Source organism: Antechinus flavipes, chromosome 3 (genome assembly GCF_016432865.1).
Source record: "Antechinus flavipes isolate AdamAnt ecotype Samford, QLD, Australia chromosome 3, AdamAnt_v2, whole genome shotgun sequence".
NCBI lineage: Eukaryota > Metazoa > Chordata > Mammalia > Dasyuromorphia > Dasyuridae > Antechinus > Antechinus flavipes.
In genome coordinates, this window is record NC_067400.1 from 133776705 (window position 1) to 133848793 (window position 72089).

A 72089-nucleotide genomic window follows, 5' to 3' on the forward strand; every position below is an offset into this window, starting at 1 on the left:
GATTATATGATGATCAATTCTGATAGTGGTGACTCTTCAATAATGAGATAATTGAGGCTAATTCCAATGATCTTGAGATGAAGAGAGCCATCCACACCCACAGAGAAGATTGGGGAACTGAGTGTGGACCACAACAAAGCATTTTCACTCTTTTTGTTGTTGTTTGCTTGCATTTTGTCTTCTTTCTCATTTTTTTCCCCTTTTTGATCTGATTTTTCTTGTGCAGAAAGATAATTGTATGAATATGTATACATATATTGGATTTGACATATATTTTAACATGTTTAACATATATTGGATTATTTTCTAGGAGAGGAAGAGGGGGGAAGGAGGGAATAATTTGGAACACAAGGTTTTGCAAGGATCAGTGGTAATTTTCAAGCCTAAATTTTAGTTATACCTGACCACATGTTTGAGTTTGTTTTAGAATTTTTTGTTGAAACACAGTTTCATGATCACAGGTTTGTGAATATATTTTTCTTCTAAAGCTCAGATATGGATTTACTTGGTCTAATGCTAATCAACTTTACAATACTTGTAACAGCCTGGCCATTTCCAAACAAACCTGTAATTATTCTTTCTATATAATGGAATGTATCTATATCTATATTCATTCTTCCTAAATAATGGAATGTATCTTTAGAAAAGAATAAAATAACACTAAGTAATTCGAAAATGTGCAACATGGGCACAACAATTCTCTCACTTTTCTTTCTATTCTTACACTTTCCAAAAGGAGTAGATTTAACAACATTTTTTTTAAATGTTGCAAACTTCTTGATTGGCTGCCAATGAATAGGATCAGTTGAGAACTTAGAACCATATAAAAGATTTTGTCATGTTTTATCTCACACAAAAACATGTGATTTTTGGTAGGGAGGAAGGCTGTTTTCAGAAGGGGAGCTGAAAATCTTGGTAAATCAAATCCCGATAATAATTTTTAAAATGCACTAATATAATAAGAATTTTGACATGTTATCAATATAATGTTGGTTGCCCTTACATTTAAGTTATATTTGCTTTTGGAAATGACCTTAATTTCCTTAGTATATGTTACTCTTAGTGAATAAAATCTTTTTTTCCCAAATAGATTTACAGTTATTCTGCATTTTAGGTTGTCTTAGCTGCCTGAAGCACTAAGGCATTAAATGACCTGGCCAGCATTATATATAGAGTATATGTCAGAAGGATTTGAAACAATGTCTTCTTGACATTGGGACTAGCTTTCTTTCTATCATTTTAATTTACATTTCAATTAGCTTATTGATTAACTAAAAGATAATTATTTATCATGTTTAACTTGTTTAATTTCGATTTTAAATTTCAAACATTTTTTAAAATTTCATTGTCATTTTATCCCAAACCACATGGGAAAAAATTCAAAAAATACCAGGATGGACAAAAGATTTTTGAAACTTTAGAAAAAAGAATGATTATAATGTCAGATTGTAATCTGACATGATTGTACCATGTAGGGAAAACAAATGTTTATAATACTGTTTCAAATCTATTGAATTCATAAAAGTTTTCATAAAGTTCACAAAGATCAGTAATGTTAGATGATTGATGGCTCTGTGTATATATATGTATATAATATATTACTGCTTCTTGGTACCTTTGTAATTTTAATTCCCCAAAATGAAGAAGTAATCATTAGAACATCTGTTGTAGTAAAACTCACAGTTGCCCTCTGGGCTTTGAAAAGCAATTTACTTAAAATCAGTTGGTAGATTGAACATGGAATCATAGAATTTTTCTCTATAGATTTCCTCTAATTATTCAAGTTAAATTTGATCACAAACAAGCTGTAAGCATATAATGTTACTGAATGCTTTGGTACTTAAGTTTCTGGCAATATTAAGACAAATAAAAAATATTCATTTCTTATTATATACAACATAGAAGTATATAACTGTATGATTCATCATCATTTTGATATGTATTACATGCAATATTAGTGTCATATTTACATATCAAAAAAAAAAAGACTTAGTCATTTTAAGTGACTTGCCCTTGATCACATAATTTTTTTCAAAGGATTTAAAATCAAGCTTTCCTGACTCCATATTGATTATACCAGCTCCCATTCCATATTGACTCTCACTGAATTATAAAACAATTCAGTCACAATTATGTACTCAGCTTTATGGCAATGAAATAGAAATATCCCAAGCCCTGTGGGGCCCAGAAGCACATTTACCTCTTCAAGAACCTTTAACTGAGGGAATCTAACCTTGTTCATTCAAAAAAATTAAAATGCTAGTTTCAGGGACTATCTAGGAACTCCCTGAAATCTCAGAAAATAGAAAATTTCTAGGTCTCCTACTCAGATTTTTGTATTTGAGTTAAAATAACTGCCTTTAGAGCTTCAAAAATTTCTTTAATCTTTCAATGGCTCAGATCCAACCTGACTTCACTCAGCTATTAACTAGGATGACCTCTTCCTTTTGAATTGAATTCTTTGGAAAAGAATCCCACCATGAATCTCTTATTTAAGTCACTGTTTTTTAATGAAATAGAAAAGTAAATAAAGAAAAGGAAAAAGGAAAAAAGCACTTTTCCATTAACTTTTTAAGAAGGAAATAGTTCTCTTCTATTCCCTCACTCCCTTCCCCAAACAATTTATGACAATAGTTCTTCAAGAAAGTGTGAAAAAGGAAAATTACATGTTTTACATTTGTGCCCTCAAATAGCAGTTTAAAGAACTGTACCAGCCATTTAGACCCCTGTGCCTTGAGCAATCTTTTTGAAATCTGACTTAAAAACACATGAAAATAAACACAAAATTCAGGTTTTGTTTTTTTCCTAAATACATTGAGCAGCAGAAAGTGTTTTTTTTTTTTAAGTGTCCAAAACAAGATTGTTGGACATTTTTAGAAAATAAAGTCTGAGATTCAGATTACGTTTATTTTTTTCTTTCCAATTGCCTCCCACTCCCTCCCCACTCTAGGCTGTTGACTCCCCCATCCACCCACATGCACTGAAATCTCACCACTTATTTCATCATCCTGGGTATTTTTTTTTCACTACCTTATTTTATCATTCTTTAACTTTTCTCATTGCCAGGGCTGCTTTAGGCACCCTGCCTGGTGTCCCTGCAGAGACTTAAAGCTTATCTGGTTCAAAGACAACAAAAATAATAAGGCTAATCCCAGAATACACACACACACACACACACACACACACAGGCACACAAATAGAATCTTTCTTCTGCAGAACACAGAGAAAAAAAAAACAGTCTTGTTACGGTCTTGTTACATGTTACAGGAGGCAGAAACAATTCAATCTTTCTGTATTCTGAGCTGCCTATCATAGTACATAACTCCTAGCACAGTTTGATTAAAATAGTGATACCTAAAAGTGAAAGCATATTCAATTCCCTTTCTTTTCCTCTGCAAAAATATGTCTGGCAGAGAGGTATAGATTTAGATTATCAAAGCAGAGCATTCATGATTCTAGAAAGTAATGTCAATGTGGAGCACTGTCAGACTGACAGACCTTACAGTTAAGAATAGTGCATATCTTGCTGAAACAGATGACAATGCTTATTGATGATACCATCAGGTCATGAAAGGAGCAAGGAAGGAAGGAAGTGTCACATATTTTATTCCTGAAGGCAAATTTTGTTGAAATTCTTCTGCTGTAGAAAGTTCTTACATTTTTTTCACTCAATTTAAAATACTAGTCATCAAAGAATTATTCAAATAAAAAAGGAACATTCAATAAGAAAATTCATTTTAATTATATATAAAATCATGTACTTTAATGTTTTTGCAATCTGAAAAAAGAATGTATTGTTTTAGCAAAATCAAAGCAAAAACATCTTGTTTGCTTTCCTATCTCCCCTTTTGATCTATTCTAAAAAGAAAATTGTAAGAGCTTGTATTTTTTAATGTAAAATCCATGTGTATAACCTTGTTTTGATTCTGTTTTTCTTTCTCAGCTTCCATTTGTATACATATTTTCATATGCATATATATGTATGTACATATATTTGCATATCACAGGTACATATATAATTAACATGCATTCATGTGCATGTATTATATTTACATATTTATCTTGGTCATTTCACATGGAAAAATAATATTCCAATATATTATTACTCTGCAAGTTGTTCATCTACTTTACAGTTTACTGCTTCTTCCCATTTCAAATAATGTGCTAAAATTTTCTGATAGTTTATTTTTCTCAGTGTATATGTGTATTTGTCTGTTTTTTATATATCCTAAGGTGCGGTGATCTTTTTCTTCTAGCCCGGTTAGCTTGGAGGCCTATCTCTCTGCTTGGTTCCAAGAGTTCTCTCCGAATGTTGCCAAATCCAAAGGTCTGGTCCTTCAGCCTCTGCCTCTTGCTTTCTTCTGCCTCCAGCCAGCTCCAGTCTTCATGTCATTCCGGTGAAATCTCGACTTGTAGCGTCTTCACTCTCCAGAGCATTCTCCAACTGGCCCATTGGCCTATTTATGCTCCTTCCAGAGAGAGGGATTATGGGTAGTTCTACTTAGTACCTTGTTTCAGGTTCTGCCCAAAACATCTTCTTGTAAGATTAGATCAACTCTAATTACTTAGCAGTTAGTAAGGATTCCAACATCTCCCCCTTTCTTTTGTTTTAAAACATAGGGGGTTTCTGAGGGGGTACACATAAATCCATCAATATGGGCCAGAACTTTGTAATGTAACAACATAAATCGACCTGAAAATTTACAAATGTCCATAAGTCCTAGAAATATTCCATAAGGAATCCATTGTTCATTAGTTCATGCGCCAGGAATCTAATAATTCCTGTAAGCTCTGAAGTACTGCAAAAAGTCTCATCAACAATTTTTCATCTCAGGGAATCCAGTGATTCTTGCTGGTTTTTCAGGAACTGAAAGCTGAAGATTTTAAAGTTCTTTTGACAGTCTCATTGTCAGCCATCTGATTCTTTCTTCATCTGTGGAAATATAAGCAGATCCTCTTCCCCAAGCAGTTAACCTATCTAATTCTCTTCTATTTACCACTTTTGGGATTTCTTCTCATCATCTGGTAATTACATTGGAGCTGTTTGCATTGGGTATTGTCTTGTTGTCTTAAAAGGCCTGTATTCTTCCCAACTGTAATCCTGATTGCTTTTCTGTTGGTTGATGACATCAGAGTTCTGAATTTCTAAAGTCTCTCTGGGTGTGACCTCAGCTGCTATCATGCCCCACCTGTCCTTTGATTGATACTTTAGAGCTGGGCCCTGCCTCTCATTCCTCTGGGTCAATATACATTTAGAGGCCCAGTGAAAGCCTCGGTTACATTTTGGACATGGGGTTTTGGGTTTTCTCTCACCCTGTCTTCTCACTCTATCTCCATATCTACAATGAGCTCTCAAATGTCCAACTTTTCCACAATGAAAACATCGACGAGTTTCTCTAGAATTCCTCTGCCAAGAAGGACCTTGTCTTTCCATGTTCATCATAGTCTGGGCATAATAAGCATTTGTGCCCACTGTGGCACAGCGTCTAATGATTTCTTCTAAAGGAGCATTTTTGTCTAGCCCCCATATAATTCTCTTGCAAATCTCATTGGCATTTTCCTTAGCCAAATGTCTAGTCATTATTTCTGTTGCTGCATTGTCTCCAATGGTTCTTATTACAGCTGTTTGTAAACGTCCCACAAAATCTGCAAAAGTTTCATTGGGACCTTGCTCTATTTTTGTGAAAGCATTATTTCCATCTTTCTGTCCAGGGAGAGAATTCCAAGCTTTTATTGCAGCCTTAGAAATTTGCTCATAGACTGTTATGGGATAATAAATCTGTTCTGAACTCTCTGCATACTGACCTTCACCAGCTAGTTGGTCAAAAGTGATTTGTACAACAGCTCCTTTTTGCCTATTGCGTCCCAAATTAAAAGGAGTGTATTTTCTCTCTTTTTGACCTGAGGAGTTGAGCTCTTCAATCACAGGATATGCATTTATCACCTAATTCCTCCTGCTGTGAAGTATCATACTCAGAATTGTAATTAACTCCATTCTCATCTGATTCGTCCTCCTTTTCACCTAGTAAAGTTGGCAATTCTTCCTCCTGTACTTTCCTTTTCATCATTCTATCACTTAAATAACTTCTTATAGCCAATTGTATTACATTATATGTATTAATTATTGAGTTAGGCCCATTTTTATCATAGAATTGACAAAGATCCTCTCCAACTAATTTCCATTCATTTAGATCTAATTCCTTATCAAGAGAGAAACAAGGACATATATCCTTTACAATTTGTAAAAGTTCAGTGATTTGCTGTAAACTTATAATTAAACCTTGGCTTTCCATAACTTTAATAATACTCTCTAAACATTTTCCTTGAACAGAAACAGACTGTTTTCTAAATATCTGTCCCATCTTAGCTGAAATTCTATTTTAACTCTTCTAACAAAATTTCTTTGTTGCACTCACCCTAATTTCTGGGTTGAAGTTTTTTCCACTGGATCAGGATCAGAGGCTTTTCCACTTGAATCAGGATCGGAGCTTTTCCACTTGAATCCGGATCGGAGCTTTTCCACTTGAATCCGGATCGGAGCTTTTCCACTGAAATCCACTGAGGGGTCTGTTTGTCCCACGTTCAGGGCGCCAAAATGCGGTGATCTTTTTCTTCTAGCCCGGTTAGCTTGGAGGCCTATCTCTCTGCTTGGTTCCAAGAGTTCTCTCCGAATGTTGCCAAATCCAAAGGTCTGGTCCTTCAGCCTCTGCCTCTTGCTTTCTTCTGCCTCCAGCCAGCTCCAGTCTTCATGTCATTCCGGTGAAATCTCGACTTGTAGCGTCTTCACTCTCCAGAGCATTCTCCAACTGGCCCATTGGCCTATTTATGCTCCTTCCAGAGAGAGGGATTATGGGTAGTTCTACTTAGTACCTTGTTTCAGGTTCTGCCCAAAACATCTTCTTGTAAGATTAGATCAACTCTAATTACTTAGCAGTTAGTAAGGATTCCAACACTAAGGGTATGGTTCTACCATTGGGGTTATACATAGAATATTCAAGTGATTATTTTTTTTCTCAGAATGAAATATTAATTTTAATTGAAAGGATTTTATCCCTCAAGATTTCTCTTACCCCATCTTCATCTCCACAATACAACTAAGTAAATGGAAATCCTAAAAGAACATGTTTTTGTCCTGGATAACAAAAAGTTAAAAAAAAAAAAAAAACTTCTTTGCTCATCTTATACTGATTTTGCTGCATTCTTTGCTAATATAAACATACTTTCTAGATATGTTTGTGTCATTACAGGAGGCCACATAAATCAATAATTTTAATATAACCATAATTCTATTTTAAAGTATATCATAAATATTTAAATCAAGTTTATAAATTATTTTAAGTACTATAGCGAAGAAAATACTCATAATGATACTTATTTTGCTTTTGCTTGAGGTAGAAAGGTAATTAGATATCTAGCAGAGAAAAAACTTAAACCATATTAACCTGATCATATTAAAATTAAGTTGGTAAATTTACATAATTTTAGTTTCAAATCCTAAATTTAATTTAAAACAATACTTTTAAAAACAGATGATTTAAAATTCCTTTCAAATGATAGAATTTTATGAGTTTATAGACAGAGAGCAACTCTTAATTATATAAAATATTTTGGAGAATGTAGAGAAAAAGAAAGAAAGCAAAACAGTGCTTTCATTATTTGGGTAAGATACGAGAAATTCAATAAATCTATGCCTGCCTTCTCATGTGTAACTGAAGGTACCAATGCCTAAATTTCACCAGGAATTTGGGTTGTCATTGTTTTCAGATGACGCTGTTAAATATGTGCATTGCCCAAGAAGGGTAACACAGTGACTTATGTTGCAACCTTTTATAAAATGCATGCTGACAAAATAATTTTAAATATAGTCCAGACTGGACTGATCTTTAGTCTGTGGATGGCTGGACCAAATAGAAGCAGACCAGTGACAAGTGAGTTAAGCAAAGTCTACGTTCCAGGGAAGGAGGGCTTAATTGCTTATGTTGGACCACAACACAGTCATTCTTAGGTCTTGAGCAAACAGTTCCCACAACAGATATATGCAGGCATTTTGGGAGACATAATAGGTATTCTTGGGTCTTGTGGGAATAGTCTCCACTTTATTAGAATAATTGAGCCATATGATTGTCTCAAGGGTTTTTTAGCCTTTTATCATTCAGATCATTCAGCAGGGTATAGACCCATAGTTAGTGTGACTGAAACAGGAGTATAGGACCTGGTTCAGTTCACTTAACAGTTACAAGTACAAGGATTGTCTACATGTCAAGGAAACATGATTGATCACTTTCTGCTTCAGGACATAGGTCGCAATCCCAACTATCAGCTTAGGATCCTCTAGGAAATCTCTCACAAATCCAAGTAGTTAGTGTAATCATTATACATATCATATCAATCATTACACAATCATACAATGATCATAAATACCAATTGTGAAATTTTGCTGTGGTTGAGATTATCTGCAGAGTAAGTATAAACAATCACTATGACAATTTCAGGACACAATTTACTTTCTGGGTCTTTACTCTGCAAAACAGAGTATCTTGATATTGTCAAGTTATGGAGACTTTCTTTCAAAAAGCTTACTTAGTCCAGTGAATTTATTTTGTTGGTGAGAATAAGTTAGAAAGATTAATAATTTCCCAAGATCACAAAGATGACAAATAACAAATGTAGCATTTGAACCTTTGACCTTAATCATAAATCAATGCTATTCTCATTTGATCATGTAAGTAAATTACTTCCATTTTAGCTGATGCTTTGAGTAGAATTTTTGTTAAATAATATAAGAAAAAGGGAGAATAACTCTAAAGAACATTTCTTAAACTGGAGTTTGTGTACTTTGATTTTTATTTTTTTTTGTTTTGTTGTTGGTCCTTTTTATAATTATAATTGAATATAATTAGTTTGTAATAACAAGGATTTTATTTTATGTACTTAAATACATTTTTTTTCTGAAAATGGATGGGTATGCTTTACCAGACTGCCATGGGATCCATTAAAAAAAAAATAAGGATTTCTGTTCTAGAATATGATCCCTTCAATGAGTTTGAATGGGTTGAGAGAGAGGAAGGAGTAGAAGGAAGAAAGGAAAGAAGTCAATCAACAAACATTACTAATTGCTTCCAATGTATTGGGAACTGTCTTTTCTTTTTTTTTTCTCCAAGGATACTGGAGTGACTGGTGATTTTCTTGTCCAGATCATTTTACATATGAAGAAACTAAGGCTAACAAGGTGAAGTGAGTTAGGCAGAGTTATAAACTTAGTAAATGTCTTGTCAGATTTGAACTGAAGAAGACATCTTCCTGACCACAAATCTGACACTCTTGTCTGTATCTACTTGCTTCTTAGCTATATCAAATATTTCCTAATTACATTTTAATATAGGCACGTGGAACTGTCTTAGAAAGTGTTCAGGGTTGCAGACCTTTTCAAATCTGGTCATATGTTTGACACCTCTGGTGTAGGTAGAAAAAAATGCTTACTTAACATTTAAGCATATTTCCCATAAATCAATAGAAGTCTGATTTTACTGGAATAACAAAAAATTGCATTCTGGTAGAGATACAGACTGACAGAGATGCTTTCCTGATCACAGTGTGTTTTGGGTAGGAGAAGAGAAAGAAAAAGGCTTAAAGGGTTGAAAGTTATTCTTCAAATAAACTTTATTTTTATAATATTCACATACACCAAGGCTGCAATAACGCTATACTTTTCTGCCCTATCGGAGAATGTGACTTCCATGCAAGATCAAGTGAAATGAATTACACATTTTATTCTTGAAACAATTTATGTTTCACATGAGAATATTTTAAATCCTTAAGATACAGAGATTAAAAATCCAGCATCAATTCTTAAAAAAAAAAAAAAAAAAACTTTAGGTGAAAACAGAAAATGTATGAGAACATTTCTTTCCTCTTACTTCCTGTTCTGTCATAAAGTAGTTTGGATTATGCTTTTAATGGTGATCAAAAAGCACAAGTAAATCACCTTATCTTTTAAGTATTTTAGGCAAAGGATGAGTAATATAACTTTCCAGCCTCTGTGTAGCCATTGATAAAATCTAATATTGAAGAAAGAAGAAAATAGAATGAAAGTATGGATAAGTGAAAAGGGAGAGAAGAAAGCAGAGGAAAATAAAAGCAAAAATAGGTTAAATAATTAAAATTATGTAATATAATGTGTCAAAATGAAATCTATATCGTTTCATGGGAATGCATGGTGTTCCTATATAAATCAAGAAAAGTAGGAAATTATCTTCTATTTAGGAAAATTTTGAGAAATTCTCTGTTTATGTTGTGAATATGTGCCTCAAGAACACAAAATATATCTATATTATGATTGTCAGGTTGAGAAATAGCTATCACAGTATATTTAAGTAACAAATAACCTCCACACTTTCTCTTCCACTTTAATAGGTCATTGCTTAATTTGGTCATTTGAATGTCTCCATCATTCCATTGTTGGAAAGACAAACAACTTCTTCCACCTTCTTCCACAACTAACACTTGTATTTAGGAAGAACATTAAATTTATATTTAAGCTTGAAATAGAGTTACCCTTTTAGTTCTCTTTTTTCTCTGTGAAAAAATCTTGAAAAGGAACCTGAAAAAGATCAAGTCTCTCTTAACTGCTTCAGATCTCACTATTTTAATTTATTTTTGCCCCTTCTTTTGAAGAAATTTATTTCAGTGACAAACCTTTTGGTATTTCTAACAATCTGGAATATGTAAAAGAATTGAGTCAGTTCACCTTCTTCAAAGAGATATTTGTCAAAACACAAAAACATAAACATCAACCACTTTATTTTCCCTATTCTCTATAATATTTGACATTTTTAATCTTATTTCCTAAAACACCCTTGTGCATGTTTCAAATGTTAGTATCTGGTTAAAATTCTTTACTATAGTCATTCATCATTGATGACAAATTCATTCAAATAACTTTTCTTGGTATTAAAAAAATCTACAAATTGCAAAAATTTGATCTATTTCACCATTTTCACCCACCAATCCACATTGCCTATTTATGTATCAGAATATTCTGTTTACCTTTTCTCACTTGACTTGTCTTAGCTTGACAATTATCTTTTCCTTACCTTCCTAATTAAAACTTTTCAGGATTTACTCCCTAATCTTTATTGATAGTCTTTAATACTCTGAAACTTTTTATGTCATGCTTAATGGTCAAAAAGCTTGATATTTTAACAACCAACAAGTAGAATATTCCTGGAGATTTTTCTTCAATATTTTTCATTATTTTCCTTTTTTTTTTTCAATCTCTAACATACTTTGTATGTTAAATAAACTCTGGGTTTAAGTTTCTTTATTTGTAAAATGGGGAATCTTGAATAGACTACATCTGAGGTAACTTTTCTTACATGATTATGCTATGTTCCTATTAAACAAAGTGCTTGTCAATGACCCATATGTGATATATAAGTCTCTGATCTATTTTAAAGGTTAGACATTTGTTTCCAGTGAAGTAAGGGATTCTTAGTTGAGGACACTACCTCTACCAAAGTAATGTTTATTTTTGTAAGATTTGTTAAAATTATAATCTTAGAAAGCTTTCCAACTCTTTGAGAATTGGTGTGTAATACTCTGCACTACACAGCCAATATATGCCAGATGCAGGATCTGCATTCAGGTCTTCTTCTATTCTAAACTGGCTCTTTATCTACTTGGTCATTTTATCTTCCCAGCAGGATTACATACATCTTCTGAAAGACATACCAGTTGCTCAAATATTACCCTTCTCTTCCACTGAAGCTTCCCACCTTCCATTAGTTATTAGAAAGCATATATCACAAGATGAAATGTTTGTATTCAGTAACTGGTAAAAGAACTATTAATGCTGTACTCTTTATCTGTTCTATTCAATCTCCAGCCTTAGAATAATATTGTGCTTTATAATAGGCTTTTAAAATTGAAAATCTTTATATAAATATGTTTGCTCATAAGACTCTCAATAACAGGAACTTTTTTTTGGAAATGTTATAGAAGACATACCTATGTCTTCTAATGTTTTTAGGAACATTTCTAAACACCTTGCATTTAAACATTTTTGTTTTCGCTTGTACTACCTCAGAGTGCATTCTCACTCATGCTCATTGTTAAAAGCAGGTATGACAGTGAAATATAAACTATAATTTTGGAAAATAACATGTTATTTTGGAAAAGAAAGTTTAAAGTTAGTCCTACTCTTATGCAAGCTACTATTTGGCCTAGCAGCCTGCATATCCAGTAGAATATAAATAAATTACTAAGAAATCCTACAATGAAAATTCTAGGAGATTAGAATCCTAAAACTCTTTAGAATTCAATTCATTCATGTCAATAAATATTTTAAAGCACAAATTATATGTTTAATCATTTATGAGAAAACAAAGACAAAGAATTAAAAAAAAAAAATAGAGTATAGAAAATTGACTTCTGAGTCATGAAGACCTTGATCTTAGAAGCTTACATTAGCCCTGGATTTCATACTTTGAAGTCTTTTCTTTTAGTTGGCTATTTTCCCCAAAAATATCATTATAGGAAAGAAATAAAGGTCAACCATATCTTTCTCTCACAAACTTTTTCTATAATGAAACTTCTCCAAACCCCACTTTTCAAGTCTTTCATCTGTTGTCTTCCATGTTACAATATTAACTCCTTGAGGGGAAGAACTGTCTTTCTTATTGTATTTATATCTCCAGCATTTATCAAACTTTATGGGACATATAGTAAATACTTAATAATTCTTAGTTAACTTTACTTGACTAGTTGATTTTTCATGGAAAGGATAATGCATTTGACAGAATCTTCAATAAAATTGACAAGGAAGCAGGGATATAATTGTATAAGGTTTTTAATGATGTGATAAGATTTTGCATTTTATTCTTTAAGCAGCATAGATTTATTGAAACAATTGAGGAAGATGGGAAAGGCAGATAGATATGCATTTATGAATGTCATCTTGGTAGCCTTTTAGTAGAAATATCAAAGAGAGGAAAGTTTGGGAGCAGGGAGACCAATTAGAAGGATATTCAAATAATTCAAACAAGAAGTGATTAATTTGGGTAAAAATTTGAAGAACACATAGAATGGGGGGAAAAAATGATTATGGAATTAGGATTGATAAGAGTTTAGCAATTGAATGCTTATGAGAGAATGAGGAAGATTGAGAGAGAGAAATGGAATCATAAATTTCATACATACATATATACACAAGTAATATCAGAGATATAAAGTTTAAAAAGACTTCACAGGAAATCTAACCAACCACTTCATTTTTAATATGAAGAAACTGAGGTAAAACAGATTTACTCAAGTTAATCCAGATAATATGTTTTACAGATTGGATTTTATCCCAAATTCTCTGACTCAAAAGAGAAAGTCAATGAAATAGTAAAGGATAAAATGAGTGTATAAACCTGATTAACTGTTATGATGGCAGATTATTAAAACAAATAAAAATTTTGGAGTATGATTGGAATTGGAGGAAAAATATAACTTGTTTCATTTTGAGTATTTTGAGTTTTAAATACCAACAGAAATACCCAGAAGAGATTATAAGTGATAAAAACCTGTCTTGGCTCTATATATTTTGAAGTCATTTGCATAAAAGTGATAATTTAATCCATGATGACTAATGAGACCATAAAGTGAAAAAAAAAAAAATGTAAAGTAAGACAAAAATAAGGGAGCAGTTTAAATCTCTAGGTATACCTTCACTTAATTCACAGAAAAAGAGAATGGAAAGGAACTGGAAGACAAATTAGATGAGATGTAAGAAAAGTGACATCACACAAATCAAAGGATGGTTGGCAGGAGATGAAAGGCTACATACATTATCAATCTTAAACTGAAGATTTGTAAAATAGAAATAAGGCTGAGAAAAGGCCTTTGGATTTAACATCTATGAGATTCCTGGTAACCTTGAAAAGAGTCATTTCATTTGAAATTACTATATTCAATTTTACTTAGCTTTAAAAGTATAATTTGTTATTTTGTCTTATGACTGTTTGAAAAATAATATCAGTTTTACATGAATGCCAAAACAAAATAGTTTCACTTGAATTTACAATGATATGAATACATATTTTCCATATTAGACTTTGCAATTTTCTCCTAAACCTTTCTTTTAATATTAACAGTATTCTTTTAATAAAAAATTACATTTGGTATTCCCAAAGAATACTGTAAATTTTCTCTTTTTCTAAAATAATAAGGACTCGATATGTATGTGGGGTATAGTATAATAAGTAATAGATTTAGTATGAGACTGGTGTTCATTTCTGACCCTGGGAGAAATGTAAAGTTTTTTGGTTTTTCTCTTCTATAAAATTTGTATGCTGCTTACTTCAGCAAGTAGTTATCTAATGAAATGAAATATAAAAATTACATTGATATTAGTTCGTCCTGATATGCTTAATTGTTGTAGTAAGGTCCTTTACTTTAATAATCATCTTTTTGTTATATTATAAAGAAAAGCTTATCCTTCCCCATATCACCTCCATGGAAGACTATTCTTTCCTCTTATGCATCTCCTTATCCCAGGCTGAAGGATAAACATTTAGAGTAATTTGTATAATCCTCTCAACTTGTCATTGGGAGAATTCAAGGGACATAGATAATTAGGGAGAAATTGGGACTATTTGTCAAGATTCTAGGCTAATGGCACGATTTACTCAAGCAAGAAATACAATGCCTAAGTTTCAGAAGGAACTTAAAAATCAAAAATCTCAACCTAACGTCTTACTTGTAAATAAGGAGGAGAAAGTACAGTGTATCTGAATCCTAGACAAATCTTTCTGAGACTAAAGGTTGGGAGACAAAATAGCATCAATGAGAAACTAGAAAGTAAAAACCCTTTTTTGTCTGGCTTTTCAATAGATATTTGACACAGAACAGCATTACTTTCAAGTTAGAAAACTCTGGCATATTCTTTGTGTTCATGGGGCAAGACCTTAACAGAAAAAAAGAATTTCCCTGGCAAATCATTTTCTAGGATGGCACTTAAGTAGCTACTCAGTGAAAAATGCAAGATGAATTTGTTATAGGAAGTAAAGAAAGCACAATTTCTTTATGACTGGTCAGAGTCAAGTATTGCAAGAACCAACATTCAAGAGAACTAACTGTAAATATCTTGTATGTTTGGGGAGAAATTAACTTTTTATATATTCAGTCTTTTTTTTAAAGTCAGCTTTTCATGAGCATCATTTCATTTTTTTTAACCTTCTGCCAATAGACCTTTACCTTCTGAGTGCTTTTTATTGTTTTTAAATCAGCAAATTTCTGATTTATTTCTGCTTTCTATCCCTTCTACCTTCTATCTATTGAGAGAAAAAAAAGAAGGAAAAGTAAAACTCCTATTACAAATAAGTATAGTTAAGGCAAAACAAATTCCTGAATCATATTTGTATGCACGTATGTATGTATACACACAATAGATGTGTGACTCTAAACCTTAATAGCTTCAAGAGTTATAGAGTAAGTCTAATTAGACCAAAAATTCAGAATTGGTTATTGTATCTTGCTGATCTTAAAGAAAGAAAAATGGAGGGAATAAGAAATATACTATGGAAGGAATGGCGGAAGAAGTTTAGATAAAATTATCTCACACAAATAGAGGTCTATACAAATAAGGGAGAAGCTCATCTGATAAGGTTAAAGAAGAGAAGAATAAACACATATTTTGGAACAGAAACAAATTTTACTTAACCAGGAAATAGATGGGAAAGGAAAAAATGAAGAAAGAATATTTAAAGGAAAGGCAAAATATAACAGGGATTAGTTGTAAGACTAATAACCTCACAAAATCTCAAATCATATAAACGTATTTATAACTCTTTTGGGTCAGTAAAGAATTTACAAAGGTAATATCTCTTATATGGAAGTACAGTATAAGTGTGATAGAAAACTTTCAGGCTGTAAGAAACAAGAAATTTAGGAAGACATCTACAAATTGATGTATAGTGAAGCAAGCAAGACTAGCAAAGCAACTCATATGAAGGCATTAATATTTAAAGTCAAATAATTTTGAAAGACTAGGAAGTTTAATTAATGCAATGAGAATCAGCAGAACAATGATGAAATAAACTATCTACTGATAGAGAGATAAAAAATGTATAGTACAAAATGAGGGAGGAATATATAAATATGTTTACACATATGTGAAGAATGCATACAACAGATGGACAATATATAAACTATTTAATATGCATTGTATACATATATAATATGTGCATATCATATCATGGATTATACACATGGTAGATGCATTGATCATATACTTAAATATACAATGTGTTATGTTATTACATATGCAAACATATATGTATAATTTACATAGCTACAAGTATGTCAACCTATGGGATATGCATGCATACATGCATGTATATAAATGCATGTATACAAAATACACGTGTGTATGTGTGTGTATATATATATATATCTTTGTTTACATATATGCTTACATATATACCCACACAAACAGGAATGTATACATTATACTATAGCTCTATGTTTGCAATACTTTATGCATATGTTTCTATAGATGGAACCTGTATGTTTTTAAATATTTATGTACAAAACATGTATCTGTCTATATAAATGAAGATATGTATAAATTCACACATTTAAGGAAAACATACATATGTGTTTTTATAGTTATGTAAGGATATGCACATATATATTCCTATACATATTTTTAAAAATTTTACATCATAAATCTTCATTGAATATAAGTATTAAAGGCTTATTTTGTGGAAGAAGAATTCATCTTATTTTCTCTCCCAGAAAAAGTTGCAAAAAGGAAAATTTTCCCTTAATGTTTGTGTATATGGAAGGAGAAACAAATATTTCCAACAAATATTAGTAAGTACAATTGATGTTTTAGGAAGCAGCAGGCTTCCATTTGTTATTGATCTTCATGCAGAAGTTTGATAGCAACTTATCAAAAAAGTTGCAGAAGAGATTCCTTCTCAGATTACCAGTTGGACTAGAATGAATTCTAAGATCTCCTTTCATCTCTGAGATTTCATATGTCCTAAGATCATTATTCAGATTTCAGTGCTTTGGGGTAATGTTTGTCTTGAAGTTATACTAGCTTATTTTTTTTTTTCCATTCCCACAAGTATTCTTGTTGATAAGAAATTATTTTCAGTGGTTCTATTGGCCTACTCAGTCTGATCAATTATAGACTTCACCTGTCAACATTCTGAAGTATCCACCAAATTGTAGATTACAATCTTTGACAAAAGTCATTATCTTGACTACAATTCGAACCATAGATAATTTAGAAAATTCATTCCTGTTGTATTCACATATATTATTTAGTTATATGAATTTATTTTTGCATAGAAAGTGTTATTATTAAAATGCCAAAAATAAAACCTGCTGAAACAAATAAAGCCACATTTTATATTGCCTAAGTAAATATAATTTTATAAATCAATCTTATTGAAATTAATCTATAAAATAGTTTTAGCATTAACAAGGTTGAATTGAAACTAATAAGTTATTTAACATAGTAAATTAACCCAAATTGCAGAGTAAACATAATTCCCCACAAGAGACTGATATTTGGAATACATTCTAAAATCAAATAATTCTCTAAAGATTAAATTTACCTTTTTTTTTTTTTTGGTTGTTCTACCTACATATGGTACTTCATGATCTTTAATAATAGCAGAATGCTACCAACAATGGAAAACTCTGAAGAAATAGATGAGTATATGATTATCCTTCTATGTAGTCATCTTAGTATAATGTTATTTAATCTTTTCCAGATTAATATTTTATTGATAATGATAAACAGCTTTGCAACATTCATTCATTCAATCAGCTAGTTAGTAAGCATTTATTTAGCACCTGTTCTTTGCCAAGTACTGAATTAGTCACTAAAAATACAACAAAATGAAACAATCTTTGGTCTTTAGAAGCTTGCACCCTATGAGGAAAGATTGTGTAAGTATGTGGGTATAGATTTACACAAAACAATCCCAAAAGAAAAGAAAACAAATGGGAGCAATATTGATGTGTGTATACTGGGGTTAGGGATAAAGTCGGCAGAATAATAAGAAGAAAAATCCAAAAAATCTTTATGTAAAAAATAATTTTGGAGAAAACTAGGAATTCTAAGAGATAGGGGCAGTTCCCCCCCCCCCCCCCGGGCAAATGGAGGAGTATATGTAAAAAACATCAAAAATTTTATTGATCTGCAGAATGTACAAAGTGGGAAAATTTGAAAATATAATAAAAATTGAAAGATTAGTTTTCAGTTATGAAGAGCTTTAACAATTAAGGGAAAAGGTTTATATTAAAATGTAAAACCAGCGGTGTTTAATTAATAATATTGGCATACCCTTTAGGAAAATCATTTTGGTGGCTATGTGGAGGACTGATTGGATAGAAGAGAGCCATGAACAAAAGAGTTTGGTTAGAAGGATATATCAATAGTCTACTTAAAGAAATACTGGTTTTATCAATAGAAATACATCTGAAACTTATTCTATAGTACTTCAGGAGGAAATATGGGGATGGGAATCATTGTCTTCTATTGTTGTTTTGTTATTTTTTTAAGAATAGAAAATAATAATCATGCATGGTAAGTTATTTTAAATTTCTCCTAACACTTGAAAAATGATGCAAATTAAACAAGTAGACCATAAACATTCTCCTGGGGAAGATTAACACAAGGGTATGATATTTTGAGAAGTAGTGTTACAAAAATATTAGTTTCAGGGCTTTATATCACATAAACCATTTGACTCTGAACAAATCAGTTAACTTATCAATGCTTCATACCACTTTTTTAAAAAAAATCCTAAATCATGGAGAAGGTATTAATCTGCATGATAACTTCCTCTTTGACATTTTCCTATATAGAAAGAAATAAAGTCCAATGGAAAAATACTGGGGAATAGTAAAGGTTATTTCAAAATAAAACTTGGCATATTATTTTACAAGAGTTTCCCACACTTTAAGTATTTCATGTTAGAAAGATTCTAATATATTCTCCAGGAAATGCAAAAAGGACACATTCACATATAAGGATATTTTAATTGAAGGAAAGATAAATCTTTGACTGATGAGGGCCAATTAGTCAACCTGACCACCCACAACTTCACTGAAAATCCATTTCCAAAACAAATTGATCAACAAAAAATGACAATAAAATCTTCAAAATAATGGAAACAAATATACTATGAGACCAATATTTAATGAATTTTTTATGCTCAAAACACCTAGACATACCAGTAGACATACCAAAAGACTAATAGATATAAAGAATTTTACAAAAAAAATTTATTTTTCACAATGCATTGTGATGCAAACTATTGCCACAGTAAAGAAAGCATGGGATTTATCTTGTGGAAAGAGAACAACAGCTGTTTCTAATAACTGTAATGAAGGTGTTGGCTTCAGTCCCATTCTTAATATGCATGTAGGTAGCAGATAAAATCAAAGAGAGCATGAGTATTTGGACTGGTATTTAGGATAACCCCATATATTATGTTAGGCTGTATGTTTTGTCAAGTGTGAGACCAACATGCTTATGTAATATTTTATAGCAAATCATTAAGAATCTGAGCAGTCTGGTTATCTGAGTGGCTTTCTCAGTAATGTTCTGGTTTTGTTTTCATCAGTTCTGACCTTTGAAAAAATGCCAAGTTGGTCTGTTTAGCCTAAAACTCAGAATATACCCCCGAATAGAGAATAATGATTCTTTATTGTATAACCAATCATTACAATATTCTTTGAAATGCTTCCCTTCAATCTTCAACTTTTCTCTAGAGAATACCTGTCCAGAATCATGAGACCCTGAAGCAAAAATAATTGTTATGAATCATAAGTTTTCTATTATTGTTCACCAATATAGATGCACAATATTCACATAAATTGTTAAATGATATAACTACAAATTTTTAGGAGTTTCCTAGAACACTGAGTTCCTTCAATACAGTTGAAAAACCACCACTCTAATTGCTTCTATGTTGAAGAAATAAAATATTGTGGTTAATTTTAAGTTCTTATTAAAAGCAAATCATACGAAACATATTGGAAATATGTTTAGAAGAATTTCATGTTTAATCTATATCAGATTGTTGTTTTAGGGGAAAAGAAGAAGGAGAAAGGGGGAAAAGTTGGAACACAAGGATTTGCAAAGGTGAATGTTTAAAACTAGTTTTGCTTGATTTGAAAAAATATATATTATTGAAATGTTAAAAATAAAACCAAAAAAAACCATAAAATGAGGTAGTCAAAGATAATAATTATGGTGAATGAAACCCTGAGGCACAGAAAAGCTTTAAAGAACTTCCTTCCTAAAAAATACCTAAATGCCAAAGAAGAAGTTTATTGTGATTTGTTTTGAAATATTTGAATTTAAATAATCCCTGGAGATGTGCCTGTCGTGTTCTCTTCTTTTTTATAATATATGATAGTTCTCTGTGGGCAGGTTTCTTGGGGAGGTTTTCTGGAGGCAGCCTTAGTTTCAGTTCAAAGTAATAATCACCCCAAATGCAGCCAGCTGATAAAATTCAAACGTCTATTTTCTCCTTCCAAGTCTTGTCTCTTTCCTTGGACTCGGTTAGCTTTCTTAGAGGCCTGTCTCCCTCCTTGGTTCCAAGAGCTCTTGTAGCTTGTCTTTTAGCTCTTCCTGTTTCTGCTTCTAGCTCAACTCCAATTCGTGGCTTCTCAATCTCCAATTGACGCTCCCCTCTCAATCTTTTCAATTGAACTCTCCTGACTGAGCTCAGCTGTTTTTATGCTCTTTTAGAGGTGCAAACTCAAAGGTTGACTCCTTCTCTGAGAGTGGGATTGTGGGAGGTGTGAATTTGGATATCTCATACTGAACTCTGAAATCTCCCAAATGTGTGAACTAATGTGTGAACTAATGTGTGAGCTAATGCGTAAACTCTCAAAGGTGTTAACTTAAGCATTTTTTCTATCAATACTAGTGACTTAACACTTTGTAAGGATTTGCTCTAATGTGTGAATCAATAAGCATTGTATCAATTCCATTGAGTTAACACTAGGATTCGAATAATGTGCTATTAAAAATGGTATTCCAGAAAAGAAAAAATCTTGAGATATTTTGTCAATGTGAGTTAATTTTATTTTCTGATTGAATAACAAATTTTCAAATACTATTGATGGCTAGATATCTATAGTTTATAGGCAAGATGCTTTACATATTTTCACCTATCTTAAATATTATTTGTTATATTGATTAATTATATAATCAATAATATTTATGTTCATAAAAGTCAATGAGAATATCTTTTGATATTGAAAGTTAAACAGAAATTTGGTTTATTTCTAAGATGAGTGAGGATTCAGAGATTTTTGATCAATTAATCAGAGAAATTAGATTTTCTGTTAACTGATGTGTTATTGTCAGAAGTCCAGTGAGAAATAAAAAGGAAATTATTCAATAACAAATATGAAGAGATTTAGTTGTCACTTAGTATCATATCAAGACATGGAAGCAAATTAAATGAAAAAACATACATGTGTATGACACAATATAAAATTACATTTATATATATATATATATATATATATATACACATACATATACAATATATACATACATAAGACCTCACATTGGAGTAATCTGTGTTATATTTTGATTACCTGGGGAAAATGTCCTGGATTTTTCTAAAAAAAATTTTTTTAACTTAATAGCTTTATTTTTTCTCACAAATGTATATGAATTTTTAATATACATGTTTTTATGAATCATGTTGGGAGAAAAAATCAGAACAAAAGGGAAAAACCATAACAGAAAAAAAAAAAAAAATAACAGGAAAAAAAGTGAACATAGTATGTGTTGATTTACATTCAATCTCCATAGTTCTCTTTCTGGATACAGATGACATTTTTTATTCAAAGTTTATTGAGATGGAATTGGGTCACTGAACCACTGAGAAGAACCACGTTGATTTATAGTTGATCATTGCACTACATTCCTGGTTCTTCTTGTTTCGCTTCGCATCAGGACCTGTAAATCTATTCAAGTTTTTCTAAAATCAGCTTGTTCATCATTATTTATAGAACAATAATATTTCCTTACCGTCATATATCACAACTTGTTCAGTAGTGGCACTGCTGGGTCAAAGGACATGAACATTTTTATAGTCCTTTGGCCATATTCCAAGTTGCTCTCCAGAATGGTTGAATCATTTCACAATTTCACCAATTATGCATTAGTGTCCCAGTTTTCCCTCATCCCCTCTAACATTTATTATCTTTTCCTCTCATTTTAGCCAATCTGAGAGATGTGAGGTGGTATCTCAGTGTTGTTTCAATCTTCATTTTTTTAATCAATAGTAATTTGAAGCATTTTTTCATATGACTATAAATAGCTTTAATTTAATCATCTGAGAATTGAGTGTTCATATGCTTTGCCATGTTTTCAGTTGGGGAATGACTTTTATTCATAGAAATTTAACACCATTCTTTATATATTTTAGAAATGAGACCTTTATCAGAAACAATGGCAATAATTTTTTCCCCCAGCTTTGTACTTTCATTTTAATCTTGTGTCGGTTAGTTTTGTTTGTGCAAAAACCTTCTAATCCAATGTAATCAGTGTGATCTATTTTGCATTTCATAATGTTCTCAAAGATCTGATAGGTAAACTATCCCTTGCTCTCCTAAATTGCTTATGGTATCACTCTTTATGCCTAAATCATGTACCCATTTTGACCTAATTTTGGTATGGCATCTGAAATATAAGTCTATGCAAAATTTCTGAAATATTTTAAGTCCATCAACAAGGGCTTTAAGAAATTGTCAGACTTTAGGACCCCAGGGCAGAGGGTTAAAGAAATCTGGCCCCAAGCATCTAGCTGCAGGTCTGTAGTTTAGTGACTAAGCCCACCTCCCTTTCAAGAAATGCCAAGTAGCTATGTCAAAGATGTTGGGGTACCAGCACAAAACCCAAAAAAATCTAGGCCAGCCAAGGATGCCATCATAGCTAGAATACATTCCACAAAACACTCCAAGGCAGAGAAGCATGGAAAAATCCAAGAGAAGGCAGTTTTTCTTTTGTTTGTTTTTGATGTGTTTCTGTAAGCCTCAGTTCAGGTCCTCAGAAAGCTTTTAATCATGCAAATTGGACCTACTTAAAAATACAATTGACTAAGTCAAGTTAGTTGACAAAGAGACTGTGCCAAACAACATCATGATTAGAATAAAAAAAAAAGACACAGAGTAAGTTAAAAAGCTTTAGCAGTTCTATAACTTTGAGTTACTGTTTCTGCAAACCCAAAATGCCCAGTCCTATGTCCATAGAAATATCAGGATTGTTTTTTCTGTTTTTTCTTTTTTTTTCAGATATGGCAGTCAAAACTTTTCCCTTTCTTAGAACTAATCCTTCCTCTCTAGCTAAAAGCTATTTGCATAAATCCAATTATATACAAAACAAGCTCTTCTAAATCCCAAAGGTCCAGATCTTTTACAAAACAAAACCATAGGCTCTCTCTCTCTCTCTCTCTCTCTCTCTCTCTCTCTCTCTCTCTCTCTCTCTCTTTCTCTTTCTCTCTCTCTCTCTCTCTCTCTCTCTCTCTCTCTCTTTCTCTTTCTGTCTCTCTCTCTTTCACACACACACACACACACACACACACACACAGACAATTTTTTAAATTTCTTTTTCTTCTTAGTACAGTTGTCTTTTCTTTTTTGGACCTCACTTCTTTACTCTTTCTTTGCCCCTTCTCCTGAGATCATCTTCCCAATCCCTATTTTCAGGGATTCCTCCCTGTTTTCTAGTCCCAGAACCCATTTCTCCTATTTGCAATTCTAGCAAGCTGGCACAACCCAAAGTTGTTTACTCTGCCTTCCTCAAGAAAGGAGCTTCCCAACCAGCAAAGGGTACTTCGTACCTTTGTTTGATATATCAACTTCTGTGGTCTGCTGGTCGGTGGGCTACACAATTGTTAAAATTCTTCAGGCTCATGGTTTGAAATTGCAAGTTCAAAAGGAATGGGCTTCGACATTCAGGACCATTGAAATGAACTTTCTGCTCTTCCTAAAAGGGTTTTATTGACTCATCCAAGGTCTGAGAATCAAGCCCCATGTCAGGGCACCAAAATTGTTAGAAACACACTCTTGATACTGAAAATCAGATATCAAAGAAAAATTATTAAAAATCTTAAGGAAGCATATTAACATTTCTGATCAGAAGTGGACTTTGATCCTCTTTGGGAAGAGGGAACCCTGAGCATTGACATGAGAGAAGCCTTATACTGGTTAGTTTGGCTTAGTTCCTCCCTTCAGAGACTGGATTTATCCATTCCTTTCCAGGTTATAATCTTTTTTTGATCTGCCCACTATGTTTCCCCTAAATATGTATAAATATGTTCACCTTCCCTTGTCATACATCCCACATTCAAAAATGGTACAAAACACCTCCTATGACATGTGTTGTTTATTTTTCAATTAACCTATTAAGAAGGCACAATAGTGACTTGATCAAGTCAGTTCAGTTCACTGACCCCAACTAGTTTGGGCTAGATAGTTATTATCTTTTCTGTTTGCTGTTTTCTCAAAACTATAGAAATCTTTTGATTGGCTTAATCCACTTGTGCTTTCCTAGCTCTCCAATTCCTTGTTTGCACAAGGTTTCTATTGATAACTTAATTGTTTTGTGCAATCTTAACTTTCTTTAACTTCTCACTGTTAATGTTTGGGTTAACTTTCTGGAGGTGCTCCAGATGGGCCTTAGTCTCAGCAGAAAAGTCACGAGGAAGATAGTCAGGAATGTAGTCTAGAGTCTTTCTTGTCTCCTTCACAGTCTGTCTCCTTTACAATCTTGTCTGTCACAGTCTGACCCAGTCTTGATCTTAGTGGAGGAATGCAGGAGGCAGGAGAGCCACCAGGAGGATGGTCAAAGATGGAATGTCTCTTTTCCATTCCTTCTCAGCCCTTAAATATCTTAATATGATTACATCATTATAGCACATTATATATGTGTTAATTAGAGAACCATTATATCACCATGCTAAGTATTAAGTATAAGTATAGGTGTATTAAAGAACCACTGAGTTAACACCTTGTTGTTAGTATCCTTGTTTCAAGTATACATCTCCAAAGTTCTGGCCCTCTACATCTCACTTTCCAAAAACCATTTGGTCAGTGATACCCACTATGGTAGAGTACATTGAAGTTGCAATACTGGAAATGCAATTTTTCAGTATTTCTCAGATCACTGATGTGGTTGATAATGGAAATATTTTTCCTGAGACTGAATCAGGCCTGCATTTCTGGTATAAATTCCACTTGATCATAGTATAAATATCCTGCTAATAAATTGTTAAAATCTCTTTTCCAATATTTTATCTAAAATTTTTCTATCAATATTCATTAGGGAAATTGGTCTGTAATTTCCTTTTTTTTGTTTTAGTGCTTTCTGGTTCAAGTATCAGTAACATATTTGTATAATAGAAGGAATTTGTCAGAACTCCTTTTTTTTTTTTTTTACCAATTTTTCTAAATAGTTTATTTATTCTTTAATTATTCTTTAATCATTCTTTAAATATTTTGATAGAATTTACTTATAAATCCATTTGTCCCTGGAGATTTTTTCTTAGGAAGTTCAGTTATGGCTTGTTCAATTTCCTTTTCTAAAATGGGACTTTTAAATCAATTTATTTCCCCTTCTATCAATCTTGGCAATTTATATTTTTTGTGAATATTGATCCTTTCAATTAGATTGTCAGACTTGCTGTCATATAGTTGGACAAATTAGCTCCTAATTTTTTGTCTTTGGTGGTAAGTTCACCCTTTTCATTTTTTATGGTGGTAATTAAGTTTTCTTTTTTTCCTAATCTAATTAGCCAAAGGCTTGTCTATTTTGTTGTTGCTGTTGTTTTTTTTTTTTTTTTTTTTTAATAAAACCTACTCTAAATTTTGTTAATTAGTTCAATAGTTTACTTAGTTTCAATTATATTACTATCTCCTTTAAGTTTCAGAATTTAAATTTTTTTTTTCCCTTCAGTCTTTCTTAATTGTCTTTTAAATCTTTTATGAGCACTTCAAAGAAGCCTCTTTGGGCTTGCAAGAATCCAGATCACTCTAAAATTTTCTCTGTGTACATTTTGTCCTTTTCTGAATTCATGCTTTGGTCTTGTCTGTCATCATAGTAGTTTTCTATGGTTGAGATTCTTTTCTGTTTTTTGTTTATTTTCTTTCTTTCTTTTTTTTTCTTTGTTTTACTTTTTTCTATTTCTTCTTTTTTTAGTTTGTTGTTCAAGTTCTGATTCTGGGATAAATAGGGTACTGTCCCAAGCTTCCTGGTGAAGCTCTGAGCTTTGACTTTGAGCACATGGCTCCTTGTGTTTGATGTCTTGTTTGCAGCAGGGGTAGCTTTACCTTCTCTTTCCAGGAAACAACCCAATTTCCAAAAACTTGCCTTATGAACTGGAACTGGAGGCTGCCCACTTTCTGCTACAGATCCAGGGCCAAGGGTCTAAGTTGCTGATCTGTTGTGAATAAAACCCTGTCACTAGCTTTCCCAGACTCCTTCTGAATTTGCCTGAATATCGCCTTCCCCTCAATGAGACTAACTTTTCTTGAAGTTTTTCCTTCAACTGGAGAGTGGCTTCATTCTGTTAGACTGTTCACAGAAATGATTTCATTTGGGTTGTGAGGAAAACTGGGAGAGTTCCAGCAACTTCTTGGCTTCAGTGTACCATTTTGGCTCTTAACCAAGAAAGAAACAATTAGGATGTTTTTATTTTTTTTTAAACAATACATTTAAGTTTATTTTTTTAACTATGTAGACAGGTTTTTAATAATTGTTATTTTAATTTGAAAAATTTTCCACCAAAATCTGATTGTTGATTTCTCATAGCTTCCTTAAATATAACAATAATATAAGAATCACTCATTCTTGTGGAGATTCTTAAAATAATAAGAAAGATTGATATCATCTTTGGATGATCTGGATATCAGTCATTGAAAAAGTCACTAATATTATATGATTCACTGAAATGAATATAATAATTAGCCAATTTATTAATTCTCTGATCTTGAATATATCAACTATAAACTAAAGTACAGATAGATTCTCCTCTAACCACTTGAAAACTCTTTAAATTTTTATGTTTTCCATTTTTCAGGGTGACCTTTTTTGAATTGATCCATTAAATACTGTCAAAATTTTCACATAATCTCTTTTAATTTGTATTAAATTTGACTTTTGTTTTAGTAGACTATGGAATACAAGTATCTAACTTTAAAAGTAAGGAAGTTTAGGTTTAAGATGACAAGGGACTTCATCATGTTTAACCTACTAATTATCACTAAAGAGTTCAACACTAAAAGGACCATGCATATCAATTTAAACTTTGTTTAGTTGTTCAAAGTATTATTAAATAAAAATCTTTATTTATGGTACTTTATTTGAGAAAATTATATATTCATTATAGTGAATTTTTGCATATTCTACAAAGATTTATGTCTTCCATTGCTTAATCCTGAGTCATTTTCCAACATTATTTTCATTCTTCTATCCTGTATTAACTTTATATTGAAGTCGCTGAATACTAAGTTATGTGACAACTTGGTTTTAAATATTATCACTATTTACTATTTAAAAGTAAGCAAATTTGTAAATTTGAGCTCTTCATTTTTCAGTTGAGTACTCAGAATACTCAATGTTCATAAGATATTATTATAATTAGGATATATATGTATATGTATATATATATATGTATATTTATATATATGCATTGTACATTTCAAAAGACATACATACATATATACAGAGAGAATTTATAGCCAGAAGAGATTTTAGAAATCATCACCACTTCTCATCTTCACAACATAATATTTTATATATGAAGAATTGATGTCAGAAAAGGGAAATGATATTCACAGGTATAACGGTAATAAATATTAATCCTTTCAAAGACTGATAAAGAAAATAGGCATAATACTGATATCTTAAGATCTGTGGAAATAACTTGAGTTCAGAGAAAAATATTCCAACTAGAACTGACTGATTCCTGATGATATAGATTTTCCTTAAGTTTTGCATGTAATTTAAAATTAACATTAAGATTTAAATTTTTGCAGTTGTTGTTGTTTATAGAAGCCCTTTTATGCAAGGAACTGGAAACTGAATGGATACCCATCAGTTGAGAAAATGGCTGAATAAGTTATGGTATATGAATGCAATGGAATATTATTGTTCTATAAAAAATGATCAGCAGGATAATTTCAGAAAGGCTTGGAGAAACTTACATGAAGTAATGCTAAGTAAATTGAGTAGAAGCAAAAGAATATTAAACACACTAACAACAAGATTATGTGATGATTAATTGTGATGGATCTGGTTCTTTTCAACATTGAAGTGATTCAGGCCAATTTCAATAGATTTGTGATGGAGAGAGCCATTTGCATCCAGAGAAAGAACTATGGGGACAGAACCACAACACAGAATTTTCACCTTTTTTGTTGTTTGCTTGCTTGGCTTTCTTTAATCTTATTTGTTTTTCTTTTTGATCTGATTTTTCTTGTGCAATATGATAAAAGTGAAAATATATTTAGAAGAATTGCACACATTTAACTTGTATTGAATTACTTGTTCTCTTCATGAGGGGATGGGAAAAAGGAGGGTGAAAAATATGGAACACAAGGTTTTATAATGTTGAAACCTATCTTTTCATGTATTTTGAAAAATACAAAACTATTATTAAAATATATAAATAGTAAATAGTAAAAAAATAATAATAATATTTTTGTTCTGCCCAAAGCTTATAGAATGAATTTCTTACTCATCTCATCCTATAGTCAAAAAAAAAAAAAAAAGTTACCTGCTATGCACAATAACTGTGTCTACAATACACCATTTTGTTCACATTGAAGAGTTTCAGAAAACTTATGTGGCACATCCAAGACCACATTTCTAAAATCCAAAGATTATATGTACATATACATACACACTACATATCTACAATAAAATCAGTGTGTTTTTTTTAACTGTACTATAACAATTATGGTAATACACACTTACCTAACCACTTTATTATTACTTGTCTGTGTGTGTGTGTGTGTGTGTGTGTGTGTGTGTTTCAAGTTATTATTCCAAATAAGGACTCAGTATACAAAAATTAAAGGAGTGTTCACTAATCTGATAGAGCATTTGTAGTACATGTGGAAACATATGTTCTATTCCTAAAAGCAGAGAACATACTGAATAACATAAAAATTTCCTAACCTACTAACACATATCTATTCCTATCAAAAAGTCTATTTTTCTTATATTTAGCTTATATCCTTTTTGATAGAAAGAAGCTGGCATGGCCTACAAACTTCACAACCACCAACTCTTCCGGAACACTATGAAACATGCATTGTGAAATTTTTGTGGAGAATATCCAAAAACATTAAAAAAAGTAGAAAGATCCATAAATGTCTAGGAACTAAAAAAGAAATATTCAGATTAAAGCCCCTCATGCAATGCTTCTTTTTTTTCCCCACTAGTGTACATTTTTAATCTTTATAGACTCTTCAATTAAAAATACATTCTCTGTGACTTCTCAAAATTTTTAAATGTTCAATGTGAGGAATAATCTTTTTTTTTTCCTTTCTCTGTAATAAGCTAAGGAGTTCATTCACTACTCTGTATGTAATTCATATTTAATTATTAAGCTTTTAATCAAAATCTATGCCTACAATTTTAGAATTCACACATGCAATTAAACTTTGCCATATCTGTTGTTCTGCTTTCCTATGTTAGAATAAGTTTTCCTTTAGAAATATATTTGATAATAATAAAGTGATATTTCTTAAAAACAATTATAAAACTTAAACTTCTCTAATTTTGACATTGCCCTAATTATTCCATTTGATTCCAAATTAAATACATCTCTGATGAATGACTAAAAATTCAAAGAAAAAGCAGGAAAATATGATTTACTGACTACTATGTCTAAATAAGCTCAAATCATAAAAAAAAAAATCATCCCAAAGCTTTAGTTTGAATGACTATTCTATGTATGTAGTATTTATTTTTGCCTTATATACTATTGGTAAGCACGCTATATCTTGGCATGAAATAAAAACCTATAACCTATACATTTGGTTTTGGAAACTGTAATATTCTTCTAGAACTAGAAGGATTCTTGTGACATCAAAGGCAAATCCTTTATATTACAAGTGAGAAAACTGAGGTCCACAGAGGTTACATGATTTTGGTCAAGATGATACAAATAGAAAGCATCAGTAAAGTCAGGATTTTGTCCTCTGACCATAGAGTCTTTCGAATGCCTCATGATGTTTAGTCTTAGAAAATGTTTTTCTTGCCTTTCCCAAGAACATCTTGAAGGAGACTCGATTTTTACAAGTAGGAAAAAAAAAAAAAGAAATTTGCCAGCTGAGAGGAAAAAACAATCTTACATTCAATTACTTGAAAGATTTTGCACTGTTTGCTATTTCAGCAGCAATAGATATTGTCCTGTATGATTTTATGATTGAATTAAGCTTCTGAAAGGCACATTATTCCACATCCGTCTGTAAATATTTGCATTAGTGCCAGCAAATTTGCATTGGTACCATATGAGAATGTACATTGGGCAGGGCAAGGCAAAATACTATTTTCCCCCTGATTTTTTTACAAGTTACCATGAATAGAAAGATTTACTTTGTGCTAGTGCATATTATATGTAAAATATTCAAAAGCTTTATCACAGAAATGAGGAGTCTCTCTCAGGCTTTTCAGAGAGAAAACGATTTATGGTGTTTGCTGTCTAACAAGCACCACTCTCTCAACACTTTTAATGGTTGTTTTTCAATTTGGTTGCTGACAGACCACAGGTTTATGAGCTTTCATTAAAACTTTGTTGGAAAGATTAAGTGTCCTGTCCTCTTGGACTATGACTCAGAGAAATATGGTACAGTCCTATTGCCTATTACTGAAGTAATGCAAATATTTTGCAACTTTTTGTAAAGCATCCTTTCAAAGTGTAAATCAATATCACCTACCTGTCTTGACAGGTATGTACCCATCATTTTTTCTATGCCTCCAGGTTTCATTTGAAGCAACAAAAGAAGGAACTGCTTAGGATGACTGGACTTATAATTTAATTGGGCCTTAAAGATCATTTAGCCTAACCCTTTCTATTTAGAAATAAGGAAAGTCAAGCCCAGGGCAATGACATCGTCTGAATTATATAACCCTAAAAAGAAGAGAAACCAATTATGTTTTTTGTAGTACAATTCCAGAATCTAACTTTGCTGAAAAAGGTTGATTTCCTTTCCAGGAACTCTTTGAAGAATTGTCTAATGTGAAAGTTTGTAAATTCCAAAATTTGGATGGTATTAATTTTGAGAGTTTGGGAATCGAATCTTTTAAATAGAGCAAAGCATTCCCAATAAAGAAAAATTTCTTAGAGACAGAAGAGAATTATTCTATAGTTCCTCTCCACTGTCCTGCTTAGAGAGCAAGGTCAGTGAGTTTTAGGGAAAATGAGGATTTGATAAGAAGCAGATTTCTTACTCAGCAGCTTTTTAAAAAGGGGCAGTTAAGTGACACAGTGAACAGTGTCAAATCTGGAATCAGGAAGACTCTTGTTTCTACATTCAAATCTGGACTCTTACTAGCTATACAACCTTAGGCAAGTAACATAATTCTGTTTGCCTCAGTTTACACTTCTATAAAATGAACTGGAGAAGGAAATGGTAAATCACTCCACTATTTTTGCCAAGAAAATTCCAAATGTAGTAATGAAGAATCAGACAAGACTGAAAAATGAGTGAACAAAACAAACCACAAAGTGTACTATGTATGTTGGAAAATTTGTGTAAGAGTACTTAGGAATTAGGGACAAATTATAATATCAAAAGTTAAACTAGATTAAAAGGCTGATGTTCAAGTACATTTCATAGTGAATTGCTGACCTATTTGAATATACAACTTTTCATTTTTTTCCACTTTCTGTGTAGTAAAATAAAGATTGTTCTTTATCTGATTTGCATGTTGCTACTTTGAGTACTCATCCAGGAACTGAGATTCCCTTCTAATTACATTTGGCGAAACCCATACCATGAGTGCATTAGGAGACTTTCTCCAGTCACTCCAGGTGGAGATAATAAGTTAGCAATAAATTATGTGATTCTTGCATCAAGATCTTATAAGTTGTCTAAGACAGTGAAACATAGGGGCTTTATATACTTAAAAGTTCTGGTTTGAAAGATCGTTCCTCTGCTCAGTAAGTATCAGTGGTTCTCTATTGCATTTAGTTGAATATATGAATTATTCTTCATAACATTTAAAACACTTCAAAGTCTGACAACAACATTTTTTTTCAGGTTGATTTTATCTTATATCATCTCCTTTATTTTATTTTGTAGCTTAATTGGCCAATTCCAATTTTCTATAAATGTCCTTTTGTTTTCTTATGCTAATAATATTCTTTTTAAAACACTTTTAAAACTTCTGGCTCTCATCAAGGGGCAGCTTTACTTCAGCCTTTTTTCTTATTTTTACTTAAATCCCTTCCAATATTTTGTATTTGCTATTTGTGTACATATTTTCCCCCCAAGTCCAATGCATGTTTCTTAAGGATAGAAACTGCTGTTATTTATAGTTATATTATTGTGCTTAGCACATTTTTTTTTGTGGAATTATGATTTCATTGTTAAAGGGGATTTCCAGTGATGGAACTCACTCTACCATTATGGAAAGATAACCCAATTTACAAACAATATCCTTATAAAGTTGTTAATGATAAATAATGAATATGAGCGAATAAATGAAAATATTTTAAGTTCTATGTTCAAAAAACTAGTAAATACTGGAATATAAATACAAAATAAAAAGCAAGAAATCTATGCCTTAAAGAATCCAGTAGATGAGGGCGTTTATTTTGGGAAAGTCACAAAGATGTCGAAAAAAACAAGGCAGTCTTCTGATGCACCTTTTCAGAGACAATGATAGTTTTGATATTTTAGACCACTCAAGACAAGAGGTACAAAGTTGGAGGACCTGGTTCAAAATGGTCAAGGTGAAGATAAAAATACATAGTACTATAGAGTACAGAGTTAAATATATTAAGTCTTCTGAGTTATGATCACTGGATAAAAATGTGATTTTGAGAAGAGAACAGCAAGGAAGTAAAGCTAATATGTTACAAAAATTAACTTCAATATCCTAATATATAGCTGTTTAATAATTTTTTTTAATTGGATTGAATTATTCGAGATCACTTAGGAAACTAACAAAGTCAAGATCAGAGATTTGTTTTCTAAATCCAAATACAGTATTGTTTACAGATAGAGCCACCTGAAAGCCCAGACCCTTTTAATTCCTTCTTTAAAGCAGGTGTATCAATTGCCAAAGCTTTTCATTCTCTCAACTCACATAGCTATCATCTTAATAAATATCTTCTAACATTCTACAATGTAAGAGGCATTGAGCTACGTATAATCTCTCACCTAGATTATTGCAATATCTCATTATTGGTTTTTGATTCAAGTTTCTCATCACTCCAGACTATTCTTCTCCCAAAGGTATTTGCCTTAAGCACAGATCTCTTCATTATTCAGTCTATTTAATGACTTCCTATTGCCACTAGGATAAACTGTAAGTCCCTTTGTTTAACTTTTAAATTTCTTCACAACCTGGCCCCATTCAGTCTTTCTAACCTCATAGGCTAGTATTCACCCTTTTCTCACTTTGGGACCTAATCACACTGGCCTTCCCTGTATTCCACACTGAGTACTTTCTGTCTCTCATATTTGTTCCTCTCCTCCTCCTCTTTTTTCTCCTCCTCCTCCTTTTTTCATTATTTGAACTATATTTTCCCTGAAGTGTCTATCTGCTCTGCTCTATTATTCTGTGAAATACTGTCACTTGGCTGGACTATGCTAATTGATTTTGAAATGTTACTTAGTTGAACTCAAAGTTTGTTGTCATTTCTATTACCCGCTCTCATTTTTTCCTCCCCTCCATTTTTTCTTGGATTTTCAGGAGTTTCCCAGGAAAATAAATATAGCTAGTTAAAAAAAATATATTTCTGCCATCTATTCCACGCTTAGAGACTGCAGTAAGACCAGACCCCATTACTGTCCTCTCTGCATCATTTTCCAGTTCTTTTGCTTTCCTTTCCCCCAACAGACATATTCAACTCTTTATATAAAGATCATCAACATTTACTAAATTACCAAATCATCACAAGTGAAAATGAAATTGTTTATTAGTATCATTAATTACTACTACTACTGCATGTTTCTTGGATTTTTAATCAGCAGTATTTACATCTACCTATTTCTATTACTTCTTAAAAATGTTTTACATAGTTCTTCTCCAAGGAATTTATTATACAGACTTTATTATTCTCTTCATGTAAAGTAGTAAACCCTGGATCATTACATAAACTCAAAACTCTGTACTTCAAATCCTTAAAGATTAATTTACCTATGTCTGTGAATTAATAGCCAAATGATGTGTAAACAAGTTTCAGCTTCGGAAACCATAAAATTCTCTTCAGGCTTTTCATTCACATTGTTATTATAATTTTAAAATGAAAGGTAATATAAAGAAGTTTAGTTGTCCCCTGAGAAGAGGAAATCCAGTTAAGTTTAATAAAAAAAAATATTTAATATCATTTGAGAAAAGGATAAGGCAACAGAAAATGTACATGTTCATAATATAAATAAAAATCTGAAGTACCAGGCAACTAGGATGAGAAACCTTGAATAGAGAGAAGTCCTGGGTTAGAGTCCTATCTTGGCAAGATATAGGTTGTTTCATCTTTGCCAGATGAAGTTCATTTTGTGGTGGAGGAAGGGGGGGACTTAGATTTTTCTTCTAAAAAAGGAACTAGACTCTCCTGAAGACTCTACAATTATAAATCTATTTAGTCTTTTCAGCTCTCAATCTCTCCTATCATGTGATGAGACTATAATCTTATCTTCTTTATTTTTTAAAATGAAGGCATCAGATTACACAATCTCAAAAGACTGTTGAAAAGACAACATTTTCATATTAAGAAATTTATCTTATTTAAAGTTAACTTGTCAATGGAAAGAGTAGACTTCCAAACATTAATCAACACATTTAGAAGTTTTAAGTCACAATAATTATAAAAAATAAAAAATAGTTTTGTCATATAATAACCATGTTATAAACTAAAATATTTTGTCTCTGTTGTTTAAATTAGTATATGCATATATATGCTTATATTTATAGAGAATAATATGCTACATAATTACTGACTTGGCTTGCCTCAGTCTTGAGATCTGTTAAAAATCTTACTTTAAAAATCCCAAGTGCATCCAAGTTCATCTCTAGTCATCCATCTATATTTTGCCACTGTAACCAGATGACTCTCAAGGAGATACTGATGCTGGTGATTTTGTGCAACTCTCTATCACTTAAATCCAATTCAATTGCATGTCATGTCATCACATTCCTGAAGTCATGGACCTTTTTGAAGAATGAAGGACAAACAGCAATATGCAGAATATTTATAATATATGTAATCAGCTTGTTGTTTAACTCTTTCACTTATAGAGTATCTTTGATGTATAGCATTTAGCAATTCTCTCAAGAAAATTTACACATTTTTTTTAATAATAACTTTTTATTGACAGAACCCATGCCAGGGTAATTTTTTACAACATTCTCCCTTGCACTCACTTCTGTTACGATTTTTCCCTTCCCTCCCTCGACCCCCTATGGCAAGGAGTCCTATACATGTTAAATAGGTTACAGTATATCCTAGATACAATACATGTGTGCAGAACCGAACAGTTCTCTTGTTGCACAGGGAGAATTGGATTCAGAACGTAAAAATAACCCGGGAAGAAAAACAAAAATGCAAGCAGTTTACATTCATTTCCCAGTGTTCTTTCTTTGGGTGTAACTGCTTCTGTCTGTCATTCATCAATTGAAACTGAGTTTGGTCTCTTTGTCAAGGAAATCCACTTCCATCAGAATACATCTTCATACAGTATTGTTGTTGAGGTATATAATCATCTCCTGGTTCTGCTCGTTTCACTTAGCATCAGTTCATGTAAGTCTCTCCAAGCCTCTCTGTATTCATCCTGCTGGTCATTTCTTACAGAACAATAATATTCCATAACATTCATATACCACAATTTACCCAACCATTCTCCAATTGATGGGCATCCATTCAATTTCCAGTTTCTAGCCACTACAAACAGGGCTGCCACAAACATTTTGGCCCATACAGGTCCCTTTCCCTTCTTGAGTATCTCTTTGGGATATAAGCCCAGAAGTAACACTGCTGGATCAAAGGGTATGCACAGTTTGATAACTTTTGGGGCATAATTCCAGATTGCTCTCTAGAATGGTTATATTCGTTCACAACTCCACTAACAATGCATTAGTGTCCCAGTTTTCCCGCATCCCCTCCAACATTCATCATTATTTTTTCCTGTCATCTTAGCCAATCTGACAGGTGTGTAGTGGTATCTCAGAGTTGTCTTAATTTGCATTTCTCTGATCAATAGTGATTTGGAACACTCTTTCATATGAGTGGTAATAATTTCAATTTCATCATCTGAAAATTGTCTATTCACATCCTTTGACCATTTATCAATTGGAGAATGGCTTGATTTCTTATAAATTAGAGTCAATTCTCTATATATTTTGGAAATGAGGCCTTTATCAGAACCTTTAACTGCGAAGATGTTTTCCCAGTTTGTTGCTTCCCTTCTAATCTTGTTTACATTAGTTTTGTTTGTAAAAAGGCTTTTTAATTTGATATAATCAAAATTTTCTATTTTGTGATCAGTAATGGTCTCTAGTTCATCTTTGGTCACAAATTTCTTTCTCCTCCACAAGTCTGAAAGATAAACTATCCTATGTTCCTCTAATTTATTTATAATCTCATTCTTTATGCCTAAATCATGGACCCATTTTGATCTTATCTTGGTATACAGTATTAAGTGTGGGTCCATGCCTAATTTCTGCCATATTAATTTCCAGTTATCCCAGTAGTTTTTGTCAAATAATGAATTCTTATCCCAAAAGTTAGGATCTTTGGATTTGTCAAACACTAGATTGCTATAATTGATTATTCTGTCTTGTGAACCTAACCTATTCCACTGCTTTATAAGATAGTTTTAGATCAGGTACAGCTAGGCCACCTTCATTTGATTTTTTTTTTCATTAATTCCCTTGAGATTCTCGACCTTTTATTGTTCCATATGAATTTTGTTGTTATTTTTTCTAGATCATTAAAATAGAAAATTTACACATTTTATAATGAAATAAGTACAATTTAAGAAGAGCACAGTCTATAAAACATCTATTTTTGGTACATAGAGAAATACTAATGAAATTAAATTATAAAATGATGATCTATATTTTATATCAGATTAAAATGATGCTATCACATGATTAGATCTTTGTTTCCCAACTAGTGCTAGCATTATTTTAAACTCCATCAGCTTTTTTTCTTTTTCTTTCTTCCTTTTTTTTCTTAAATCTAAATAGCATCTATTTGTAAGAAGATGCCTTGGAATAAGAATAGCAACTGAAACTCTGAAAAGGGATGCATTGAACTGAAAAAATGTGTATCTTCAGATTCATTATCATGAGCACTGTGTATTGCCATCTGAACTAACAACCGAAACTCAGGCTAGATAAATTAAATGGATCATTCAAAATAAATAAAGATTTCCAGTTACTGATAAAGGCATCTATAATTGCAATAAAGCTGAAATATTAAACTGAACTATAAATATTTCAAGCTCCCCAAAATCTCAAAACAACACATCATTATCACCTGCATAGGTCTGGCACAGCTATAGAAGATCATTGTGTCCTGGATCAAGAGCTGGGATGGACTTCAGCATTTATCTAATTTAAATACTTATTTTACATATTAGGAAACTAAGGTCAAAGAAAATCAGATGACTACCACAAGATAACACATAGATTGTATACACAAAAGGAGATATAAACTTTTTTATGTTCTTATCATATCATGAAGTAATGCTCACCAAATGACTTATCTCTCTTTTATTTTATTTTATTTTTTTTTTGCTGAGCTAGTTGGGATTAAGTGACTTGCCCAGGGTCACACAGCTAGGAAGTGTTAAGCGTCTGAGACCAGATTTGAACTCAGGTCCTCCTGACTTCAGGGCTGGTGCTCTATCCACTGCACCACCTAGCTGCCCCTCTCTTTTATTTCTTAATGTTTCTTAACCTTTTTAAATTTTTTTTTTCATTTTGGTGACTTGGCATGAAGACCAAGCAAAATATTTTTATAAAGTTATCAAAATTACAAAATAATGGGGTAAGAAGAAGGAACACAACCTAATTCTATTTTAAAAAATCTTATTTTTATTCTGATATTCACTTTAATTAAATTATATAAAAAAGGTCAAATTTAATGAATCCCACCAATGGAAAAATTCTATAGGTCTGTGAGATACATATTTTCAAAAATATAAACTCCAATTTTGAACAGAAAGAAATTTTATTTTATTTTATTTTGTCCTTCAAGACTATTTTGTGTAGTTGTTTTGTTTGTTTTTAAAGCTATGAGACTTCCTCTTTCATCAACACAAGTGACTCTAGAATGAACATAATCCTAGAAGAAAATTGATAGGGAAAATTTAACATGTATACACATTTATAAGTAATGTAGGATAAAATGATTTTTTCATCTCTATCATATTTAACATATCTGATTTTTATTCTTATTTTCTCTAAAAAAAGTTTCACTACTTTTTTTATATATAGTATGTGTATGCAGACATAATACAAATCTGTGCATATATAATCACAGAATGAGAAAACATAATGTAAATACTTTCTCCATTAAAAATGGTGATCCCTCAAAGGTTGCAGTGCTGAACATGACTAAACTACAACTTTAAAAGATTAAATGTTAAAAATATATCATTTTCATGGCTGTTAGATGACATAACATAATAAATATGTTAACTTTTTAAAGTCAAGATAATAGTTTATAAGTATGGGCAAATATCCTCCCCAGCATTATAGCATAATCTTGGAATGTCTTTTTGAAATAAGAAGGCACTGTAGGAACATTGCTGCTTCTGTGAAAATTATGTTTTCAGGCTCACAGAATAAATAAGATATAATGGAAATTCCTAGATACATATTTTACATATGTATTTTCTCTTGAATTTCCTAACATCTTATTTATTAAGGACTTAAAATTCTTCCAAAAGTCACTGACTCCTCACTATTTTAGGCCCATGGTTAAAATTCTTTTTATCAATTATTCACTAATAATGTTTGTTAACACTATAGCTTTTATGCCCCAAAGACAACCAAACTATGAATATCTCTTGATCTAGGAATAACTCTACTAAGTCTGTATCTTAAAGAGATCATAAACAATGAACCTCCAATGCAAAAGTATTTATAGCAGCCCTTTTCATGGTGGCAAAATATTAAACATTGAGAGGACAATTGATTGAATAAGATGTGGCATATGAATGTTATGGAATATTAGTATGTGATAAGAAATGATGAACAGGCAAATTTCAGAAAAACCTGGAAAGACTTGAACAAGCTGATGCAGAGTGAAATGAGTAGAGCAAGGAGAACATTTTACATGGTATCACCAACACCGTATGAGGATCAGCTATGACTGACTCAGCTCTTCCAAACAACACAATGATCCATCAAATACAGAAGAATCATGAAAGAAAATGTATCCATAACCAGATAAACGCAGAGCAATTTTTTTTTACTTACCTTACTCTTTTTCATGTTTTGTTTTACCCTTAAGATCTGTTTCTCCTTTTTTTCACAACTATGAAATGTGTTTTATATAATGGCACATGTATAAACTATATCCAACTGCCTTACAAACTTTGAAAGAAAGGAGAGGAGGGGGGAAAATAATTTGAAACTCAAAATCTTTGAAAAATAAATACTAAAAATTTTACTGATGCAAAATTGGGAGAAAATACTATTTAAAGCTAAAACTATTACTTATCATGTAATTTAAATCTGATACACTATTTTGGAGCTAAGATAAGTCAGTGAATACCATCTTAGAAATCTTAGAACAGAGTAGGTTTGACTGCTTTGGCACTCATTATAGATGAAATTATTTTCTTACCATATATTGGCAAATGAGTCACCTTTTTACCCTGAGACTTTGATTTTACAATTTTGTGAATGGGCATCTCTTCTAGAATGGTAGATACATAATCCATTTGAAACAGACTTCAAAGGAATAATAAACAGATGAAGAAATGTTGTGAGTAAAAAGTTAACTACACTCCAACATCTCACACTACCCTGTAATTCTTTAAATCATGTACTACCTACTTATAACTATGTGACATAACTTACAAAATACCAGAACTAAAGAGAGGAAGATCTAAGTTCAAATATGATCTCAGAAACTTATTTCCTGTGCAATCATGACTAAGTCATTCAATCTGTTTATTTAATTCCTTACCTATAGAAGTGAAATAAGAACATCTGTCTTCCAGGGTGATAGTAAGGATCAAATGAGATAATGATTTTAAAATGTTTATCATAGCACTTGCCACATAGTAAATGTTATATGAATATTAATTGTTGTGATTACTGTAAAGTGACTTGTAAACTTTAAAATCCTATATAAATGAGAACTATTAATAGCTATGCTATTAACATCATTCATGCCAGATACAACATGATGTATTGCTGATTCAAATCAGATTCATCAGATTCAAATAAAAATGGGACCACTACAAGGAATTGGAAGCTGAGCCTATCAGATGGGGAATGGCTAAATAAATTATGGTATATGAATAATAATATTCTATAACAAATGATAAGCAGGGGGATTTCAGAAAGGCCTGGAGAGACTTATAGGAACTGATGATAAGTGAAGTGAGTAGAATCAAGAGAACATTGTACACCGCAACAAGAAAATTACGTGATGGTCAACTGTGATGTAGATGACTCTTCAACAATGATGTGATTCAGACCAATTCCAATAGATGTGATGGAGAGGGCTATTTGCATTTAGAATGAAAATAATAGGGACTGAATGTGGATCACAAAAAAGTATTTTTATCTTTTTTGTTATTTGTTTTCTTCTTTTTTCTTTTTTTTCCTTTTTGATCTGACTTTTTTGTGTAGCTTGATGAATGTGGAAATATGTTTAGAATAACTGCACATGTATATCCCATATTGGATTACTTGCTATCTAGCAGAGGGTGATGGGAGGAAGGAACCAGATTAAAATTTAGAATACAAAGTTTTGCAAGCATGAATGCTGAAAAATATTGCTGTATATATTTTGAAAATAAAAAGCTATTATAAAAGTTTTAAACAGAAACTAAAAAAAAAAAAAAAAGGAATAGGGCCTTTAAAACATACATGAGGATCACTGTGGGTACATCCTCATATATGTTTTAGAGGCCCTATTTCTGGGGCCTCTAAAAAAAAAGAATGAAGATTTTTTTTTCTAAGTCAATATCACATGTTGACATAGAAAAAGAATCTTCATGTTCTCTATATTTTATTGTAGCTTTATTTATTTTGTTAAATATTTCCAATTTAAGTTTCAAAATGGCTTAGAGAGCACTCGGTATGTTAAAGGTGTTTAACATCTCATATACATATCGCACAGGATTCTGGGTCTGTTTTAGAATGTTACCTCTGCACTCAATACTTGTGTAAACTCGAGTAAATAACATAATTTCTCTGTGACTCAATTTCTCATCTTTAAAATGAGTAGATTGAACAAGATGATTTTAAAGCTTTCTTTGACTTTTTCATTTATGATCTTATGATTGACAGATATTATCAGTAACAAAAATATTTATATATAAATTATTAATAATGCCATGAACTGGGGAAATAGTGAAGATCTTCAGTAATGTCCATTGTCTATACTGATTCTAAAATCATAAGTAAATCATTTAACTTCTTGACTCAAGATAGCTCTTAAGAACTATGAGTGTATGAAAAAGGAATTGTTAGCACCCTATAGTAATGTTATCCCAATCCAGTAACTATATCAATTCTGCATTTTTGTGTAGTCATACTCTCTATTATTTGCTAACCTCTAGTTGGTTAATAAGAAGCATTTCTTATGAATATTACACACACACACACACACACACACACACACACACACACACACACTTTTTTTTTTTTAAAGATGCTTGGCTGAAAACTAATCCTCATATTTCCACTATGATATATTAGTTATCAGCAAATGTTTACTGAAAACTAAGAGGGTATACATTGGGAGCAAAGAGAGATTTTTTTTTTCAAAGAGAGAATTTTGTAAAAAAAAAAAAAAAAATGGCAATTTGGATTTTTATTGATAGCAAACATTTTTTTTTTTAAAGACTAAGAGATGGTTAATTACAGCTAATCTGAATCCATAAATGAAATGAATTTTTACCATCTCAATATTTATATTTATGGTGATGGAATTTGAAATACAGTGAAAGAAAACAAACCAAAGCTTACAGAATGATGTCAATCTCTTCATTAGATCACCTTAAAAAATAAATAAAATATACTTTAAGATTTCAAGACTGCATTCACATGGGAGAAGTCAAGGATTGATCTAATTTTGAGGGTAATATAAAGCCAAATAATCTGTTTATTCCCAACAAAATAATTTTTGACCTGAACTATACATAGGCAATTTTACTGATTTTATACACACACACACACACACACACACACACACACACACACACACACACACACACAACCTTTAAGAACAAGAAAGAAGATATACTTAGGAAGGAAGTTATATGTATTTTCCAGCTTTAAGACATAATTAAACCTCACAATTTTTTGGTTTTTTTCCTCCCTGCTTGTTTCTTTAAAAACCATAAATGAGTAATGGTTCAAATTTACATTTAAGCAAAATGTGACTTCTTTGTCTTAATAAAATGGCTTGTAAAACGTTTCAAAGATTTTTTTGGACTTCAAATACTCCTACAAACATTATTTTTTATAAGGTAAGTATAAATTAATCAAAAACATATGGGAAACATTTTCTTTCAATGACATTCACATGGTTTGAAATCTAAAGAAAACAGTGTCTGACAAAAACCATTCCAGAAAATGAGCCTCTGATTTCAGGGAATTTATGTTTTGCTAGATTGGTACTTCCCTATTAGTGGGTTAATGGAGACCAGCAAAAAAATGCTTTTACTCTTTTTTATAGATTTAAAATTGCATTGCTTCAACTTAGAATATGAGATGATCTGTTTATTTAGTCTTTCCATTCAATAAAAGCAGTCTACTTCATAAATGTGTTTCTCTGAAACATATATTTGCCATTTTAAAAAATTCATCTGTATTGTTTTTGGAGAGTATAAAAGATCATGAAAAGTGTGACTCAGATTAGGAGCGATAAGATGTTTTTGTAGAGAAAAAATTCCTCAATATGGAAGAAACTAAAGTTAGGAATCTAATGTGAAGATGAAATTTCCTGTGGTGAAAATAATTCCCACCTTAAGAAATGAATGGTCCTTATTCACTCATTCTCCCCAAAATGTGTTTCTACTTTTTGAAACAATAATCTATTACATCCTGCTTCCTATCGTGAAATTCAATTTTGAAGTCTACTAAACGTGCAAGCTGAAGTAAGAAAGAAGAAAAAATCAGGGTAATTCATATCAGAACCTCCTTGTCCCAGTTATGTGACTATTTTGTGCAATTGTAAGTTTTGACTTGAATGATCCTGATAATTAACTTTGCAATCAAGTTTAATTTTTTTGATTGGTTTATTCCTGAATATATCTTAATAGTTTCAATTTTCATCCTACATTCATTTTCACCTCTACATGTAATTAAGTATAGTATTATTATTGCTAGAATCTATTCTACCCCCAAAAAATTAATAAATAAAAGCCTTTACAGCAAGAAGCCTTAAAGTTACAAATAATAAATCCCATTAACTTGTATCATTATTTAAATTTGCACTAGACATTTTTACTGGCCAATTAACATATTCCATGTAATTATAATCCAAAAGTGTTATTTTGATTGTACATAGCTCTGAAATTCATTATTCACAGTTATCTATTCTAGGTGTATGCATATATGACTGTGACTATCTTGAGAAAAGAGAAAATCTTGAAGATGCTAAATAGTAAAGCTATAAATAACAATAGATTATGAGGAGGAAAACACACACACACACATACACACACAAAAGCAGCACTATTTTTACTTTTGATCATCTTAAGAATTCCAAACAAAAAATGAATTCTGTAACATAATATCAAAGTTATAATAGTTCATATTTCTATATGCTTTATAATTTATTTTATCTTATTTTCTATAAAATTCAAATCAGCAGATATTTACTAAGAACTCAATATATGGAAATCAATATATCAAGTACTATAGATATTGTTGGCTTATGATGGTTTAGACTTAGTGATTGTGGAAACACTAAAGCAGGGGGTATTATGATAGACTAGTATAAGGGATTTTATTAAAACAATAGAAAAAGAGTTAAGCAGGAAAGAATTTTTGTTTATTTGTTCCTTTGTTTTTTCAGAGTAATAGGAGGAAGCACTGGCAAGCTTCTTGCTAAATAGGTCAGCAGTTATTCTTGGAATTCTATATATCCAATTTGAATGGCTGCTACCTAGAACTAGTTCCCTGCAAATGTGTGTGTGTGTGTGTGTGTGTGTCTATGTAAATATGAGTTCTTTGCTTGGTTCTGGTCCAGGTATTAGCTTTATAACAAAATGAATTGCCTCATGTTTCAGCACATGAGTATTTCCCAACTAAAAGCAAGAAATTGAATCACAATCAAGAACTGAATTCAGAAATAGAAAGAAACCCTTTTTTAACCTCTTAAAGTTCAAGAAAACAGGTTCAATTTGTCTCACCATATAAAATATCTTTATTTCTCTGTGTCCTGTGGTTCAAAAAAGATATACAAAGACACAATCGGGCCCTTTTCTTAAAAAAAAAAAAAAAAAAAAAAAAAAAAAGGAACAAAAAGCTAATAATGGCAACTTTCATTTTATATTAATGACATACACCTGAATAAGAAAATGAAAAATTTATACAGAGGAAGAAAATGCTGATTATTTGGATTGGTTTGTTAATAAATATCAGATGCACACCTCTCAGAAATTAATTAATTAATTAATTTGTTTGTTTATTTATTTTATTATAGCTTTTTACAGACACAACATATGCATGGGTAATTTTTCAATATTGTCCCTTGAAATCACTTCTGTTCCAACTTTTCCCTTTCTTCCCTCCACCCACTCCCCTAGATGGCAGTCAGTCTCATACATGTTAAACATGTTAAAGTATATCTTAAATACAATATTTGAGTACATATTTGTACAATTCTCTTGTTGCACAAGAAAATTCAGATTCAGAAAGGTAAAAATAGCCTGGGAAGAAAAACAAAAATGCAAGCAATCCACATTCATTTCCTAGTGTTCTTTCTCTGGGTGTAACTGGTTCTGTTCATCATTGATTAATTGTAACTGAATTGGATCTTCTCATTGTTGAGGATATCCACTTCCATCAGAATTTATCCTCATATAGTATTGTTATTGAAGTGTATCATGACCTCTTGGTTCTGCTCATTTTACTTAGTATCAGTTCATGTAAGTCTCTCCAAGCCTCTCTGTATTCATCCTGCTGGCCATTTCTTACAGAACAATAATATTTCATAACATTCATATACTACAATTTACTGAGCTATTCTCCAATTGATGGGCATTCATTCAATTTCCAGTTTCTAGCCACTACAAAAAGGACTACACAAACATTTTGGCACATACAGGTCCCTTTCCCTTCTTTAGTATCTCTTTGGGGTATAAGCCCAGTAGAAACACTGCTGGATCAAAGGGTATGCACAGTTTGATAACTTTTTGAGCATAGTTCTAAACTGCTCTCCAAAATGGCTAGATGTATTCACAATTCCACCAACAATGTATCAGTGTCCCAGTTTTCCCACATCCCCTCCAACATTCCACATTATCTTTCCCTGTCATCTTAGCCAATCTGACAGATGTGCAGTGGTATAACAGAGTTGTCTTAATTTGCATTTTTCTGATCAGTAGTTGTTATGGGCCAGAACTTGAAATAGGGTACTAGGTCACTGGAATTGATAGAAACAATGCTTATTTACTTGGTTCAAACTTTTAGGAGAGTTCACACATTAGCTCACACCTTACAGTCCACACCTCTCATACCTTTAGAGTTCATACCTTTAAGAGATCATATATAAGGAGCTCCTACAAGCCAACTAGAGATTTTCCGGAGATTCACAAGTCTGGATTCAATGGAGGAGATTCACTAGTCTAAGAGAAGCCCACAAGTCCACTCTCTCAGAGGAGGAGTCAGATCCATTCAATATTCCAATTTTTACCTATGTGCTGGCTAGAGGCATTCGGAAGAAGAGAAGCTGAAGCTGGAAGAGGCAAAAGACTAGCAACAGGAGCTCTTGGAACCAAGGAGAGAGATTGGCCTCTAAGAAAGCTAACCAAGCTATTTTGGAAGAAACAATAAAGGATCTGAACTTTTAACAGCTGGCTGCATTTGAGGTGATTATTACTCTGAACTGAAACTAAGGCTGCCTCCAGAAGCTCCCCAAGAAAACTGATTGCAGAGAACAATCATATTTTAGAAAACAAGAACATTACAAGTAGTGATTTGGAACACCCTTTCATATGAGTAGAAACAGTTTCAATTTGATCATCAGAAAATTGTCTGTTCATATCCTTTGACTATCAATTAGAGAATAGCTTGATTTCTTATAAATTAGATTCAATTCTCTATATATTTTGGAAATGAGGCCTTTATCAGAACCTTTAACTGTAAAAATGTTTTCCCAGTTTATTGTTTCCCTTCTAATCTTGTTTGCATTAGTTTTTGTTTTTTGTTTCTTTTGCACAAAAGCTTTTTAACTAATATGATCAAAATTTTCTATTTTGTGATCAATAATGATCTCTGGTTCTTCTTTGGTCACAAATTGCTTCCTCCTCCACAAGTCTGAGAGGTAAACTATCCTATGTTGTTCTAATTTATTTATAATCTCATTCTTTATGCCTGGATTATGGATCCATTTTGATCTTATTTTAGTGTACTGTGTTAAGTGTGGGTCCATGCCTAGTTCTGCCATACTAATTTCTAGTTTTCCCAGGAATTTTTGATAGTGAATTCTTATCCCAAAAGTTGGGGTCTTTGGGTTTGTCAAACACTAGATTGCTATAGTTATTATTTTTTCCTCTGAATCTAACCTATTCCACTGACAATTAGTCTATTTCTTAGCCAATACCAAATGAGTTTGGTGACTGCTGCTTTGTAATATAGTTTTAGATCAGGTACAGTTAGGCTGCCTTCATTTCTTTTTTTTTTCCCATTAGTTCCCTTGAAATTCTTGTCCTTTTGTTCTTCCCTATGAACTTTGTTGTATTTTTTTTCTACGTCATTAGAATAGTTTCTTGGGAGTCTGATTGATATAGCACTTAATAAATAGATTAGTTTAGGTAGTATTGTCATCTTTATTATATTTGCTCGGCCTATCCAAGAGCACTCAATATTTTTCCAGTTCTTTAGATCTGACTTTATTTGTGTAGAAAGAGTTTTGTACTTTTGCTCATATAGTTCTTGACTTTCCTTTGGCAGATTGATTCCCAACTATTTTATACTATGGACAGGTATTTTAAGTGGAATTTCTCTTTTTATCTCTTGCTGTTGGATATTGTTGGTGATGTATAAAAACTGAGGATTTACATGAATTTATTTAATATCCTGCAACTCTGCTAAAGGTGTGGATTATTTCTAATAGCTTTTTAGTACAATCTCTGGAATTCTGTAAGTATACCATCATATCATCTGCAAAGAGAGATAATTTGATTTCCTCATTACCTACTCTAATTCCTTTAATCTCTTTCTCAAATCTTATTGCCAAAGCTACTATTTCTAATACAATATTGAATAGGAATGATGGTGGGCAAACAGTTTCCCTACTTATTGGGAATGGTTCCAGTTTGTCCCCATTACATATGATGCTTACTGATGGTTTAAAATAGATGCTCCTGACTATTTTAAGGGAAAGTCCATTTATTTCTATACTCGCAAGTGTTTTTATTAGGAATGAGTGTTGGATTTTATCAAATGTTTTTTCTGCATCTGTTGAGATGATTGTATGGTTTTTGTTATTTGGTTATTGATATAGTGAATTATTCTAAAAGTTTTCCTAATATTGAACCAGCCCTACATTCCTGATATAAATCCTATTTGGTCATGGTGTATTATCTTGGGAATGATTTTCTGTAATCTTTTTGCTAATATTTTATTTAAGATTTTTGGATTAATATTCATTAGGGAGATGAGACTATAATTTTCTTTCTCTATTTTCAACTTACCTGGTTTAGGTATCAGTATCATGTCTGTGTCATAAAAGGAATTTGGTAGGACTCCTTCAATCCCTATTTTTTCATATAGTTTATATAGCATTGGAGTTAATTGTTTTTTATAAGTTTGGTAGAATTCCCATGTAAATCATTCTGGTCCTGGGGATTTTTTCTTAGGGAATTGAGTAATAGATTGTTCTTTTTTTCTAAAATGGGACTGTTTAACTAATTTATTTCTTCCTCTGTTAATCTGGGCAAGCTATATTTTTGAAGGTATTCATCCATTTCGTTTAAGTTATTGAATTTATAAGAATAAAGTTGGGCAAACTATAATTATTACTCTAATTTCCTCTTCATTAGCGGCAAGTTCTCCCTTTTCATTTTTAAGACTAACAATTTGATTCCCTCTTTTCTTTTTGAAATCAAATTTATCAAGGATTTATCTATTTTTTTTTCATAGAACCAACTCTTAGTTTTATTTATTAATTCAACAGTTATTGGTTTTTTTTTTTTTTTTACTTTCAATTTTATTAATCTCTCTCTTTTTTTTTTAAAGAATTTCAAGTTTAGTGTTTGACTGGGGGTTTTTAATTTTCTCCTTTTCTAGCTTTTTTAATTGCAACACCAATTCATTGACTTTCTCTTTCTCCATTTTATGCAAGTAGGCCTCTAACGATATAAAATTTCCCCTTATTACTCCTTTGACTGCATCCCACACATTTTGGTATGACGTCTCATTATTGTCATTTTCTTGGGCGAAATTATTAATTGTGTCTATGATTTACTGTTTCACCCAACATTCTTTAGGATGGGATTATTTAGTTTCCAATTATTTTTTGGCCTATTTTTCCCTGGCTGTTTATTGAATGTAATTTTCATTGCATTGTGATCTGAAAAGGATGCATTTGCTATTTCTGCCTTTCTGCATTTGAATTTGAGGTTTTTATGTCCTAATATATAGTCAATTTTTGTATAGGTTCTATGAACTGCCGAGAAGAATGTGTACTCATTTCTGTCTCCATTTAGTTTTCCCCAAAGATCTATCATCCCTAACTTTTCTAGTATTCTATTTACCTCTTTTAACTTCTTTCTTATTTATTTTGTGGTTTGATTTATCTAATTCTGAGAATGCAAGGTTGAGATTTCCTACTAATATAGTTTTGCTGTCTATTTCTTCTTGCAGCTCTCTTAACTTCTCCTTTAAGAATTTAGATACTACACTACTTGGTGCATATATGTTTAATATTGATATTGCTTCATTATCTATGCTACCTTTTAGCAAGATATAATGCTCTTCCTTATCTCTTTTAATTAGATCAATTTTTACTTTTCCTTGATCTGAGATAATGATCTGCTTTTTTGACTTCACCTGAAGCATAGTAGATTCTGCTCCAGTCTTTTACCTTTCCTCTGTATGTATCACTCTGCTTCAAGTGTGTTTTTACAGGAAACACATTGTAGGTTTCTGGCTTTTAATCTGCTCTTTTCTCCACCTCTGCTTTATGGAGGAGTTTACCCCATTCACATTTATGGGTTAAAATAACTAATTCTGTATTTCCTGCCTTCTTGTTAATCCCAGCTTATGCTTTTCTCCTTTCTTTCCCTCTTACTCCCCTCCTCAGTATTAAATCTGTGAGCACCACTTGCCTCATGCAGCCCTCCCTCTTTAGAATCTCTCCCCCCCACCTTAGAATGCCTCCCCTTTTCTTACCTTTTCCTCACAATTTCCATATTTCTTTCTAGTTAGCTTACTCCTTCTTTTTCACTTTTCCCCTCCCACTTTTCAATGAGGTGGGAGAAGTTTCTCTGTAAATTGAATATGTCTAATATTTTTCTCTTTAAGCCAATTTTGATGAGAGTAAGATACACATTATGTTGCCCCTCCTCCCTCCTTTCCCTCAGATATAATAGGTTTTCTCTGCCTCTTTGTGAGATGTAGTACATCCACTTTTCCCTTTTTCTGGTACAATTTCCTTTCCACCTCTAGTTCCTTTTTTATAACAGTAAAATTATACATGTATTCTTTATGTATACTCATAACAGAAATATAGTTCCCAAGATTTCTTCTTACCTTTTTATGTTTCTCTTGAGTCCTATATTTGGAAATCAAACTTTTTGTTTAGTTCTGTTTTTGTTTTTGTTTTGTTTTGTTTTGTTTTGTTTTTTGGTCAGAAATAGAAGAAATTCACTTATTTTATTGAATGTCCTTCTTCCCTGGGGAAAAAAATGTTCATTTTGGCTGGATAAGTTTTTCTTGGCTGCATACCAAGTTCCTTAGCCTTTCAGAATAACAGATTCCAGGCCCTTCAATGCTTTAATGTGGTTGCTGCTAAATTCTGAGTAATCCTTATTGTGGGTTCTCTGCATTTGAGTTCTTTTTTTTTTCTAGTTGCTTTTAGTATTTTTTCTTTGGTCTGATAGTCCTAGAATTTAGCCACAATATTTCCTGGAGTTTTGATTTTAGGGTCTCTTTCAGTAGGTGATCGATGAATTCTTTCAGTGTCTCTTTTGTCTTCTGTTTCTATTACATCTGGGCAGTTCTCTTTGGTGATTTCCTGAAAAATAGTGTCTAGGCTCTTTTTTTCATCATAATTTTCAAGAAGTCCAATAATTCTCAGATTATCTCTCCTAGATCTATTTTCCAAGTCTGTTGTTTTCCCAAGAAGGTATTTCACATTTTTTTTCAATTTTTCCATCTTTTTGGTTTTGCTTGACTGATTCATGGTGTTTCCTCAGTCATTCGTTTCCATTCATTCAATTCTGATTTTTAATGAATTATTTACTTCATTTACTTTTTTTATTTCTTTTTGTAATTGTCCAATTGAGTTTTTAAATAACTTGTTTCATTCTATGGATTTTTTTTTTCCATTTTTCCAATTTTATTTTTTAGAGAGCTATTTTCTTTCTTCCAATTCACTAATTGTGTTTTTCAGGGAGTTGATTTCTTTGTCCACTGTATCTTTTAATGAGTAATATGACTTATCCAGACCCTCTTGCCAAGCTTCCCTATTCCTTTCCTCATTTTTCTTCTAGCGCTCTTATAAGAGCCTTTTTAATTTCTTCTATGAGAGCCTTGTGTGGTGGGGTTTCATCTCCTTTGGGGTTTCATATAGAGACAAACTGTTTTTAATCTCCTCAGGGTTTGAAGTCTGCTTTCTTTCAGTATAGAAGCTATCGATGGTTAGAGCGTGCTTTGCTTTTTTTCTCATTTTGAAAAAAAACAAAAAACCAAAAACTATGTTCTACTTATCAGGGGCAGCATGGTATTACCAAGCTTCCTCTACAGGCAACAGGAAGTAGCAGTGAAACAGCAGTGGGACAGCAATGCTGCACTGCATCTGCACAGCAGTTGCGCTCTGAGTGCGTGCTGAGTGACTTCAGGTGTTGGGTGGGTATGGCCAGGTCTGGAGAGACCCTAGCATTTTGGGGTTATAGTCTTTACCCCCTGTGTTTATAGCGTCTCTGCTGATCTACTGGCTTGCTGCCAGATCAAAGTAGCTCACATTGCAGTAAAGTTGCCCCCACCCCCACTCCCTCCCACAGTTTTCCACAATTGAGACCATACCCCACCCCCCTCAGGTCTGCTCAGTGTAAGTTGCCTTCTCTGCTCTCACTTCCAACTTTTCTAACCCTGCACTTGGTCTAATAGTCCCTGCCTGTGAGCAAAAACAGACTTTTTCTGGGGAATTTCAAGGATATCTTCTGTTGGTACTGTGTTGAAACCCAATATTCGTGGGTTTTTTCAGTCAAACATTAATTTTGAGGCCTTTCATAAAACATAATCTGAGATAAGGAAGAGCTTAGATAGATGCGTGTGTCCTCTCCACCATCTTGGCTCGGCCCCCATCTATTTCTAGATGACTTATTTCTTGAAGAAATCTAGAAAAGTTAAGAGTTGAATGAAGTAAGAAAATAGTTAAAGAGATAAGAAAGGAATTCCTTTCTACAAGGTAGCTTTCCAAATATATAGAAGGTAGCTTATAAAAAGAAACATAGAAAAGATGGGGAAAGAAAACAGAATTTATAAGAAAGTAACCCAAGGTAAGACTGGAAAAATAGATGGGATCTAGATTTTAGAGGTCTTTAAACACCAGATTATGAATTTTGTACTCCATTCTAGAGAAAATAAGAAGACATTGATTTTTTTTTAATGTATTTATTTTTAGTGTAGAGAATCATGAATAATGCCTCACTAATACCAATTTGTTGATGAATTTACCTCAGTCACCAATACAGGAACTTTTACCTCCCAGAGAGTGTGGGGAATCAAGTATGTACTATTATACCACTTATAGGTACTAAATACTACATATATGGCAGGCTATATGGAAGAAATATTCATTTTAAAATGAGAGTAAACTGAATAGCTTATGTCTCTGTTGCAATCAGAAAACTTTTGGGGGCTTTTGAGACTTGAACTCCCTAAATATGACTTCAGAGATAAATCAGCCAACCCAATGGGACTAAAAAACATTACCTCTTATTCATCTCTACCTTGCAGAATCTGTATCTCTCTGATAAAACACCTATAGATCCCTGAAATGACTGATGAATTAAAAACAAAATAGATTCAGAAGTCTCATGTATCAAAATGGTGAACTGATTAAAGTTTGGTTTAAACTTTACTCAAGTCCTAGGAGCAATTTGCTGTAAGTTTGAGATAGAGAAAAGAAAGAATGTTTTCTCCTGCAATAGTCTAAAAACGATTTTAATAATAATAGCTATGTAATAATATAGCACTTTATATATATATAAGTTCATTTGATTCTCACAACAATCTTATGAAATAGGTATAATTATTATTTTCCTTTTTACACATGGAAAAAAACTGAGACTTACAGAAACTAGATGACTTCCTCAGGTCAAAATGACTGAGACAGGATTCAAACTCAGGTCTTCCAATATACAATCCACTAAACTATTTCTGAGCCATTTTGATTATTTTCTTGCTATACCTCTTCTCTGCTCTTTTGTTTTGTAAGTATCAGACACCACCTTAGTATATCAAGTAGAATATTATTCTCAAACATTTCTGATGATGCCCTAGATTTTTTTTTTTGGTGGGGGTGGAGTTCTATATTACCCTAGTACCTTTCATTTTTGCCATCATAAACCCTGTTATGATCTCTCAAATATTTCCACTTAAATATGGTGGACTTTATTTCTATATATCATCTAAGAAGATTTATTGCTTTAAGCTTTAAATGGTCAGTCTGTTTCTTCTAAGAAATGTTTTTTTTTTTTAATTGGCAAGACCACTCCAACAGTTATGAATTATATTTTTTGGGTATAAATAATTTGCACCAAAGCTTTGCTTAAATACACATTCTTCAGAATCTGGGAACTCAGAAAAATAATTGTGACATTACAAATACAAAAATAATGTTTTGCAATGTCAACCTCTTGAAGATATTGCAAAACTGATTAAATTTTCTTAAGTGACTGAGCTTCTGTTTCCTTTACTAAAAGAGCTTTTTAAACAAATTGTAAAAATGGTCATCAAAATAACTACCTTTTTCCACACTCATCTTCATGAAGCTCAAAGAACAGAGTTAAACAAGAAGTTAGGCTTCAATACCAGAGTACCAAACAATGTATCAAGAAATCTTAAAGGAATCATTAACCTCAACACATGTGCCTCTCTCTGTACATATTCCAGAAGATTTGGCAGTATCCATGAATCTGTCATCATCACAATCACATGAAGAAATTTGTAATAAGAGAAAGTCTAGAACACAAAATATTTTCAATTTTGGCTATGGAATTTCTGGGAATTTTCACTTTAGGCATTCATTTAGGTGGAAAACAGTGGGTTCTTTCAATTGCCACTGTGTCTTATGACTCAATTATGTCTTCACAGCTTTCATTTGTAATTTCTTTAAATTTGGTATCTAAGATTTTTATGTTTGACATTTTCAGAGTCAAATTATTTTTAACTTATCTCTCCTTGAACTATTTTTTCAGGTCAATTTTTTTCTTTAAATAGAAAATATCTTATATTTTCTTCTTTTTTTAAGTTTAAAATTAAATAGAAAATAAGAAAAAACAAAATAGAAATAGAAAAGGAAAATAAAAAAAAATAAACTAAATATTGACATGTGTCCAGTAGAACATCAGGGTGATATCAAAATATATAACAATAGATTTCCATTTCAAGAAAGAATATACAATAATAGAAAAGATTAAATATTCATGACTTTCGATCTTTTATTTGCTTCCTTGTTGGTTATTCTTTTCTAACTGTGATGTAGTTCTTACATTATTCTTTTTTTCCCCTTTCATTCCCCGTCTTTGCCCAATTAAGCATGTGAATACACAAACACACATACACACACATATACACACATACATATACATACATAAATACATATGCATCTACACATTTATAGACATGTAACTATATAATATAGCTGACATATAATATAGATTTCCCTATTGATTGAATCTTTGTTTGACTTTGCCTATAATCAATGATTACCAGTTTTACTCAATTTTTTTTTTCTGATAATTTCTATTCCTAATCCTTATTATGGTGTTTGTGTATCTCTTATTTAGTATCCCTGCTAATTCTTCTACTTAAGTTCTACTCCTTAACTTGTCTTGCTAAACTTAACTTTCCTCCTTTCATGAATCCCTCCTTTACCCTCTCCCTCCATATTTTCCCTCTTTTTTTCATCTCTTTCCCACTAATATACTGATCTTATTCCATCCCAATTATTCTAAAAATCTTTTGGGACTCATCTTATCCTATCCTATATTTTCCTTACATATTTTTCTCTTTCCCATTAATCTATACACTTTGTCTCACTGCCATATATCTACACACCCTTCTATGCCTTATCTCATCCCCCTCCCTTTCCCCCCCCCCCCCCCCCCCGCTTATTCCTTTATAGAATTCAGAGGGAGCTATACCCTTCATGTTAAATTTTCTATTGAGTTCAATATTGCTGAGATAAAGAACTGAAATTCTGTGAATTTGTTAAATATCCATTAATTTGGGGTCCTGTTCATTTTTTAAATGAGATCTATTAGTGAAAGGATCTGTAATTTTAGAATGTATGTTGGGGAGGCAGAGGAGGAAATAGTACCTCTACTTTCACTTCAGCTCTCCCCTCTGACCACCCAAAACTCCACTCTTCCATAATTATCCAAAGCCAACTGCATCTTGGCTCCCATTGCTTTTGCACTCGCACTCATATATGTTCTGTATCTCAGAGCTCTGTATCTCAATATCTTGGTGTTCTTAATCAGCAGAAATCAGCAGAAGTTTCCTGTCTTTCCAGACTCAAATCCTGACTCCCCAAACTGCCTGTGGGAGTGACTGAGGATACCTTTGAACCCAGCTAGCCCTAGGGCTCCCAGCTTGCTGTTTCTGAAGAGCTAGCCTGGGGCTGTTTACACTTCATACCCTCTGTTAAAGAGTCTTTCTTCCATTCTCTTGTTGTCTCACAAGGACCCCTCTTCTACTCCAAATCTTACTTGTTTTTCACTCTTCAGAGGGGCAATTTTTTTGTTTGTGGAGTTTGAAATTTTCTGACCTACTCTGTCATCTTTCCAGAATTCTCCATTTCATATTTTCTGAAAAGCTTCAGGCTTTTGTTTTCATTCTCATATTTCTTGATGCTCATAGAGTTGTTAGTGTGTCTGATATAATCTAATTTTCAGTGACTGTTACTTGAGTAATTTTTTTTTGTTTATCCTGTGCTAATCTATTTATTCTTTTTTTTCTATCATCTATAATGCTCTTTTCATTTCTATAAACACTTTTAATTATTGTCTTTTCACCTACAAATTTCAGTTGGATTTATAACAATTTTTTAACTTTACAGCTTTTCATGTAAATGAACACACATTTGTTAATTACTAATTTTGTATCACACAAAAAAATCAAAGCAATATTGGGTAATACACACATGCATATAGTGTACATATGTGTGTATACATGCATATATATGTATGCATGTATATATGTGTGTATATATATATTTATAAATGTATATGAATAATCAGATGAACTGAAATCTGTAATCTATCAGGGGGCAGAGTCAAACAAAGCAGGTTAGGGAGAATAGAATCAAGAGTCAAAGGGAAATTTAATTTTAAAGTGAGGGAAATGGTTTTTTTAACTTATTATATGTAATCTAATATCCTGGAACTTGACATATTTTGGACAAGACCTGTGATTTCATTAGAACTGGGACTTCCTGGTGATTATTTTTCTATAAAAGAACTCTTGGGTTTGCATGCTTGTTGATGATAATTAGATAGAACTTAGTAGTGGTGATTCTAATGAAGAGGATGGAGATTCTTTTCCTCAGTAATTGTTCGCCTCAATGACAGTTGTGAACCTCAAGTACAAGTATGGCAGGGAATCTTCCAAAAATCCTTTTATTCAGTATTCTGAGTTATCTCTATAATCACAAGAGTAAGGTAATAGTTATAGTTCGATTGACTGGAAAACGCCACCTCCTGTCTTCTCCCTCTTGGTACTTTTATCATGTCAGTCAGACTGATTTCCCTTACTCATAGGTAGCATAAGATGAAATAAAGTGATTTTCTTCTACTTTTGTGACTTTTTATTTTTTTAAAAATCAGATTATTTTATTTTCTACACTTAATTCCTAGTTGTGGTCTAAAGATTTTCCTTATACCTTCCCATATAGCTGCATATATAGTCAGACTTTGGTCTTTACCTCAGTTTCCTGGATTCCTTCAGTTGGCATCTATTTGGTCCTCCTTCCATTCTCTTACAGACTACTTTTTGGAGTATTGTCTTATTTATCTTTTCTGCAATTTCCCTTGGGACCTCCTCACAGAAAAATGCTTGAAATTTTATTCTCTTCTTAGGGTTTTGTCGTTTAGATATTTGGATGGTTTCTGAAATCTTTTTGGATTTCAATATCAAGGCAATATCTCAGGATTTTCCTTTTTTTTCTACAAGGTTTCTGTCTGGTTACCTGAAATTATACTAGTTTTTCAGGTGGGACTTCTATTTAAGTGTGTTTTTTATGTTTTTTTTTTTGTTTGTTTGTTTTCATTTAGATTTTGGCCGGATGAAGAAATTTATTGAATTTTCTCTTTGGAAAAATGTGGTTGTTTTTGAATCTGAGGCTTTTTTTCACATCATTGTGACTTGCCACTTGAAAATATTATACAGAGGATAAATTTGTATATATATTTATCTATATAATAGATATATTTATCTATGTATAAATTTGAAAATATTTGCTGAAAGTTTCAGATAAATAATTCAATATTCCTCAGACCATACATTCATTTATTCCTCCACTCCCTATATATTCATAGGATTATCTCTATTTACTGCTTGAAATCAACTTTGCTCCTATTTTTATATTATTATGCTCTCTTTTTATATATAGAAATGTTGTGACTCATAAAATAAACTTTATATCACCAATTATAGTAAAATCATGTTTATAAAATATAACAATTTGATTTGAAGTTAAGGAGAGCATAGTAACTTACTATTTCTTTGTCAATTACTATTACTTTGTCAATAGGATATTCTCATTAGTTAGCTCTGTGGATTAGTTAAAATTGAATTCATTAAAAAGTCACCTACACTGCCAGAGCAAGGTACAGAATAGTTACAAATTCTTTTATAGAAAAATAATCACCAGGAAGTCCCAGTTCTAATGAAATCACAGGTCTTGTCCAAAATATGTCAAGTTCCAGGATATTAGATTACATATAATAAGTTAAAAAAAAATCAAAGCAATATTGGGTAATACACACATGCATATAGTATACATATGTGTGTATACATGCATATATATGTATGTATGTATATATGTGTGTGTATATATATTTATAAATGTATATGAATAATCAGATGAACTGAAATCTGTCTAATCTATCAGGGGGCAGAGTCAAACAAAGCAGGTTAGGGAGAATAGAATCAAGAGTCAAAGAGAAATTTAATTTTAAAGTGAGGGAAATGGTTTGCAAGCAAGGACAAAAGTGTCAGAGCCCTAGTTCTAGTGGGAAGGACTCTTAGCAGTGTTGGGATATCTCATTGCTTATGACAATGGCTGTGTAATGAGCTGTGGCTCTGACATTGAGGGGTAATAACAACAATGTGAGAAGTTTGATTCATAGCAGGGCTTCATGACCAAAAATAACTCTGGGATTTTGCTATGACTGAGATCTTTCAGAGGGTGAGCACAAAGGATTGTTGTTATCCCAAGCTCAGTGCACAGCTTTCTTGTTGGGTCTTAGCTGGGAAAAACAAAATGTCTCCTGATATCTTGACATTTCCCCTTTTTGGTCAAAGATATTGTATCTGAAAGAACCTCTAAATTCTAGTCACAAAAGGAGAGATGGGCATAAGCCAAAATGCCATGATGGACAAGTTGGACCAGTAAAGAGATGTTGCCCAGGGGGTTAACTTCTAGACACATCAGGGAATTATAGCCCAGGTATCATTAGTGTTTAATTACAAGCAGAAAGGAAAAGGGTCTGGAGAGAGAGGGCCAAGCATGTAGGCAAAGGGAATACCAACATATTTTAACAGAGCCTTGGTGATTGGACACATAACAAAAAAGAAAAGGAAAAAAATAGAAAAACAGAAAACAAACAAACAAAACTCCAGGACACTATATTCAGTTCTCTTTCATAATATTGAGACAGCTGTCTCATCTGGATATTGGCTCATTCTGAGTCAGTTGTAGAAGAATCTTGAGGTCCCTGAAGGTTTCTGTCTCTACTCAGGAGCAGAGGCTTTCTTCAAATTATCGAGGAGTCCACCACTCACAACTCTGACAGCTGATGGGTGTAATCAGAAGGACCTTGTAAGGACCCTTAGAGAAAACAATCTTTGAATCTGTGTTTCTGGTTAGCATAACACAGGTCCTTAGTTAAGAGTACTTTTTAAAAAATCATCATAAAAATGATTCGGTTTTTCAGTTACACAGAGTTAAGTTCAAACAATGCAACGAAGTTTTTGTCACAATTCCCATACTGCATGATTATTTTAAGTCAGGTATAAATCAGATCAAACAACTTAGAAGATGCATAATGGGCTAATTTTGAAAAGGGAGACTTAGGATTCACCAAAGCTAGAAAGAAAATTTAAATATAAACATTTTTAAACAAAAGATCAAAGCAATACAATAGTTATCACCAATAATAACTGATATCAATCTATTTTTGAATAGAATATCCATTTAACCAACATGTCCCAGATGCCTCATGCATTAATCTGGTTCATAAATACCTTTTTTTTTTTTTTTTTGACAATATGGTTATTCTCAAAAAAGCTCTAGAAGAGGCTCTCCTTCTCTACTTTCAAATCTAGACATTTCTAATTGTAAAGTGCTAAGCACAGTGCCTGAAACATAGTTAACACTATACAAATATTAACACTGATGATGGTAATGATGAGAAAGAAGAAGAAAAATGATAAGATATATAGAGAGATATAGAAATGCAGATATGTATCTATATCTATCTATATTTCTTATTTTAAGTGATATCATTCCCTAGTTTAGGTATTCATATTGTAGTTGTTTCTTAAAATTTTTGCTAGTTTTTTCTTCTTGTGGTTTTGGAAAAAGCTTAGTAGTATATTAATTGTTCTTTATAAGTTTAATTGAATTGTTTTGTATAAACCATTCAAATAAGCTTCCATACTTCCAATAAAATAAAGGATAAGTAAAATAAGAAGATAGAGGAGGAAGAAGAGGAGAAAAAAGAGAAGGAAGAAGGGAAAAAGGAGTTCTAGTATTGAACTTTAATTTTCAGGCAAATACAAATATTAGATCCAGGTTAAAAAATGATAGATTTAGGTTTTGCAGTTTTTTACTTTATATTCCTTTTTATTTTTAGGGTTTTTTTTTTTTTTTGGTGTTGGATAAATTTTTAATACTTACACATACACACACAGATTCACTATATTGCTAGTCTTGTAATGCTTGTGATTCATGAAACATAATGATAACATTGGTTCAAGAATACAAATTTAGCAATTCTTACTACTATTGCTGCTGCTGCTGTTGCTATAACTACTATTTCAGGAGCAGCTAGGTGGCACAGTGGATAGAGCACCAGCCCTGAAGTCAGGAAGACCTGAATTCAAATGTGACCTCAGACACTTGACACTTCCTGAGCCTGGGTAAGTCACTTAACCCCAATTGCCTCAGCAAAAACAAACAAATAAATAATTGCTATTTCAGAAGAAGACCCTCAATGTAGGAAGAATATGTACACTGTGTAGGAAAGCAAAAGAAAAGACACTAGAATGGAGAATATAGACTAAGAATCAAAAATGATACTGAATAATAAAAGACATAGATGGAGATGATAAACAAAAAAAGTTTATACATGCACACGTATATATGCAAACATATTAAGCTATATATGAGTATATACATATGAAAATAAGTTTTGTTGTTGTGGTGGTTCAGTTATGGCCAACTCTTTATGACCTCATGGACATCTATACAAGAAAATTTTTTGGAAAATATACTGGAATAGATAATTCTGCTAGTAGTAGAATTTAGTACAGCCACTTAAATTTGCCTCTTTGATCTTGAAACTTCAGAAAATTTCAGATAATATGCTATTTGTTGTTTTTATCCTTATAGGAATCCTACACCTTATAGAAGAATCTTCTAAACATTTATGAAAGGCAGATCCTAGATGGCAGGGACTCACTGGAGGTCATCCCTAAACCTTCCAAATACATCTAAAAATGACTCTAAAAAAAACTCTAGCGTGGCAGAACCCACAAAGGATGCAGGGAAATAATTTTCCAGTTCAAGACAACTTATATGGTTGTCAGAAAAGATATGTTGCACCAGGGTGTGAAAGAAGCATAGTTCAGTATAGACAAGTACAAACCAGACCCCAGCAAACCAAGAGCAGGCTACAGAAAACTGAATCAGTGGTAGCAGTGGCAGTTTCCAGACCTCTGAACCAACAGATGCCAAAGACAACTTAGAAGATCAGCAGAAAATACTGGAGTGAGAATACATACATTCTAGCACAGGCTAGAACATTCTTCCCTTTGTCCCAGCATACTAGAAGCAGGCTTTAGGAGCCATTGAATCAGAAGAAGCAGTGACTGCTTCAAGACCTCTCAACCCACAGATGTTCTGGGTTGCAGTCCTGGGTGGTTATCCTAGGGAAAGGAGGAATAATAATAATACAACAGAACTTCCACTCACAGTGGAATAGAGACCCTCCTCACTGTTCAAGGGTAGAAAAAAAGTGCTTTGTGATAACTCATAGACCAGAAAAGAGATCACCTCTCCTTAGATAATATTATCTTGGAAGAATTAAAAACTTATAGGTCCCTAGAAGTATTTTGAAAACAGCTACACAAAAACTTTAAAGCATGAAAGACTGCACTTTACCCTTAAAGCAGAGACCTACTTTCAGAAAGAGTTTAAAGTGATGTAATAGGCCACAGAAATGAGTTAAATAATAGGAAAAAAATCTGATCAAAGAAATTTTCTATGGTAGCAAAAAAGATTAAAAACATAAACTCAAAAGTCAAAACTCCTATATCCAAAACCTCCAAGAAAAAATATGAATTTTCTTCAGGTCATGGAAGAGCTCAAAAAGAGCTTTTAAAATCAAGTGGAAAAGGTAGAAGAAAAACTGGGAAGAAAAATTAGAGTAATGTAAGAAAATTATGAAAAAATGAACAGTTTGGTAAAGGAGGCAAATAAAAAATTCTGGGAAAAATCCAGACTAGATGAAATGATAAAGGAAGTACAAAAAGTCAATGAGAAGAATTCCTTATAAAGCAGATTTGGTTAAATGGAGAGAGACAAAAATTCATAAAGAAAAAACTTCGTAAAAAGAAACATTGACCAAATAGAAAAAAAAGAATACAAAAGCCCATTGACAAATATAATTCCAGAAAAACTAAAATTTGGTAAATATAGGCTAATAATATGAACAACGAAGAAACAATAAGACAAGACCAAAAGAATTAAAAAAAAAAAAAAAAACACTACAAGATAAGGTGAAATAACTCATTGGAAAAACAACTGTTAGGCAGAGTCAAGATAATAGAGTAAAGGCGGGAACTTGCTCAACCTCTCCCCCAAACTACTCCAAATTCCTTTAAATAGTGATTCTAAACAAATTTTAAAGCATCAGAACATCCAAAAAGATAGAATAGAGCATTTTCCAGCCAAAAGCAACTTAGAACCTCAGCAGAAAAGAGTCCAGCATGCAGCTCCTGGACCCAGACCAAGCTCCAGCCCTGACCAAGCCAAATTCTGATGAGCAGCAATTCTGGTCATTTCCAGACCTCTCAGCTCAGAAAAACCAAATAGAAGCTGGAAAGTGAATATTTGAAAAGCTCTGTGGAACCAGAGTCTGATTCCAGCACAAACCCCAGTCTAGACCCCAACTCTGGTCCCAGTGTCAGTGATGGGTGTTCTTAATCAATATCAGTGCTGGAGGCTTCTGGACCTCTCAGGCCAGAGATACCAGGGAGAACTTAGAAAGATCAGTGAAGAAGATTTATGGCAATGGGGTGGGATTCTGGTGTGCAGTCCCACTACAGCCTCTGTCAGCAGAGCCTCAGCATTGGCCAGCACTCTAGATCTTACAGCTACAGTGTGCAGGGACACACCTAACAACTACAGAGCAAAAAACAGTGCTTGTGGTCAGATTCCTAGAAGGATTTCTGAAAATAGCTGCACAAAACCTCTGACACTTGGGACAATGCCCTCTTCATCCTAGAAATAGATCCCAACTTTAACAAAGAATTAAAACCAAAATAATATCAGACACTTAACACTTCCTAGTCATGTCCCCCTGAGCAAGTCACTTAACCCCAATTGGCTCAGGGGGAAAAAAAAAAAAGTAATAGTCTAGAAAAATGAGCAGAAAAAAAAAAAATTCTAACCATTGAAAGCTATTATGGGTGACAAGGAGGATCAAAGTACACACTGAAAAGATGATAATAAAGTCAAAGATCCTATATCCAAAGCCTCCAAGAAAAATAAGAATTGGTCTCAGATCGTGGAAGAGCTCAAAAGGGACTTTGAAAATCAAGTAAGAGAAATAAGGGAAAACTTAGAGAAAGAACTGAAAGATGTGTAAAGGAAATACAAAAAACTAATGAGAAGAATTCCTTACCATTGGGAAAGAAGAAACAAAAGTTCACTGAGGAAAATAATTCCTTAAAAAAAACAGAATTGGGCAATTGAAAACTAATGACTTTATGAGAAATCGAGATAGAATAAAGCAAAACCAAAAAATGAAAAAAAAAAAGTGAAATATCTCATTGGAAAAGCAGCTAACCTGGAAAGTGGAACCAAGAGACAGAATTTAAAAATTCTTTGAAATTCATGGTCACAAAAAAGATCCTGGACATCATCTTTTAAGAAATTATTGAGGAAAACTGTTCTGATATTCTAGAACCACAGGGTAAAAAAGAAATTGAAAGAATTCACTGATCACCTGCTGAAAGAGATTCCAAAATGAAAACTCCCAGGAATATTATAGTCAAATTCCACACCTCCCAGGTTGAGGAGAAAATATTGCATCCAAAAAGAAAAAAAAAAAATCAAGTACAGTGGAGCTACAGTCAGTAAAATACAAAATTAAGCAGTTTCTACATCAAGAATCAGAGGCCTGGGAATATGATATTCTAGAGAGCAATGAAGCTAGGACTGCAAACAAGAATCACCTACTCTGCAAAACTGAGTATAACCCTTCAAAAGATAAAACGGTCATTCAGTGAAAAGGGATTTTTGTGGTGCAAAGAACAGAACAGAATGAAAAATTTGATTTTCAAATATAGGACTCTGGAGAAACTTAAGGAGGTAATCAGGAAAGTGATAGTATAAAGTACTTAAGGTTTATCTGTTTACATTCTGACATGGGAGGATGATATTCGTAATTCATTAGAATCTTCTCGTTATTATGGCAGTTAGAAGGGAGTATGTATAGAAAGAGGTTGTGGGTATGAGAGTTGAATAAGAAGGGATAATATCATTTTTAAAAAATGATAAAATTAAAGGGTAAGACAGAAATGTACTGGGAGAAAGGGAGAGGGAAAAGTGGAATGGTACAAACAATCTACCAAAAAAAAAGAGGCAAGAAAAAGGAAGAAAGGGAGGAAAGGTTGAATGAGTGTACCTTACTCTTATCAGAATTAGCTCAAATAGGAAATAATATACATACTCAACAGGGATATAGAAATCTATCTTACCCTGTAGGAAAATAGGAGGGAAATGAAATATGGGAAGGGATGTGGATGATAAAAGAGAGGACATATTGGGGGAGGAGGAAGTTGTTAGTAGCAAAACACTTTTGATGAGGGACAGGATGAAATGAAAGAGAGAATAAATGGGGGAAATACAATTACCAATAGTAATTGCAAAAAATTTTCTAAGCAAGTTTCTCTGATGGAGTATTATTGTTTTCTGGGAAATGATGAGCAGGAGGCTCTTGGGGGGAAGGGGCGCGGGGAGAGGAACAACCTATTAAGTCCTTCATGAACAAAATGAAATATATTGTATACAAAATAATAGCAATGTTCTGGGATAACCAGCTCTAAATGGTTTTGTTGTTCTCAGTAGTGCAATCATCCACACCTACTCTGAAGGATTTATGATGAAAAATCCTATCCATGTCCAGAGAAGGTATTGATAAAGTCTGAATACAGAATGAAACATTCTCTATTTCTTTATCTCTATTTTTAACTTAAATTCTCTTGAGAGCTTTTATTTTCATTAGGGTGGGGATCAGTTTTATTTCAAAATTTAACTTTTATGGAAATGTTTTAAGTAATTTCTTAATTGTGGGTGGGGATAAGGGCAAGAAGCTAAAACTCTGGCTTTCCCAGATTGTATATGAGCTGGGCTGATCATCCTTTTCACCCCAATCAGTCTGATTTTTCATGAAGTTTTTACCATCAGTCTTGAGCTGGAGAATGTTTTCGGTCAGACTTTGTTCAGAGGTTTGATTTTATGTGGTTTTTGAGGGAAACTGGGAGAGCTCAAGCAGGTTCTTGGCTTTACTCTGCCATCTTAGCTACACCCCCAAAGTCTGGATATAGATTTTCAGAAGCAAAATCTTCTGGGAAGAAAGAAGCAAAAAGGAAATGGTTCATCCCTTCTTCAATAATAATTGTTCCAAGGAGTAAAGCAGTGGATGTGCATATAAGAGCTGTTTCTTCCTGAGTAAAACCAGATGAACTAAATGATAAATTCCTATCCAGAACAGTAAACATAGATAAAATAATCAGTAGAAGCAAGTCTATCTTTCTGAACACTATCATAATTCTCACAATTCCTGGAAGGGAGAGGTTTTCATTTAACCCCTTTTTAATTTGGTAGAAATGAGATCCATCATAGCACATCTTCCCACTGGATTAATCCATCCTTTGTTTCCAGAAATGGTTCCAGAAATGCTTTCTCCAAGGAGTTTCTAAATCCCTGAATTATTCCCTTCTTATTTTTTTGCTGCAGAATCTTTTATTGCCTCTCTTATTTTCTAAGAGTAGAATATTCAAAACATTTAATAATAATGAAAAAAAATTAACATCCAGAAGGGAAAAAAAAATAAGGTAATGGAATAGAAAGTATAAGTAAGGAAGTTTTAAAAACTTATATGTATATTCACATGCATTTGTCTTTGAATGCAAACACATATATGTGTGTGTGTGTGTGTGTAAATATGTATGTGTGTGTTTTTGTAGAGTATAGTTATTATTCATTCTCTGATTTTCAAAATTTTGAAGTGAATAAGAGAATTTGGAGAAAGAAGTATTGTAGGTGATATCAGTTAACATCTTTTCATTTAATAAAGTTAGTTTTTCTACTTCAATTCAAACTTTTCTCACTAAATCCAACTTAATATTGACCCTAGTTGTCCTCAAACAAATTTCAGATTCTTTATGCTTGATGATATGTATACATATGCACACAAATAAGGATTTACATATGCATACCAACATACAAATAAGAAAGCAATACATAGCATATTTTAAAATTAAACAAATACATTATTATACTATAAATTCTAGTTTAAATTTTCTTTTTTCCTATATTGAAGACATACATTATTATTCCATGGACTATGAATGCAAGCGATCTTAATTAGAAGTATAATAATTTAAATAATAATAATTATAAATAATTCAGGATGGGGACATTTAAAATTCCATATTTTTTCTATCATAATTCATTTATGTCAATCATAAAAAGGACTTCAGTAGATAATACATATTATTAGCTTCTGAAGACACACTTCTATAACACTGCAGAATTATTTTTAAATGATTACACATGAAACTGCAAGTCTATTATAAACTTGCCATTCTTTTAAAATATGTAGCAGTTATCATGTAATTGTCTTGTTTTTCCTCCATTTTCTTTCATTTCTTCTTACCCCACACATAGCTCCCATTAGATATACATATATACATAGACATATGTAAAATAATTCTATACATCTATTCATGAGTTTTCTCTGAATGCAGATAGTGTCTAAATTCATAACATCTTTGTACTTTATTTGTGTATTTACAGTAGATTAACTTAATGACTTAATTATCCTGATAAAAATCTATATGTTTAGAAGGACAAATTAATCTATACTGTAATGATGAGGAAAAATTTTCAAGTAAAGCAAGATTTGTTTACTGGAACCTAAAAAGTATTTAGGATATGTAAAAGTTGAGAGGAAAGAGAAATTTCATGAGATCATCTAATATAAGGAAAGATTATCTAACATAATTTTATTACATTTTTTCAATTAATACATATAAAAATATATGTTGAAGGTAATAAAATGGTGACGCCTATTGGCAAAAATGGAATGTTTTAACACAGTTTTAATGTTTTGATTTCATCAAAATCAGCATTAACTTCTGACATTTTTAAATAGATGGATTGAAATAAAAGATTTTGAACTGAAATAAAATAAAAATTATCTATGGTAGGTTACACCCCCACCACTAACCCTTACCTAAATCCAGGTTTTTCTTATATATATTTAATAAATTAAATTAAATAATTGATAAATGTCAATATTCAATATATATGTATTAAGCACTTATAATATATAATACATCATATAAGTTTGTGATTATGTAATAAGTATTATACTACAATATATATTTTCAAAGTATTTACATTCTCCAATAGAGCAGGGGTAATGCAATATCCTTTTGGTTAGTGTTCAATAAATATATATAGCTAATAATTATAGCTCATTTGAACTTTTAGTTATCTATTGTTTTCAGTAATATTCAAATTTGCTAGAATATGACTCATTTCATATTCCCAACCCCACATAATTTGCTTTGCCATTAGAAAAAAAAAATCAGTTTATAAACTCTCATATTTGTTGATTTTAATTGCTAATAATATTAATTTTGGATAATATTGAGGAAGAAAGGAAAGTATTTAAAATGCACGTGGAAGTTGGTCAACAGAATATAAAACTTTTACTAAGCAATAAACTATCAAAGATTGTCAGTAATGGGAAAGTATATTTTGCTACAATAATTATATGAGAGCATAGATGGAAAAATGTGTTTCTTCATACTCTATATAGCTTCCTCATCTACTATAGTTTTCTCAGATATTTAAATATTTGAGGGGAAACAATTCTGATCCTTTATTAATCTGATGTATATAATCAGATTTTGCCCAATGCAGATACCAATGCCTTTTAATCAGTGCAGAATTAAAAAACAAAATCACACTGTTAATTTGTAATACATTTCTAGTGGGAAAAGAGTTTCAGTAGAACATTACTTCTTCTATTTTTCTGATGTCCCCTTCTCCCTCCCTCCCTCCCCCAAGGTTAGGATTATTATATTAAGGAAGTTTTGAAGGGTAGTGACTTGAAAAGGAGATTGTTATCCCTCTTATACCAGAAGTAGAAGCTGTTTTGATCATATTATAGTGCTATTAATTACCCTAATTACTGCTAATTTCCAGAGCTGTTCTGAGATTGAAAAAAAAGTCTATTTTTCTAATTTGCTGAGTCCTCCTTAGGCTCTCAATTTGACTCATATACCGCAGATTCATTATCTACCAGTAATGAAAATGGAACAGTACCAAGAAAGTCCTAAACTGTTGTAGAATTTCAAAAAATCCTTCTGATTACCTTTGTGTTTTAGATTTAGATGAGTCTCCCATCCAAAAAGTGGGTTATATTGGTTTTCAGTACACAATGTTCAGAAATTCTCTTAGGGGCACTTAACTCATGATACAAATCAGCTAACTGAGCTGATTGACTTGGGGATAGCTGGTATTCTAAACCATACAGTTATTGTGTAAGTGAAACATACTGAAACATACTACACTTTGCTTTCAAATAGATAGGAACAATATTTCATGTATTAGTACTAAGAGATGTAGTTAAGTGTGTACTCAAAGTGTGTACTTTGCTCCATTTCCCTCATTGGAGTTGTTGTTCAGTGGTTTCAGATTCCCCATCACCTTATTTGAGGTTTTCTTGGTAAAGATAATGGAATGGCATATCATTTCCTTTTCCAGATAATCTTACATATGGGAAACTGAGGCAAACAGGGTTTTAAGTGACATGACCAGGATCACACAAGCAGTAAGTATCTGAAGTCAAATTTGAACATAGAAAGATGTCTGATTCCAGGCCTAAAGTTGTCTTCATTTTGCTATCTTCTCTTTCTCCTCATTGGACATGCGATTCCTTTGAATAGCCATATCTGTTAAGACCACTATGTGGAATTCAAAATTTCATATATATTTATATATATATATATATATGTGTGTGTGTGTGTGTGTGTGTGTGTGACCTGGATGCTAGTTCATTTCTGAATTTTGAGGTTATGTTTTATTTTCATGCATCATTTTTCTCAGGGATTTTCCCAGATTCTCTATTTAGGGATAAATCCTAACAAAGATAATTCATAAATCTCTCATAATTTAACCTTATTCCATTGAAACTTTACTTTTCTTTCCTAATTTTATGTGATCCTGAAAGGATTTCTTATACATATTAATTAGAATAGTATTAAAGATGATCCAAAATCCACCTACTAACTGGACTTCTGTGCCACAAGAGCACACAAAACCTCACTAAATATTTTGGTCTCAAAGATAAATAATGTGAGACTTTCTCTACTTTGGTTTATCCCATTTACTTTGTATCATTCACCTGCTCCTTTAATGGTTGTCATTTGATTTCTAACAGTATCCTTCCATAGCTTAAAGTCCAGGGGTCCTCAAACTACGGCCTACAGCCAGATGCAGCAGCTGAGGGCGTTTATCCCCCTCACCCAGGGCTATGAAGTTTCTTTATTTAAAGGCCCACAAAACAAATTTTTTGTTTTTACTATAGTCCGGCCCTCCAATAGTCTGAGGGACAGTGAACTGGCCCCCTATTTTAAAAGTTTGAGGACCCCTAGCACTGTTTCAAACACTAGCTAGATAAATATCCTGCTGAAAATTTCATGGGACAGTCAGTGAAGGGCCCTGATTTTAGTATCATTTCAGCATTTTGTTCTACAGGTTTCCTTAGGCTTCATCTATTTTCTTTTACATGTTCTAAAACTACCCAGGTCCTATGTTTCATCTTACTATCAAGTAAAGAACAAACTGCAGGAGTTACTGTCTACAGCAGATAGCATTTGAAGCAGGGTAGATAGAAGTAAGATACACTGCATTCAAACTACACACTTATTGGAAATTTCAACAGTGTCAATATGAGATCATAAGCTTTTTAAAAGTCAAAGGGTGCATCTTAGCCTTAAAAAAATACTATTCTCTAAGAAATTACCATAGTGCTTTATGTTGAGTGAAAATAAAAGTAAAGTTCAATCATGACACTTGAACATGTTTAGAGCAATTAAAATGTACATGTAAATGAAAATTTATTCAATACATCTAGAAATATATTGAGAGGAACTATACACACTTGAAATTGCTTTGTAATATTAACAATATATTCATTAATATATTATAATAAGTATAATATATTATAAAATTAATAATAATAAGAAGAAATTTTTGTTTCTCAATCTTCAAACCTTCAGCACTGATCCTTTCAATTTTTCTTTCCTCCACTCCCCTGCCTCCAAACTCTGGCTGAATAGAGTCTGGAAATGGCACAAATTTAAAAAAAAATCTGTGTTATTCCTTCCAAGTATTCTTCTTCAATAAGATGATTGCCTTAGCATGACACAGTGAGAAAGCCACTGCCATGCTGAGTCCATGTGGGGGAAAATAAATGGAATCAGAATCTGAACCTGAGTCAGTTTCACTTTACATAGCTTGATTTAACTTCATGTGCAAGTAGGCTGTGAACAAGGTAGGTTTGCCATTATGGAAATTATAAGTAAATCTAGGCTTAAGCTAAAGATCTGGGTACCTGCTTTAGTACTGGTCAATTGTCAATTGTTTGTATTTAGCTATATTTGCTAAAAACAAAAACAAAACAAAACAAAAAAACAAACCTTTTTAACCTCCTGGCCGGGACTTGCCAAGCTGCAAGGCTACTGTTCCATGTAAAGCTTCGTGGCTAATCTTGGAGAGAGGAATGCCTCTAACACTTGCCCTTAACAGTGAGATGTCTATATGGAAGGTAATAGAACACCTCTAAAAATCATATCATTTTCTTCACATTATGGCTATAAACAATACTGATCCTGAAGTTTGTGATAATTTTCCATTGGCTTCAACTTCATCATCTATTTTCAAGTCTTCTTTCTTTTCAGATTAAATTAAAAATGTCTTCTGTTGTTTGATTCCCATTTTTCCTCCAGAAAACTCAAAAAGTATTGAATCTTAATCATTAAAATGGGCATTCCTGGCAATGCTGAGAGGCTTTGATGGGAATACCATGACTCTATAATACTTCTGTATCAGTACTTTGATGGCTCTCCATTTGCCTGAGTTCTCCAGCTTGACTACATTCACCAGTAAAATACATGTAATTCATTGGCACCCTCTTGTGAAATTACTTGCTCTACCCTTACATAAATCATTTCTAGAAAATCCACTAACGTACCTTCCTCTACTTTTCTTTAAAATTACTTGTAGACAAAGGGAACACTCAAACAGTATATATATATATATATATATATATAATATATATATATATATATATATATATATATATATATATATATTATTCCTTAATAACCTTAAAATAATGGTTTTCCAAAATTATTTCATTCTTTGTATTATCAAATAAATAATAATAATATTATCAAATAATACCAAATATTCACATTTCAAGCACAAACACTATGCCTACCCACATATTAAGAATTCAATAGATTGCTTGCTGATTGATCAGCTGATTGATCAGTATTATAGGTTTCAATAAAAGAAATATGCCATTAAAAGATGAGCTAATCATAAAATAAAAGGGAAAAGTAAGAACTATTGTTTTTTAGCTTCGTTCTTGATTTCAATAGTAAAGTCTGATACTATGTTGTGTGGAATTTTAGTGGTGAATTTATGGTAGAACATGAATGAAAGTTGCATCGTATAAATAGATTTTTATTTTTTAACGTTTTCCAGCATAATTTTATTTTCTTTGATTATGTACCTAATTCATTGTTTTTCCATAGTGCTTGGGCAAGACACTCAAAATCAATGCAACTAAATTAATTCAATGCATTGAGCATGAACATATCCGTTGTTCACATATTTTGTTTTTCAAATGAGTATAACCAAATTAATGGCTATATGTAGTCAAAACATTATCTCATGTAGTATTTTGCCACTGGAACTGCAAAGAAAAGCCCTACAAAATTAAGCACTATTTTGCATTTTTTC